This window comes from Columba livia, chromosome 2 (assembly GCF_036013475.1).
Source record: "Columba livia isolate bColLiv1 breed racing homer chromosome 2, bColLiv1.pat.W.v2, whole genome shotgun sequence".
Taxonomy (NCBI): Eukaryota; Metazoa; Chordata; class Aves; order Columbiformes; family Columbidae; genus Columba; species Columba livia.
In genome coordinates, this window is record NC_088603.1 from 100,927,584 (window position 1) to 100,999,672 (window position 72,089).

General features: G+C 41.1%; 1 long non-coding RNA gene across 1 annotated transcript; it reads right to left on the reverse strand.

Moving 5' to 3' along the window:
* Positions 1 to 18,643: 18,643 nt before the first annotated feature.
* Positions 18,644 to 52,161, reverse strand: LOC110360751 (uncharacterized). Its single transcript, XR_002416853.2, has 3 exons — positions 50,823 to 52,161; positions 45,575 to 45,645; positions 18,644 to 19,710 (listed from the first exon to the last, which is right to left on the reverse strand). It is a non-coding gene; the product is annotated as an uncharacterized LOC110360751 (long non-coding RNA).
* Between the last annotated feature and the right edge of the window lie 19,928 nt (positions 52,162 to 72,089).

Genomic DNA, 72,089 nt, shown 5'->3' on the forward strand with positions numbered 1-72,089 from the left:
CTATTCTCTACTATTCTCTTAGCAGAGAAAACAAATCTAACCCCAAGCATCCCCTTGCTAAATTTATGCATAGAGTGCATTACTGCTATTATATTCTGAAATACAGATATTTCACAAAAAGAAATACTTTTTATAAGTGCTTTGCTCCCCACATTTTTTCTTCTTCCTTTATATTGCATATACCAACAGGGGCCAACTTTATTTCAGTATTGACTTGGATTTTGATGAATATGCTTCTATTTCATTTATTCTTTATTTGTGCAAAAGCTAGGCAGTATTTTTTATATTGTTTCCCACTTCCTTTTTGATTAAACTGTTATATTTGATTTTCCAGAAATAAAGCAGTACAGAGATAGAGACAGTGAGAAAAATACATCATCCTTGATTCTCTCCTGACTCACAGCTCTGTTTGCTCTGACCCAAAAGCCCACCTTAACTTACTGGAAGTAAGTACCCAAAGGGAGTCATCAGAGAGGAAGCTCTTCAGGAAGGAACTACCCAAAGTGCTAACCACAGGAGAATAAGGCCTTTTCCACTTAAAATTTACCAGGCTTCTCAAACAAAAACACTAAACCTAACTACAATACTAGAATAATAATAGATGACCCAAGTCAGTCCTTTGAAATTTAATTGCCGTAATCAGTATCAAAGATCAAAGGCCACTCAAACTTTCGTGTCATTAGTTAGCATGTCAGGAAAAAAACCGTCCATACAAATTCAGTGGACAGGGTGTATATCTGTTTTTCCTTTGCATATAGCTTTCCAAAGCTTTCTTCTTTGGGTCTGAGAGTTTCCCCACTCTTTGCATTTCAGCTTAGGCAAAAAGTTTCCTGAGTAATAAATGTTGCTACCTCAAATATTTACAGTGTGTATAGAAAAAAACTTTCATTTTTTTGTTGTGTGCCCACAACAGGACTTGGCAGTAAACTAAGACCAGGATAATAGCTTCCTCCCTAAATCAGCCACCCATGGGGAGCATGGTTTCACCAGGGAACGAAATTTACTGTTGCTTATTTGAGCAATCCCTTTGGACATGACTGAAACATCCTGGGGAGAGGTAATCAGGTAACATCACTATAATTACTACCACCAAGCATAACCCTGGAAAATCAACATGATCCCACAACCTCATCCATGTTCATTTGTTCTTTCCTCCTCCTTTTGGCAGCCTGTCCAGCCTATAGAGAGTGCAGGCAACCCTCACCTTGCAGCTCATGGCGACTGCTTTGTCAGGCCACCAGTTCCCAAGCCACCAACTTTCAGTTAAAAATGCCAATGGCAACAACAAGAGAAATAGTAATTTTAACAGAATGACCAGAGAAAAAGAAAACTTAGACAGTGAAGCTTTTTTTTTTTTCCTAGAGCAGAAAGCTCTAGGCCAGATGAACTGGGTCACAGGCCATCAGGCCATCCTTGTGATGTTTCAGCAAGGGAATAACTGGCATTAGAAATAGATCCTGCGTGTTGCTAACTGTTGCAGCTCCCTCCATTTGCCTGTCTCTGACCAAAAATTAACCTTATCACCATTTTAACGTCCAAAGAGGTGAGACAAGTAGGATTACTTACTTGTATGGTGGCTGCTCTAAACCACAGCCCTCCAGTTTGAAATTAACACCCAGCTTGCTCCCTGTGCAATCGCAGCTGAGGTCTGGCTGTGGGCTCCTTGCAGACATGTAGGAGCTCCCCTTGCTCCCCTCTGAGTTGAGATGCGACCAGGGAGACAGATGCAGTGTGAGCTGGGATGGGTACGAGCCAAGGAGCCCTGCCGAGAAGCAGAGCAGGCAGCTGAAGCCTTGCCCTGAGGAGCACAGTCAATCTCGACAAGCTACACCAAAGCGCAGAAGTCGTGGCTAAACAAGAGGTAGTGCATTCCTGAAAGCCCCAGAGCAGACCTGTGGCCAAGAAGAGAGCCCAGTCTCCCTCAACGATGCCCTTTGCAATGTCAGCCTCCATCCTTTTAAGCTTGTTCTGCTCTTCTCAAGAACAAAAAGTGGAATTTGTGCCTCAGATGAGCCTGTGAAAGGCCTCCAGGCCATCAAGCTATCAGCTGCCATCAATTGTCCTTGTTCTCCTTCAAGTCTCCCTCAGTGCTCCTGTATACCAGGACCACCAGCTTATTCACTTTGCAAACCAACAGCCTAAACTATGCTGCCCAGCTACCCACTGGTGGGATAGCCCTCCACTCAGCTGGAAAAGGCACCAGGACCTCATGATAGAAAGCCATGGCCAATTTATTTATTTGCTCGGTAAAGGAGTGGAGTGGTAGATAAACATCACCAGTGCAGAAGTGGAGTGGAGAAGGCCAAGCATTCCCTTGTGCTCTGGCATGCTTCACATCAGGTTTTCACTTCCTAGCCCGTGATGGATAGTTCATGTATAAATGGTTGCTGACAGACCTATGTGCATTGCCCTGATGTTCCTTCTACAGAATCAGCAAGCAGAGCAAGTGTGGGCATTAATAATGCTGCAGCTGCCGCATGTGAACACTGGCTCGTCCAGGACTCACCTCCTTGTCAGAGGAAGTGATTTCAGTTCATGAATGTGGAAATAAACAAAATATGTATTTCCAAGGCTATTATAGCCACAAAGAAGTTTTCCCTGAGATGGAGACTGACCACTGAGGCAGTCAGTGCTAAGGTATATTTGAACAGGGATTTCTAGGAGTCTGATTTCACCCATAGATTAATAGAAAGACCTAACACTACCATGTTGACAATAAAGCATTTACAACCACATCTTCAAAGCCTACAATTACAGATTAAGCCATGAGGAACTCAGATATCCAGCCATTATGTAAAGTTTTCTAAAAGACAGTGACATACATCTAGCAGCCGTACCAAAATGGGAACATCAAGGGTAAACATTTTTGCAGCAGCTCTCCTTGTTATTGCCAGCCTCTCTCCCTGTGAAGGGATCAGTGTTTATGGGACTAGTGTTTGGAAAAGTAAGCTTGAATAGCAGTGTCAAAGGGTAATTGGCACAAAAGAGACCCCTACATTTGGAACAAGAGGAATTAAGTTTTCTTAAGCACACTGGGACCACAGAGGGCTTGTTGTTGATAGACCCACAAGTAGTAATATTACCAGGTTCACACCAAGGGTCATAGCATGCAGTGAGACAACAGTTCCTTAGAGCAATGAGAGCAGGGTCATGACTCCTGTGTGCAACTGATCGATCCTCAGAGTTCAAATCTGAGAGGCACATGGGGAAAAAAAATGTGTATTTCACAGCATTCATTTACACATGGCTTCAAAAGGTTTTTATTGAGGTAATGATCACCTTGCATTTTTGCTTTTCAGTTACTATGTGAAAGCCAGCAGAAGGATTTGAAGTGATAGGTGACCATGGGATTTTATCAGCAGAACGCACTACTGCACCGGTTACATACAAGGTAAAGTTTTGCAGCTGTTGGTACCTTTTCTTCTCAAGGACTCACATCTGGAGACTAGTCTGCAGTTTCCATTCAGCAGGACAGAATCTTGAAGCCTTCAGAAATGACAGTGAAACTATGTGCAGCCATATCAGGAACTCAATTCTTAGTTTATATTCATCATGACGATGAGTAGAAAAGTGCATCCAAGTGACATTTCCACTGTACTGATCTTTAATCCCAGCTCTCAGAATGGACTTGAAGAATATTCAGAACAACCTTAAGACCAATGAGGTTTAGGGTGTTCTAAATTATGCCTTCTGCCACAGACCCCTGGAGTGCCCTGTGTTGCTCTTCTAATCCCAAACCTCAGTTCCTTGGTAGCCTCCTGGCACTTTGCCACCTGAGGGGACCTTGTTTCAGAAGGCAAACTCAGTTGCCTCTTTACTTCTGAGGACAGAGACTCAGCCTTTAAGAAGCAGCCCATGGTTCCAACACATGACCTTCAATAAGCCTACCGTGCTTGCTCAAAAAATCTGGGAAGCTCAGCAGAAGTAATTCCAGATCTTGTGAGAGTTTTGAGTCTCTTCAAGCTGTGCTGTGTAGTGTCCAAGGGACATCCTCTTGAATTGTTGACTAGGATTATACAGCAAGAAGAATCTTCTCTGTAAATTTTGAATAAGCCCATGGTAGGGCCGTGGGAGTTTAGCCAGTGCTAAGTGAATACAGCAATCAATAAAGCTTATAGCTGCATACTCTCCAACAGGCCTCAGTGCCTAGGTTCAGGGGTCTCCCTGTAGACCTGCACACAGACTGGATTGCTATGATCGATACTGGAAGGTGGAATAATACAACACTATTAATGCAAGGGGCCCTGTTGAACTCAACAAAAGTTCTGCCATTTACTTCAGTCAAGCTAGGATTTCACCTAATGTGTCTTTTCCAACTCTAATATCTGTGATCCTGAGCACATTACTAAATTGCCAATGGGATCTGCCAACCATCAGAGTCTCTGATTTGTCAAGTACTCTATTTGTATTCACTACAACTCTGTCGTGTAAGGGATTCCAGTAATAAGCTATTAAAGACATTTAATGTTACCAATTTAAAACTGAAAAACACAAACTACTGAGGTGGTGAAGTTGCCAGAAGAGACATCAGGGCCTATGTTAGAATATCTGATTCATCAACTCCTATATGTGCAAAGCCTGCAGATTGGATAATTATAGCTCCATCAGTGAATAGTGTGTTTATTAGACCCAGATTTGGTGCAGTAATAGAAGCAGAAGAGAGACTAACATTAGCAGAACTGTTCACAGAGAGATTGCCATGGTACAAAGGGCGGGCAAATGTAGACAAATAAGGATGGCTTGTTAAAACTCAGTTTTTGTAAGGGGTGCACCCACTTCCAATGCAGCTACCTTATAGCTACTGTGCAATATGGTGCAGTAATATTGCACAGCAATTAAGGCATAGAAGAGGACTCTGTTATACTGGTTACTTAGCAAAGCTCAAAATCCTAGCCCAACACTTAATCAGACATAGAAATTGTTTTCCAGCAGTTTCACTGGAAGAAGGCTTGACAGAAAAAGAAGGATCTCAAATGCCAAGTATTCTTGCTAAATCATTGACGGCAGAGAAAATACAGAAAGCTAGATGGTTAGCTTCGTCTGATATCAATTGTCTGTGCACGTTAATGCTTTTCTATGCACATAGAGAAACAAGTTACAGATGTTTAAAAAATTATGACAAACAAGATAATAGTGGCTGCAATGAATTACCTTTCGGTTACAGGTCTGTTGTGGGACAGCTGAAGTATATGGAGTGAAAGTTAAGGAAAGGCTATAGTCCCACTTGGCCCATTCAGAGACAGTGCAGCAAATAATGGTTAAATAAATGTACTGTGAGAAACCTAAAGAGACAATTGTCGAAAAGTCGAGAAAATGCTCAGTCCTGTAAGTCATAATAATGGAGATTTTTCTGAAAATTTGAAACTGCTGAAGTTTATCTTCTTTTACAGTTCATGCAGATTCCTGCAACGATTAACATGCAGCAAGTTCCTCTAGTTGTTCGGCTCAGCCTACATGACTAGTGCAATCCCAGTGAAAGGTTCCTCCTGTTTGGTACTCACTGTCTCTCACTCTCAGTTCAGGTCAAGACTTCAGGTAGCCCTGCACATATATGTGATTGCTCAAGGACAGTTCTGACAACACTTTTTTTTTTTTGGTTAAATATTTTATGAATTCTCAGCAAGCTGAAAGGCAAATGCAAGCATTGCTTTGTGTCAAATTCAGTGTCTAGAGTGATTTGAAATGTTCATCTATTTTGGGAGTTTTTTCTGCATATCTCTCTTTTTCTTTTTTAATGAATTACATTTTTGGAGAAAAGTACCCACTTAAGCAATATTGAGAAGCTTTAATTTGGGCAGGGATCAGATGACTCCAAGGTACCTTCAGTCTATTATTCTGTAATTCAAAATGTCAAAAAAATCTTCCAAAAGTCATTCAAACCAATCCTGTGAATTGATAGAAATACATCATTTTTTTCCTGTTTAACTAATTTGATATTTTTCAGGATGAAAAATTGACTGCAAATTTTCATCCAGCTCTAATTGAAGTCTTTATCTGAAAACATTCATGGAAGTAAACTTTTGATTTTGCCCCTTCAGGAAATAACCTGTTTGCAAGTCAGTTTATCAGAATTACACTTTCCAATACAGAAAATAATAAGGTATTTCAGATACCTCTTTTGCACTATTTTTAAAAGCAATAGAACTGGGAAGAGGAGAAAGGAAAGAAAAGGTGACAATATATTTTAGAGCTTCTTTAGGTCTTTAGAACAATGTTCTTCAGCAGGGATTTGTTTTCAGCACTAAATTAATCTGATTTTTCTTTTTGTGGGTCATACAAGTTCACATAAACTTCAAGAAGTAGTTTATGTCACATTGTTTAACTGTATAAAGCTTGTTTAACTAAATGTAAAAGACATCCAAAAACTATTAACACACAATAATATATCACCGTTAAACATTTGAAAAATATTTATTCTTTTAAGAAGAGAAAGAGACCTAACTATATTCAATATATCTTACCTCTCCATAGAGTTTTCACTGGTTTTAGTTATGCTTTCTTGGAAGTCAGAAAACAATGCTTTACTCAAAATGTTGAAGTTTCATTCAATAAAAATAGATATATTTGAAATATTTTATGAGGCAATGCAGGCAACACAGATTCTTTTGTTTATTTAATTATTTAATGTTTGGACAGTGCTTTGCAAGCATAATATGCTTTTATTTTTAGTATCACTTGTGCATACAGCATTATCAGCAAGATATGAATAAAGTGCCCTCAGCTTTGCAAGCAATTTTCTTGATTAATTTCTTTGTATAAAGCAGCAGAGGGAGCTCATACATTATTTTTGGTGTAGCACACATGCACACACACAAAAAACATAAATTACACGTGCACACACATGTGCATGCACACGCACCTCAGGTGGCATAGACCCATGTATGTATGTAGATATGCAGTCAGCCCTGGGATGAGCTGCACAGCTACAGTGACTGTGCCTGCATTAGTCCTGCAGACCATTAGGAGCAGAGATGTTCAGCGAAAGAGTTGGGAGTGAGCATCTCATGTCCACAGCCTTCGCCACTCAGGGCACTCTCTCTGGACTACCTGCAGCCCGGTCCCGTAGACTGAGCCACCCATGTGTGGTTTGTGCATGTTAAGCAGCCTTTCAGGTTGCTTTTGTCCAGCTGCATTGTACCCAAAAGGAACCCAGCATTCTCTGGGAAGCAAAACGAAGCTCAGCCAGCAAGGGTGAGCGGGAGGCACGTGTTGACAGCGTGCACTTAATCCAAACCAAGTCACCACCCCTAAAACTATATTAGGAACTTCTAGGTACTCTACCTGTGCTGTTTTTCAGGTACATAAGAAATTAGATGGATGACTTCAATTTAGGTAATGTGTTCTGCCCGAGCAGCATGTTAGGTGCCTACACACTTTTCTAAATTTTCTCCTCAATCTCAAATTTTTTCAGACGTTCAATGCTGGAGGTACGCTGAGAAAGAAGTGCTGAAGTCACTTAAAGGACTGGACAAACTTTCTAAGATTTCTGGTTTGTGTCTGGTTGAAGTGGCTCTGGGGAAAGCAGGCCCTCAACTGGGTGCTTGATATCTGTACACCTGAGAGGTAAGGAAGGCTTAACAGGCTTGCACTTAGCCAACCCTAGCACTGCCTGAACAGTACAAATATGATTGTTATTTCTTTTAAGAGTTTGTAGCATATTTCCTCTTCAATGTGCTGGGCCAATCAGTGTCTCAAGAGCATTGTTTAACTTCCCTGGGCACTTCTGTGAATGTCTAGGAAGAAGCAATGGGCAGTGGATGAGGCGGGGACAGTGCTTTGGTGGAGGACAAAGCTGTAAGGAAGCGGTTAATCATAGAATCACAGAATAGTTTGGGTTGGAAGGATTCTTCAAAGGTCATCTAGCACAACCCCCTGCAATGAGCAGGGACATCTGCAACTAGATCAGGTTGCTCAGAGCCCCGTCCAGCCTGGCCTGGAATGTCTCCAGGGATGGAGCATCTACCACCTCTCTGGGCAACCTGGGCCAGTGTTTCACCACCCTCATTGTAAAAAATTTCTTTTTCCTGTCTAGACTGAATCTCCCCTCCTTTAGGTTAAAACCATTACCCCTTGTCCTGTCATAACAGAATGGACTTACCTTTATCCTCCCATACACAGATAAGCACTGTCAGGGCCAAAGACTGGAAACAATGGGAAAATTTGCCTGCTGATACCTTTCACCTCCAGGCTGGGCAGAGATACAGTGAACTTTGTGCTATGGCTTGATGCTTTTTCTTCTGGACCTGGACTGAGCAGGCATGAAAATGACAATAATAGGACTGCAAAAACAGCAGAGGATGGGAGACTGGAGAAGTGTGGGGAGTGGCATGACAGGGCACAAGGTGGGGAGATGAGACACCAAAAGGCATAAATGCTTTGTGATATAAAAAAAAAATAAATGTTAGAGGTGGTGCATAGGGCAAAAGGAATAGATTTCAGGAGAATTACTTGTCATATCCAAAACAGCTGGCCAAACTTGTAGTAAAAAGCCCATAAAGCATTGTTGTGAGGGAGGGAAAGCCACATTGTTTTTATTTGTCTGTAGAGCAATATGTGTCACCATATAAATAGTAACTAATAATAATAACATGTGCTGCAGCACTTCTGTGATATTTTTCAATAATTACTGTTGTTGTAAAAGAGTTTAGTATGAAGTAAAACATCTCTGCGAGGGAAAAAAATTGCTAACTCTTTCCCTCTGATATTTTTGTAACTGAATTAAAAATATGCAGATGCTTCGAGTCAAAAAAATGTTATTCCTAGTTCAAGCCTAAAATCTCAAACTGAACACCTTGAAAAATCTCTTGGCTACATTGTTCTCTCATATGTTATGAGGATTTTTATTTCCTTTTAAGAGCAGTAAATCGTCAAATGAAAGAGGCTTATATTGCACATACCATTGCGAGACATGCTCATGATGTAACATCAGAATGAACTATTTTTTAACCTAATATACAACAATTTAGCAGCATTAGAAGAACATAAAACACATAAAAGTATAGCTTTTACAGCCATTCATCAATGGCCTTTTTTTTTGAAGAGTGCAGATACCTCCTCAGGCTAAGCATACATCTCTCTATTTCACATAAATACACAAAGTGACAGGGCTTCCAGTCAAAATAAACATTTGCTCAGTGTATACTTGATTTCCACCCATTTCATTCAACAGGAAAGATACTGAAGTTAACAAACACACTAAGCTCTCATCTGCTCTAGGGCTGAGGATGTACCGTATCCACCAACTTGTGATTGAATGTGTTCACAGTTTGCTGTTCCCTTGGACTTCCATCGTTTTGCATTGCTACTATTTAAAAGACAAACAAACAAGCCTTTAGGTGGATCCAACCAATATGACTTTCAGTTTTTAGAAAATGAGAATTGCTCAAGGCAGAGAGGACAATGTCTCCGGTTTGGTAACAGTGCACAAAGCAAGAAGTATTGCTGAAGAAAGCATCATTTGGGGGGAAAAATGCAGCATGAAATGGCCTAAAGACCATATCATTGTACAAGAAAAAAATTTACACATAGTATTGAATATCACAAAGCAGCTACAATTCAGGGCTAAAATTGTCCAAAACTTTCAAGAGTCTGAGGCACCTGAATCTCACCAGGTTTGAGGTAATCAGTGGTACCTAGAGTAGTAACTCATTTTTTGCAGTCTTGGCTATGTCTGCATTGCCTCAAACCCTCTATGAAAGGAAACATGGTCCTGCTGCCCCCACCTGTTTCTCCAGCAGCAGAAAGGAGAAAGGGAGCTGAACACGTCTCTCTTACCTCGTGGGGCAGGGCTCATGGAGCATCGTTGTAGCTATCCACATCAGGCTGGACTCCCTTGCCAAAGATGGGCTGAGAGGATCTAATAGATCCCCTCTGGATCCCACACCTGGCTTGCAAAGCCAACAGCCTGTTGTTTCACCAAGCAAAATATGTAATTTGGACACATCATTTGGTGATCTCACACTAGGATTTCACGCCACTCTACTAAAGACAAAGTAGATTGAGGTATTTTAACAGTCATGATGTTAGTCAAACCTGATTAACAGATTATTTTCCACTGACATCACTTCTTTATTCTATTTACAAGCTAAATAGCCCAGCCACTCAATTGATAAATGCTCATTTTCCTCCATCTTAATTAACTAAATATTCTTTTACTTAAACAAGCCCTCATTTTTCCATAGACACAGTAATAGATCCATTAACAGAGTCTATCTGAGACCAGGGATCTTTTATTTATGAGGACAAGTCCAAACGGTTACTGGTTTTTAATGTTTTTATTTTCCTTGATACTGTACATGGTGTAATGGCTTTGGTCCAAACAGTAACCACACAATGGGTGCTGTTCCTTCTTTCTTGACCTATCACACTCCACATGATTTAATCCATTGTTTTGGATGTTGCTGATGATTTATTGTACAAAAAATGTAAATGATCTGGATGGCAGATGTTTTATATTTTCTGACCATTCATTTTCAGTGGGAATGTAATTAAAATTTATGAAGTGTATCTGCTGAATTGCATTGGCAATTGATGATCTCCTCCAGTGCTGTCTGTCTGGAGATGATGAGTGATTGTGGACAGTGAGATGTGTTGACAAGGGCAGAAACAGACGTGATGTTACTGTCATGAGTGAGGCTACCTGCAAAAAGGCTGCCGTTTTTTTTCTTCCTTTTTTCCCACAGGAAGAAGGTGGCAACCAGAGCTGTCTTTCTTCTTGCGAGACAGAGTACAAAGCCTCTGCGTACTCCTGAAAGCTGTCACTCTTCACAAGTGCAATCTCTGTCTCTCTCAGCAATGGGCATCTGGAAGCCACGATATCACTTATAACAACCCATGTCAGGGATATTAATTAAATTGCTGATGGCCACCCAGAGAAGCTAATGAGTGTAAATTTCACAACATCCCAATTCATAAGGCAGCACACTTAACCTTTTCAGCGTTGATATCCTTCCTCCGGAAGGGAAGTAAAGCAGTGAGCTGTTTGCCAAGGGACTGTGGTAAAGAGGAACAGGGAAAGGAGGAGATGCTTGGTCTGCCACGGTTTGAAACAGAAAAGGCTTGGCACCAGATCTGCCGGATTTAGATATCCCACAAGCCCAAAACAGTACAGACAGGGTTGTTTGCAGAATTGAGATCCCAGGTAGCATTTTTCACAGAGTCCTTATCACTATGAACCTGAGTGGATCTCCTCAGCCCCTTCCATCACCACATGCAAGTCCAGCAGCTCTGTTTTTAACCCCAGTGAGGTATACTTGCTGGACTTTGACTCCCCCTTACTCTTCTCATAGCATATGTTGTCCATTTCTGAGTGCTGTGGGGAAGGCAACAGGTAACTACTACCATCCTACCATACATCTCTCTCTACAGTAAATACAGAAACAACCTAAATTAACATGTAGTAAATAATGTAAGTGCTATAGGACCAACAAATGGAACTGGGGAGTTTCTGACACCCGTCCTTATCATCACGGATTTTGATCACTTGAATGTTTAAAGTGCTTTCCTAATTCATAAACCTCATTTAGCATATCCAGCATCAGACACTAATAAAAACGCCTTCACTCTTAATTCGTGTGGCTACCTCATTACCATAGGGTGGATTTTACTCCAAAAGCAAACCCCAAAGCTAGTTTGTCACAAATGCTCGTGTTCCAGTCCCACTGACATTACTGACACCACTTCCAATGAGTTCTATTAGGAAAGGTGGGGTCCAAATGAAGGTGACTTTAGCTATAAGTTGAGGAGCCTTGCTCATCCTGAAGTCAGAAGGCATTTCGCTATTCATTTCAAAAGAAAACATTACAAGCTCAAGAAAGAATCCAAGCTTCAGGCCTGGTGGTGATTGTGACATTTGAAAGTGTATGACTCAAAACAGTCAAGGGGTTGAAACGGCAGGTGCAGAAGATAGTCAAGGTCCTGTTACAAAAATATATTTTTGGTTCATCCAAGGATGTTCCCAGCTCTGCTACTTCTGTGTGTCTCTGGCCTGTGATGGGGGGCTGTGGCAGGACTGGAGAAAGAATAAGGTAGGAATGGGAACACAAGGTCTGGTTAGGCAGATATGGGGAAAAAAAACAAAGTGGAAGACAGATATTCTCAGCAGACCTTATCCTACAAGAGACTTAGCAAATACTGCAAAACTCTGGGAGCCAGGTAAGGTTAAGTTCATCTTTTGACTTCACTGCTGTCTTACGGGGTGCCTCAGTTTACCTACATGTAGTCTTAGGTAATATCGCTCACCTGGCTTTTTATGCCAAAACTTCATTCATTAATACTGATGTCAAAGAGGGCATTCAGCACCTCACAGGAGGCCCAGTGCACCTGCATTAGTTAGCCATAAATCATGGGAAACAACACTTTGAAGTGTCAGAGAGATTTAATGTGGGATACAGAACAGAAGGGGAATGTGATGAACTGAGCCCCAAGCCCCAAATAAGGAATTTAAAATGTACCTTCCCCTTAAAAGTGTCAGCAAATGAAGAAAAAGAAGAGTGGGGGAGCCCCAAAGGCAGCAATTTTGAATGCTTTAGTTTTCTCTATTGACTTTAATTAAGCTCACCCAGGATTGCAGGCCTGTCACTTGGGGAACCTTTCCATAAAGAAAAAAGGAGTTTGCTCCCCAGGTGGGTTTTCCCAAGTTTCTCAGGCTCTTACCACAATATATGCCTGGCATCCATGACAGGGTCGTCAAAAATAATAGCTAAGGAATTCACTGTCTGTCATTCCAAAATAATTATGTACAGGGCTTTACTTTCAGTTGAGATAGGTTATATATTTCATTGAGAAAACCCATGTAGACTAAAATATGTATTTATATGTATGCTTGTGATATATGGAGGTTGCACAGATTAATGGGCAAATAAAGAATATAGGGGAACAGAAGCCTGTATACACGCATATGAACCGTGTTGAGAAAGTAGGAGGAGAGAACTGTCATTCCAAGGTTTGTTAATTACAAAATGCATTGATATTTTATTAACACTTTATCGGTAATTAATCACCTACTTTGATGTAAAGTTCAGGCTTGCAAATGCACCGTGGAAACCGTACCTTTAAATATCAGCCAAGTTTTAAGGGACAGGTAGAACCACAGCAAAGATAGCAGCATATTCCCCTCAGTGGCTGGAAGGGACTTTTGATGCCTCAGCATCATGTCTGTGTCTATGCATGCAATAGCTTTTGGGTGCTTGCAAAGTCAAAATAGTGTAGGGGGAAAAAAAAGAGAGAGAGAGCTTGCAAGCAGAGGGGGAGGAGGTAGTATACTCAGTGGTATTCTTCAGGTGCACAGTTTGAATAAAAATGCAAAACAGGATGCTCCCATTCAGTAAATATTATCATTTTTATTCACTCATTAATTAAGTTGCTTAATTGCTGCTGTCAAAAGACTCTTGAGTTTGTGACTGGAGTTGTTGCACTGTTTTGATAGTAGCTGAAGAAGGAAAAAGGCAGTATCACTTGGCTTGCTCTATGCCTGATAATAAGGAGGCACTGGTGATAGGAGATCATCATGAAGCTGCAGAGTTTACACATGGAAAAAGATAGATATTTCCAGGAAAAAGAGGAAAGGGGAAGGTCAGCTTTATGAAATCCACCAGATGGTATTTCACTGGTGTGACTGATGCACTGTAGCTTGCACATTATCTTTTCATTCATTACTCCATTAAAATCATCTTTTTGCAAAATATTTCCCTTAATTTAACCTAATCTCCCCACAAAGGCCCAGATACGGAAATGGACTCAAGCCGTTCCAGCCAGTACAATTACAAATATTTTTTCTAGATCCGTCTCCACAGGATTGTTGTAACATGGGTTAGGAACTATCTCTTCCAGGACACTGGATTGACAAAAAGCCAACACTTATGGTGTATTACACATATGTTTCTGAGACACTATGTATTCATTGCAAGATGATAATCACTCAAGGGTGATGACCATGTCACTCAGGGCATTCTTAGAATTGATGTCCACTTTAATGCAGGCATCTCACATCACAGTATCGTGCTGATGAAGTGCTGTGGTCATGATACATTGAAGGTGTCTGTGCAAATGTCCAGCATAAAAATGTGACTGATCCTGCTGATTTATTGATTCCAGTTACTAAATAGACTAACTAGAAGACAGCTTTCAAAACAGGTGTTTGAGAATTGGCTATGGTACATCTGGAATCAGATCATTACATGTATGTCTACACCTGTGAGAAGGATTAGAGATGTTCTAGGTTATGCTCACCTCAGTCTGGCTCATGAGTCACAGAGGAAAGGCTACTGCACACAGGCAACAAAGCAGAAAGAACTGAGCAGAGAGAGATTAGGGCTACGATGATGGAGGTGGTATGTAGCCACCAATTTTACCTTATGTCTGAGAAGGAAACATGTAGCTTATCCATCATTTCTGAAGTCAAGCCTGCAGTTCAATATATATGCCCATAACCCCTGTTGTTTGGTCCTGTGTAATGAAGCAAGTGAGCACTTAAGGGGCTTATTTCTGCTCAGGAGTGAGAATTCTGCTTCATGCTGGAGCTCACTTACCCAGGCATGGAGGGGAGTACAAGCAGTCCCAGTGGCCTCTCCTATGCACCATGCAGGGACAGTCACAGCAGGGTCTTACTTAGAGTTTTGGGGTGTCTCATATTACTTGTGGTGCTGGTTTGAGTAAATTTCAGAGATAGGTTATGAAGGCTGCCAAAAGTCTTTGAGCTATTGAATTCTTGGAAAGTCTTTCATTGCATCTCAGTCTGCCCTAGAATACACTTGCTAACGTCTCCCCACTTCTGCTGAGAAGCGACTACCCTTTGTGCTACATTGTGCAATGCATTTTGTAATGTACACAAAGATTCTTCAGGAGGCAAGCAGATCTAGCACACTGTTGTGAACATCTCATCTCCAAAACTGAACCTAGGTTCTCTCAGTTGAAAGGCTACTGACCCACAGCATCATACAGCCTTAGCTTCCAAGTTTGTACAATGCTCACAGGTTCCTTGAAAAAAACAGTGGCATAATGACTTACAGGCACTTGCTCCACTCATCACTTTTAATTCCACCAGAATTACAGGAAAAAGCAAAACTGCTATGAAACATCCCATTCTATACATTGGAAGGTGGGAGCAAAGGAAAGTCTTCAAGTATTTCAAACCTCCCAGTTACTCTTCAGCCAGAAAAGTCATAAAACACACCTGTTCATATTACTAGATTTTATGGGTCAGCATAGCCTCTTTAAAATTTGCAGGCCTAGGAAATGCAAGGGTGCTGACTGATGAGCTGGGACAGCTTTGCCCTGGGACAAGCTGAAAAGGCTGGCAGCTTGAGCTGTCTACCCTGCTCCCATTGTCCAGATGTCTAAGCTGCTTGTCAATCAGCTCCCAAAGCACTGCAGTTTACAGGGCAGACTTTTCACTGCAACCACCACTGATTTTGATTTGCCTTAAAATGTCTTTCTGTAAACGTTAGCTGATTTCTATGGAGGATGACAGAGGATAGAAAGAGGTACCTCCACCACCTGTGCCCATGCAGGCAGTCCCCATCAGTCAGAGTATCAATGTACTCAAACGTGCTCTATATTCCTCACTGTTCTTTTACAGAAACAATCAAAGCACTGAAACGTGTTTCATTGCAATACAGACCTAGAACATGCACAAGCTGCTTTTCCATAGTGTTTTTGTCATCAGCCCCTGGAACTGGCCACTCTCTGGTATTAAGCAGAACTGTGTCCCTGTACATCCTCCTTTCCTGACCCTAGCCAGCTCCACCAACCTGCAATGACAGTGTCAAAGCACCAGAGCACTCATCTTGCTGGTCCGGGACACAGGATGCTGAGGCTGCATGCTCATGCTCCTGTTCCAGTTTGTGAATGCAGTGGTGAACATGCCGAGTTAAAACATAAAGAAACTTAAGTTTTGCCTCTTCTTCTCTGTTATGAGCAAATATATTCTCTTCTCCTTTCCTTTGACCTTCCTGATATCTCTTGTCACTGTCTTTTGCACTTTTTCTCCTGTCTAGTAGCTACTTCATCCAATGCGGAAGAGCAGAAGCTACAAGAGTCACTGTGAAAGGACACTGATTTTCGGAAGAAAATGTTGCTTCTTAGCTTTTCCCATCAGAGCTTTTCAAGTGTACTCTTAAGCTTATTTAGGCTCCTCTTTGTCTCCAGTGACCAGTAGTTAAATTATGCTCTGATAAAAGGAGAAATGAGCCAAAGGAAGGGACCTAAATTTAACTACAAGAGAAAGCAGGTGATGTAAGTTCTTGATATAAGTTCCCAAACAGCCACCTGGACCTGAGTAACTCCTTAAGTAATTCTCTGATATAGCAGTGGTAGGCTTTGCCTAGAGACAGCGTAATAAATTGCCAGAGCCTGTTATTCCCCGAGGACCCAGCAGGCAAGCACATTGAAAGCTTCCTTGGGGGAAAAAAAAAAGAAAAAGCACAAAGGTTCAGCTGCTGTCCTTGGGCTTCTACTTCCTTAATGCTTCCCCCAGCACAACATAGTCAGACTAGATGATTTGGAAATGGGAACTGGCACCCTTCGCACCCTTTGTCTCTGGGATGTCGGCACAAACCCCCACCCTGGCAATGGCTTCCAGGGCCATCGTGCAAAGACAACCACTCGCTCCTCCAAAACAGGGAGGACAGCCCCATCCAACACCAGAGGAGGCCCCAGAATGGCTTCACACTTTTGCTTTGGTTTGTGCTGCCGGGGGCTGGCAGAGAGTGGCAATGGGGTCTGCAGGGGAGAGACCTTCAGAAGGAGTCAGGCCAGGAGAAGGTTAAAAGACAAAACTGTTAAAAAGCGGCTGCACCCTCCAGTGTGCAACAACATTCCTGTCGGGGTTGGGCAGGCAAGACTCCTCGGTGGGGTGTTGTAGGTGAGGGCAGGCAGAGATGATGCTGTGGGGCTGAAGGCAGCCATACCCCTGCCCCGTTGGGGCACTTGTGGTCAGATGTAGGGCTGGAAATGAAGCAGGGGCAGGTTACGAGGCCTCCAAGCCCTGCGGAGGTCCGGTTCACGCCTTGATGCATGTGTGGGAGTTGAAGAGGGGGTCAGGGGGTGAGGGAGAGTTCAGCCCCGGGCTGAGCGATGGCCCTGCCCATGTGGGAGGGGGATGCCCTCGGCCCCTGAGAAGAGTCACTGGAGGTTCATCCCGCCGGGGAGGAATTCCTCCCAGCAGTAGCCGTCCCACTGATGAATCGCCCCATGGATGGGGCTGCTGGCCTGCAGCTGTGCTCCAGCCCCTGCAGATGTGTACCGCCACTCACCGCCACCGCCACAGGCACCGAATGACCCCCACAGAGGGATCGGGGGGACAGTATGGGGGGAGCCCAGGGCTTGCTTGCTGCTTCATTCACCTTAGCTCACCTAGGAGGGAGAGGTGGTGCAGTAGATATGTGAATTCCTTGTGAAATCCCAGCAAAGTCTGCACATTCCTCGCTCCACCTGTTGCTAAAGGGAGCATGGCAAGCAAGCAAGGGTTTTCTGGGAGGTTATTTCCTTGGTGACTTAAAAAGGAACATCAAGTTTTATTCAGACAGACCTGGTCCATAAAGTCCTGAGTATCTTCCACCATCCCTGACTTCATGGGGCTAGGATGATGCTCCAGACATGGGAAGACCAGATTGTTCAGATATGATTGTGGGTGTTCCATAAATGATGACACCGTTCAAGCTGTATTGTGGAGCAGGGAAAAAACATTACCACAACTCAAGAACTGGTTTTGCAGCAGATTTTAGCAGCAACAGTCTTCTGTTTAAAGGGGCTTCAAAACAAATACTTTGAAAATTTTTAAATATATATATTTTATTATATGTTTTTATTAAAAAAGTAGTGAGAAATGGAAGTGATTATTTTATCTTCCAATTGAACCATGATGGATCAAAGCAAGAAAGTATGTATCTCAAAACTGACACATCCCTAAAAATTTCATGATTGTTGCTATTTGATGTGACACGTCACAGAATTTTATGTCAAGCTGAAGAAAATGTGACAACTTGTATGTAGTATTTTCAGAAACAGAGTTTAAGTGCAGTATTGAGAAGTGCATCTGCAGGGTTTTTAAACCCTGCTTGTTCTCAGACTTAAGAAAAGCAACCCCATATGCTTTAAACTTCTGCACCCCATTAATTAAAGTCAGAGCTTTAAAGTAATACTGAAAATAATTGGTTGGATTAGAAAAGGCTGTGGGTGAGCTGAGAAGTTACCATTGCACAAATATTAATAAATCACTTTTCCTGTAATTAGCAGGGAAAAAAAAGAGTGCAATGTGGTGAGCTCGCATTCGTTTTTCATAAGTATGTTGGCTAGAGCCTGTCATCCCTCTTTCTTTCCCTTTCCACACACACATCATTCCAAACTAAGATACAGCTGCTGATGCCATTTGTGTGAGACCAGCAAGGGCAAAACAGGGTTTTTAAAAGGTTGGTAGAAAATGAGGAAATAAGCCAAATGACTGAGACTGTTAATAAGTGATTAACATTCTGCTATTGTTACCAGAAATGGAATAGTTCAGCTTCACAGTCTTTATCCTGATTCCTGAAAGGTGCAATTTCACAGCAATGTTAGGCAGTGCAGGAGAGAACTAAGCACCCCTTGTTCTTTGCTCATCACTTTCCTAGATGTAGCTCATGTGGAGAGAGAGAATCATAAACAGCTCTAAGTCTTCCCCTAGTCTAAGGAGAAATCCAACATTTGCAGGTTTCCAAAATAAAGTCAATAAATAAGAGCAAAGCTTTGCAAAATAAAAATAATGTTCTCCTTTAAGAGCATCACTAAGAATGTTGGCTAATTGTTTTCTTTTGGCAAGCTAGTAAATAGCTATATAGTTTTCTTGCTTGAGCACACACAAATAATCCAAGGTGCAAAATAATCACAGCTTTTGTGATTCAACAGATTTCCCAAAGGTATTTCCCAGAGGCAAATTGTGACATGCTTTTCTCCTGGATGGTTTGTCCACCTTTGCTTGGCATACAATCATTCTGCTTCCTGGATATATCATTCCATGTTCAAGAGCTCACCCTCCTGTTTCCAGCAACATCATCTCCTGTCTCTAGACTGTCTCTTGTCCCTTTCGTATATGCCCAAGGTTCTCCTGCACTTTTCTAAACAATTCCTGCTCATCTGTTTTACTCTTGGGGAAGCTCCCTGAAAGACAAATTTCCCTGCAAGTGGATTTTAACTGTTACATTCTAGGGGAAAAAAAAAAATAGAGAGTGCTTCAAAGCACTCAAGCCTTTAGAAGTTCATATACTCATTCTAGATATCCCCTGATGTTTTTGGCTCCTAAGCCACAATATTCTGCTGCCCTATATCTCTGCCCTTTTGCACACGCAGGTTCCCTTGACTTCAAAGGGAGCTGTGCATGCACAACAGTGACACATAAAGTCTCCCCAATCCTTTAATCTTCCAAGAATTTAGTATTTATTACTATCTCAAAATAAAAGCCTTTTTTTTTTTTTTGCTTAAAAATAATCTAAGAGTATTTACTGTCTTTCCAGGAAAGCACTTAGGCATGTGGTAAACTTTAGGCAAATGAATAGTCTTACTCACATCCCATAAGATAAATTCACTTTTAAGTCAGTAGCCCTGCTTACATGTTTAACACTAGGCATGGGTTAAGCACTTACCAAATCAGGACTGTAGCAGAGAAATTCGTCCATCAAAGACACCAGTCAGATCACAGGGGGTACAGCAACTTCTTCTTCACACTCACCTCCCAAAAACCTGGAGTAATAATTGCCAGCATTTGTAATGATCTTATTCTACTTCTGAATGTGTTGGTTTTGTGTATTATGGTCACCGGGGGATAACCTGAATCTGCTCTGTGCTCTCCCGAGGCAGGAGGGATGTAGAGTTACGTGCACAATGTCCACCTGGGGCTGGTCCTGCAGCAGCACAGCGCCATGGTGTCCTGCCCTGCAGCCGGGACCTGCAGCAAAGCCACAGCTATTTTGCCGGGATTGTTGCATGGCCAAGAGTCAACCCAGTTCACACAGGTCAATGGCAAAATCCACCAACTTCAACTACATTGTTTGGGTAATGAACTTTTCTTTGGTGTGGCCTCATACTTTCACACTTGTTTTCAGAGCACTCAGTACACTCCAGATATTCCATAATTGCCATTATTATTTTTCTTGCTTTCTCTACAGTTTTTATTGGCATCACCAAAAAATGAGAAGAAAACAAATACTGATGTGTATTCATAACTGACTCAAGAAAATCTTGAGGCTGAGATTCTGGGACTGGGCAGTTTTTCTATCCACAGAACATTTTTGCACAGCAGAGAAAGAACAAAGAGAAATGATGCTGTTTATTTTGATGATTCTGGGAAGCTAAAACTCACCCTGCTCATCCCAGGAGCAAACAGCTGGCAAACAGCTGACAACATAGATATCAGTCAACTCCTACGTATCTCACAATATAATGCAATAAATATAGGTAATAATGATGTGACATGACAAGATTTATCTTTGATTGGTTGTGTTAAAAAAAAAAAAAGGTTCAAAGAAGTCTTCCTTTCTCTTTTGCCTCTTTTGTTTTCTTACTTTCATAACATGGTTGCATATTTGTGATTTTTCTGTAAATTATGGTTTCTATTTGAAACATTTTTCTTTAATTTCCATATTCCCAAAAAGTCATTTTACTATTTATGTGGTCAAATCCCTTCTAATGTGATTTGATGGCACATAAATAGTAATATGACTTTTTATGTTGTCTATTGCTTATGTAGAGTTTTCAGAAACCCTATATTATAGCCTTGTATCAAACCCTGATAATTTTCAGGGGTCATCACTATAATATATGGCTGGCAGACTGCTATTGTGATGCTGTTGTCAGCCAAAAACCTTGCCTTCAAATGTGTGCCTAAACCATAGTATAACATAAATCAAAATATGTGTCTGCCTAGCCATATATCCATTCTGTGACTTTAAATATTTTTATAATCATGGGTGCAGGACGGGACATCAGGGACTTTTTATAACCAATGTTGGAGACAACTAAACATCAAAACTATATAAAAACTGCAAGTTATAATCCTATAGAAGAAATAAGCATCCCTATACATTTTTAATAAGGGCATAAGTTTACTTTGGGTATTAAACCTCAAACCACTGTGTATAACTGTTTATCTCAGCCATTAATCTATTGACCCCTGAAAAAAGTACTTGGTAACCCTTTCACCCCTACACACACACATCCCCACTCACACAAATACAAGAGTTTTTGCATTAGTTCTGCATTAGTTCACAGTCACCTCTTTGGGATGGTTAAGCGAGCTGATGGCAGGAGACAGAGGATGCCAAGTGAGCGTATTTGGATGAAGGTGTTGATTTAAAAGGCCTCCATCCATAGTGGTGCACAAATCTGGTATTTTGACTCAGAATCACACCCTGGTTTGAAGGCCAACTCTAAATCTACTCGTAGCCCTTACTCCGATGTGCTCCAGTATGAGATTTTAAGACACTCAGACTTTGCCTCTCCCTTTTGCACTTCCAAATGTCCCATCACATTGGTTTATGAATACCAGGCAGCTCAGATCACCTCCCAGACCAGAGGGCTCTGTTCATTTTATTTCAGTTTTTCCTGGACATCACAATGTTGTCAATTCACACTTGTTCTACAGCAGGAACAAAGGGGTAAATGGGAATCCTGCATGTGCAATGCAGTTCTGCGTGCGATCTTGTCTAACCCAGGTGTACAAACATATGAGGGCTATTCTCTGCTCTGTGAGCTTTGTAGGAGTCGTAAGGCACTTTAAAAAACAAAACAAAACCAAACAAAAACAAAAAGAAAACAACAACAACAACAAAAACCGCCACCAGCAACAACAACAACAAGAAGCAACAACAACAAAAAGGCAAAAAACAAGACACCATCCACTTCCAAAAGAGATCCCTCCTTCAAGATAATTGTAGAAGATATGGAAAAATCTAGAGGACAGTGACCTCCATCCCATCAGTAGTTAAGTTTTTATGAAGCTGTTTGTGTCTATGGCCAAGCTCTGCAAAGCCTCCTCACACCACTAATTCCACATCAAATCTGATCAAGCTAACTGTGGGAGTTAGGACTACAAACACAGGATCAGGACTATGGCATGTGAAATCCTCAGAGATGAAAGTGCGACATAGTTTGAAAATAGTATTTCTATTAATAATGAATACCCTCCATTTATACTAGATTTTGTAATGTTTCTGGGTATGTGGTGTTCTTCTGTTGTTGTCCCAGATGCTCTCCTTTCTGACTGATTTGGTTACCTTTCACAAATGAGCACCCCCTACTCACTCTAGGGAAAGTACTTAAGGGAAAAGGGCAGTTAAAATTGCAAAAGCAGGGAATTGACTGTAATAAAGTGCAGGGAAATTCCATGTAAATGTGGCCCTTAATTTCTTAGGCCTCTGCAACTTATCAGTACCTTTCAACAGGGCTGATGTCAGGTACTGTACAGCATTCCTTATTTTCAGAAAGCTGTTTCCTAAGGTCCAGATGATGTTATAAGTGGTATAACATGACTCAAAGTAGTTTTGCCAGATGTGATATCCCCTGTTGCAGCCTCAAATAGACTGAGAATGAGGAATGCATGCTCCATTAATTTCCATTGGAGTGAAGAATGCGTTACTCCTTTGCCATTCCCATACTAAGAAATCTTCACATAGTCACAGCTTTATTTTCTTTATTCAGGAAGCCATATATTCCAGCATTCTCCTGTATTTGTTTTTTTGAGGATGTTCACTGACTTTTTCCTTTGTCACTTCTGCAACACATACGCACAGTCCTGTCTACACACACTGACACAAATTATGTCCTCAGGGGAATATCTGCAATGACCTGTTACTTTGGGTATTTCATAGCTGGTTTTCTCCTTTCAGTGATTAAACCCACAAATTTAGTTAATGTAGAGAGCAGGTTCCATGCATAAATCTACCCCCCAATAATTGCTTTTAAAATGCTGGAACTACTTTCAGATGCTGTCATCCATTTCTTAGGCGGTGGCCTCCTTTTTTGGTGCATTCAGTAAATCAAAATTTACATGACTGTTTCCCACCAGACATTTGTGTAAGGTAGATTAGTTCTCTGTGTGGTCTTTTTGAACAGCATTTTTGGCAGAGTTGGGAAAAGATGCATATATAAATAAAAATAAATTAGTAGAAACGCTCCTAAAGGATGTTAACTGATGAACAGTCTCAGATACGTTAACAGAGGGAGAAGCTCGTGACACGTCTCTCTCACATTGTTATACTGGTCCTTACAAATCGTTCATCTCGTACCACCATTCTGAAGTGTTACTTTATTATTAAAAGTGTCAGTAACTTGGTCTTTTCTGAATTAACTCCTCCTCACCTTTAAATGACAAGAAAAAGGAATATGCATCTTTTTAGCCAGTCAGCAGAACTGTGTTAATTGACACTTTGCTAATCCCCACGCTCTGCTCTTCACACACAGGAAATAGTGGTCTTTCATGGTAAAATTTAAACAGCACTGATCCTATTCTAACAGATCCTACGTTACTACAATTTCACTGTGATTATAAATATCTGTTACGAAACATTTGTGAGCATACTGGAGATGTACGTCTATATAAAAGCTGTTGCCGTCATTTCTAAAAGTTTCTTCACTTTCCAGTTCAGAAATTCAGTAACTGTTCTGAACTCCCTAATACTTGCTGCAAGTGGGAAAAGTTGCTACCATATTTGTGGCAGACTTTACCAAGGATGTTATTAATTTTCAATAATTAGTGGTTACATCTCTTCGTTTAAGTGATTTTGAAACATACCTAGGGTTTCTCACAAGAAGAATATAAAGTGCACATAGAGATATTAACTTTCAGCTCATCTCAGGTACTCTCTTCCATCATAAAAAGGTATTAGGAGAATGCTGGAAATGTAGCCCAGATCTTCAGTTGATGTAAGCTGATACACTTCTACTGATTTCATAAACTATGCTCAGTTATTTCAGAGGAGGATCTGTCACAATTCATCACTGCTTTGAAAATTGTATGGGGTGATAATCACAGAGAATATTGCTACATGTCTGACATATTGCACCAATATTGCTCAAACGTGCTTTTTTTTCTTGTGTAGCGAGTTGCTTTGCAATGCATGAACAATACTAAAATTAGGATGATGCCAGTAATTTCCTGATTGCTAAGCTAATCTCATAGTCTGAAAGCCCAAGAGTAGGAGAAACAGGTAAAAATCTCTCAGATTCAGGAAAAGAAACAAACGTGCCCTTAAAATAAAATGAAACCTTTTAAAAGCACAGATATGAAGCTGAGGTCAACTTCATGGAGGTTGCTTAGTGGCTTACAAAACCACTGGAGCGATACCAGTGCAACCAAGGCTAGAAGTGTCACCTGCTGAAAGCACTGTGGGAAACAAGGCAGCAGAAGAAGGCCATCCTCACCACTGTGAGCCACCCCTGCCCTGAGACCTGAGACCCAAGCCTGCTCCTCAAACACGTTTCCCATCTGCACAACCCAGCAGCTCCCTGGGGCTTCCCAGCATTTTAGGTGTGGTTTAAAAGCAGTGAGTAATCTGGCTGTCCAGCTCAAATCTATGACAGGTTGTAATGAGATTTTCCTTGCAGGATTTCTCAACCAGACCAAGGTAAAAAAGAGTGTGGAAGTCCTTTGGAAATCCTCAGTGCCCTCTCTACTGCAGTTGTAGTTCTCCCCTTTGCTGCCCTTGCTTGCCTTCTCCTTTGGGTCCTGCTCCAGTCACAGAATCACAGAATGTTAGGGATTGGAAGGGACCTCGAAAGATCATCCAGTCCAATCCCCCTGCTGGAGCAGGAACACCTAGATGAGGCTACACAGGAATGTGTCCAGGCGGGTTTTGAATGTCTCTAGAGAAGGAGACTCCACAACCTCCCTGAGCAGCCTGTTCCAGTTCCAATCTCGTATCAGACAGCGACATTATGACATATTTATTAATGAAAACACAGACTTCCATTGTCCACATCTTCCTCTACCTTCAGTGGCATCAGGTCAACACTTTTTCTCCCGTTTCTTATTCTACCCACGATTGTGGCTAATGCCCTCCCTCCTGGACCATGCCATGATCATTTTGCTCATTATCCCTATTCTGCTTGTTCTCCTTCACTTTGTCAAACACTTCTGCTGTCAGTTCCTCACCCAACGCCACCTTTGCCAATGCCACAGCACTCACTGACACCTCATTTGAAAGTTCATCATATAACAGAAAATTTACCTGTACAACAGAAAGAAAGGAGGTACTCACAGCTCAGCTGTGGTCACCCACGTTAGCCCTGGGTGGCTGGCCATGAGCGACAGCAGCAGTGAAGCTACAGTGCAAAGCTCCCGTTAGTTTTTCTGTGAAAACCACACTAGACCCTTTGCTGACACATGATATTAGATGTATACGTCTTAGCTAGAAGGCAATAACATGCATGTACTAAGTCACAGAGAGATTGCAACCTCAGGTTTCTGACCAGGTGTTTCCAAAGGGGAAGGATAGCAGTTCAGGGGCAGGGGAAGATGTGCCCTTCTCTGTCACAGGTTTGACTGCAAACACATGAAAGTTGCATACGTCCTCAGATTCTCCTTCATAAAATGCTGTGGGACTGGGCATGTGGCAGGGCACCTCAGCACAACTCAACTGCAGTGGCGTGCGCACACAACTAAGCTAGCCCTGAACAGCTGAGTTAACATGGCACGGTTGTGAAAACTACTACTCTGTTTGAAAACTGGATTTTTAAATTTTTTTATTTTTCAAATGAGTGGCTCCAATCATGTCAGCCCTAAGTGATGCTACTCAGCTTGGGCAGATGTTGGTAATTTTGTTCTTGCACCTGCTTGTGAGATGCCACTGAGTCTATGCCGCACTGTGCAGAACTGCAGGCTGTGAGGCACTCACAGGCTATGGTGATGGAGACCGATAAAGAGCAGAGACTGTTGCTCCCTTTTCACCATCTCAACTCGTAAGCCCTTCTTTTACTACACACTATTCGACTTTTTCAGTTTTATGAACTGCGCTGAGCTGAATGAAGAGTTCAAAGCAGATGGACTAATTTACCTCTTTCTGCTCACAGGCTATCTATGGATGGACTGTGGTTTCTTCTGCGTTACCAATTATCTGAGTTTATCTGACAGACTGTATTCATAAAACAGTTAATCAGGCCTATTCAAAAATATAAGCCAAATTACTTAGCTAATACTGGCCACATGAGAAACAGGTTCTTTTCCTGTTTCAGCTGGTCACGTGTACTCAGACAGATCTCCACAGCAAATGTTTATATCTACACCATTAACATTCTACTTCAGCCTATCAGAGTTTTGGTGCTCTAGTGTATTCATAGCTCTAATACAAAAAAAAAAAAATCTTTTAAAAAAATTATTTCAAAACATATATCTCTGTAATAAATAGCACAGACAGACTGCCATCAATCTGGGCACTCAAAAATTATTGCAAAGCATGAGAGTTTCTACCTTCCCTTCAAATGATTTCTAATGTGGTAGTATAATGCTTCCTTCTCCATTTATTATCCTATTTATAATCTTCTACTAACCTTTATGTTACCATTTGTTCCTAGTGCTTACTCAAATAGGGAACCTGAACTTAAATTCTTCCCTGGGGTCTGGCAAAGATTTAGGTGGCACTGACTGCTGCTCTGCCCTTCCTCGCATGGCAGACCAAAAAGTACGTGGATTTATACTTGCCCACAAAGATTCCTTCCCATTCAAAGATATTCAAAGTGCCACAGGCACATAAAAGGTATTCCTTTGGCTGTACGGGCCCATAAACACTTCACTGAGAGCAGAACCTTGTTTTCTCAATGGACCTATGTGGATAAAATTGAATACTATGGAGGGAAGTAAAATCAGGTTATAAAAATGTACCCACCCATCACTTCATGTAGTGTACATGTCACAGCCTGATCCCTTCATGCGCTGCTCTGCATCCAGAGTAGCTCCATTAAAGACATCACACTTGGGGCTTTGTCACTAGGAGCCAGAATGCGATGGCATGCAACCACATCATATCATTCTAGGCAGAGGTAACCTTAACATGGACTTTCGATCTCAGATACATAAGGCCTACTTACCTTATACATGCTGCCTCAGACATGCAAACCCTAGTGTAATTGGGCAGTTGCTTTCCTCAGCTGGGGTGATCCCCAAGTACCAACACACATATCATATGTTTTCTGGTCTCACAGCCCCCCCATTTAATTTTTGGTCAATGCTTTTGGATCACAGCCTGTGAGCTGTTTCAGTGGTGAGCTAGAACAGACTGCACAGAACTGCTCCCACAGATGACATGATATGAGATACAAGACGCGATGACACCAGTATCTACAATCATTATATGTGGCCTTTACGGCTGGCACAATGAAAACATTGGAAAATCTTGCTCAGAAGGAAAGCTTATTTCTTCCTAGGTTTTGAGGTTTTGGTGCATTTTCTGAGAACTTGTTTAACTCGAGGCAGAGAGTTTCTATTTAAGTTTCCACCGTGACCAAACCTCAGACCACGCTGCTACAACCCTGGCTGCGCTGTGTCACAGCCAGACATGTGTTAAGCCCAGGACTTGTGGGGGGGTGGGAGGAGGGAAGAAGCTTCCTCCTCCACTCCCGGCACAGGGCTGCAGGCCTTGCATACCCCAGACCACACTGCACATCATCCTCAGGTTTCTTCTGCTCACTTCTTGCTACCCAGCTCCCATCCCAAGACAGCTTGCTGCCAAGGAGAGCTGCTAGTGGGGGTCTAACACCCAAGTACCCCTGTGAAGAGCAACAAGGAATCCAGGCTCAACTGCAACCCTGGCAGGCATCCCCTGGTCAGCAACATGCATTTTATAACCAGAATAGATAGAGCAGACCTGAAGCACTGCCTTCGCCCAGCCAAAGCAATGAAAGGCAGCTTTGCTGCTCCTAAGAGGTAGCAAACTCTGCGACCCAGCACATCTCCAGCACTGAAAGTCAGTGCTGGAAGCAAAGACAAGTTCCATCAGCCTCCCAGACGCACAGTGAGTGGAGCAAGGAGGGGGAGAGGTTTCGCTCAGGGGGAAGGGAAGAAAGGGAATAAAGAGTGCGTGCACCCACATGTGAAGCTCTGACAAACAGTCGTGTGATTTATCATCATACTCCCACTTGTAACTCTAACCTAACAGTGTGTCATCTTTACTTTTTATGTTATTTATTTACAAGTGCATTTTCAGTATCAACCCTTTCATTCATTAATCCTAATGTGGCCTTTTCCAATGTCTACTTACCATTTTAAATACTTACTATAATTTACAGGGCTTTCTTGAACACATCCAAGGTATATTATATGGGGCTAGCTTAATGGAAAGTCTTGTACACCAAAGCAGGAAAAAAGCACATTTAATTTATGATGACTTTGAATTTTGCTCATAATTTACTTCTGGAGAACTATTCATACAAAGGCACACCAATAAGAATTTTCAGTGGCAATGTAGGAGGAAAAAAACCAATAAATGCTGATCTTATTATTCATTTTTATTTTGAAAGCTTTCCCATGTTGCATTCTGGGATTATGTAAACTGCTTATAATTTAGCAATGTAATTTTGGCATCTCAATATGAAAGAAATGCAGTGTAATGACATGCAGGCTGTAGCAAGACCTTGTTTCAGGTGTGGTCCTAGAAGCAATATCTAAAGATTTTTGATATGAAGAGTTGTGAGATTTGAGTTGTATGTATCTTCCACCAACACCAATGTCAACAGGAGCTGAAGAAACTCAGCACAAACACTCATGCCTAAAATTTACAGCAGTCCCAAACAAAGAAAAGGCTCTTTCAGCTCACTCCTTCCTTCTGCTGATTCATTGGCAAAGTGGGGGGATCAGCAGTTTCTGCCCCACAATATCAATTCCAGTTCAGCACCGTGAAACAATGAAAACAAATGGGGCTGATGATGTAATGGACAAAATAAGAAACATTACATGGGTTTGATTTCTTTTTTTGTTAAGATTTTTTGAAACCATCCCATTTCGGGCAGATGTCCCACTTTAATCACAGAAAAGTGGGACCCTGAGAAGCCTTTCCTACCCAAGCATCGCAATGAAATGCATTGAAGAGGAAAAAAAAATAAAAGGTGACAGAAACATAGGCATGAAGCTGAGCAGCAGCAGGGGTGATGCTGCCGAAGTGCCAGAGAGGTTCCACCATGCGGAGCAGCCTTTCTTCCATATACCTCTCCCCACAGTTCAGGCCTCAGCCCCACATCTGCCACCTCCAGCTCCGACTGACAAAGAGCTGGTACACTTCAGCCCACAGAAAATGTGGACGGAGATAAAACACTCAGCTGTAAGTGTCCGCCGCTCTGCAGGGGAAGGGTGCTGGCTGCAGGCAGAGGATACGGCCAGGTTGCTGTCAGTGGAAAAAGAGGCCCACATCTGCCTGCTGTGTAGTAGGCAAAGGCTCTCTGCCTGTACCTCATTTAATCCCCAACATCTTCTGCTCCATCCCCAAGGTCTCTCTGACACCGTTTCCATCTACCCTTTCACCAGCCTCCAATGGGATATTCATGAGGTGAGAGGACGTCCTGGGGAGAGATCAGGAGAAGGCAGGTACACTCTGCTGTGAGCGTTTCTTGGGCTTCTGCCACTGTGCTTCTGATTCTGAAGCCTGACAGGCAGAGAAATCTGGCCAGCATGACCCCATCATCTAATATTTTCCATGGAGGGGTGGAGCCATGGCTGGTGGAACATTTTCATAAGTCATCAAAAGAAAGCAAAGTCCCTTCCATCCCTTCACCCTTGGCTGCACAAAGACCGTCTGTTTCTCATGTGTGCAGACCTTAATGACGTTTTGCCTTTGAGAAAGACTATATCTGGTTGTTGTTTGCAGGGGACTTGGGAAACTGCTTTTGGATAGGCATATTGGAGGGACCAGTCAGGACAGAGCTTCTCCAGGGATGTGTGCTCCTGCAGACCTTCCTCAGTGCCATTGTAAAGCCACTGTGCTAGCAAAGGGACACTAGAAAAGCTACTCACCATGGATTATTTTTATGACAGTACCTTGGATCCAAATAATAAACATTTGGAAATACGAATATCTTTAGTAGAAAATAAATAGTAAAATACATAAGCTTTTCCAATTTCCAATTCAGAAGACTGCTCTCCTCAGCAGAGAAAAGTTCTGGTCTGAGCAGTAAGTGTGATAACAGCACTGAACAAGTTTAATTCAATTTTATACTTTGCCATTAGTCTTAGCATTTTCCCTTTCACTAAATATTATGACACATGGCCACTGCAGTTTGTAAGGGATTTTAAAGACTGAATGTGAAAGATCCTGCAAAGCAAAAAAAAGGTTACTATTTATTGTTAGTTTAAATAAGAGTGTGAATGCTCAGATTGTCTCACCTCAATCTTCTTTTTTTAATGACCACCCGTTTGCAGTCATAGTTTTGTGCCTGCAATTAATTGTGGCTATAGAAACTATGGTTTGCACTTAATTGTGACTTTGGCTGATAGAATTTTGACATCTAGCTCCTTGGTTATTCTTGCAGATATGAAGGGTCTTTTAAATACTTGCTTATTTGTCATTGAGTTAGGCCAACCAATTTCAGGAACTCAAATAGGATGCGTTAGAGCATTTAGAAGACAAACATTGCTCCAATATTGACACTGCACCAAGAGAAGTCTCCGGAGACTCATTTGTGGCTTTGCCACAAGCAGTGAGCAATGTATAGCGTACGTTGCGTTGTTTCAAAAGTAGACCAGGAATTACTGGGACCTACGCTACAATCAAGGCTGTGAATTCCTCATGTAGAGGTGTACTCAGGCCAGATTGTATCTAACTACAGTGAGCGCACAGCAGGGCACCAAACAAGACCTTGTGCCTCACCTTTCAGGAAGGCTTGTATTGCTCACACCCAAGCCTAGGCTACCGCAGCATCAATGTTTCTGCAGTGTCAATCAGCTAAACTAAGATGAATTCTGGGAGTCTCTATCCCTAAGGCTTTCACAACACCCATTGCAAATGTAGACTCAACATCCCCATCTGGTCTTTGCTTCTTTCTGCAAGGGAAAAAGAAAGCGGATCAACAACACAAAGTCTGCAGTACCTGTCTTTGGGGTGTCTGCTCCCTGGCAGCATGCTGGGCAACTGGGAACAGGGTGGAGTCCAGCTTCTCATCCAATCTTAATAATTGCTCACCCAGACATTAATGGAAGCAAGTGACATCCCTTCAAGAGCTGCTTTTGCAGTACGAGAACAGGGAGGTCACACAAACAGAACTGAAAGAAACTGCGGAAGGTGAACAAGATTAGATCTCCATGTCTATCTTTCTGTGCATCTGTACTAAAGAGGTCCTGGTACCTGCTCTGTCATTTTAAAACCTGTCTCAGAGCACTCGTGATGGCTTAGAAAGAATTCAGCAGAGCCAGATGACAACTAGTGCATTAGAGATTGAGTTATGTCCAACCAAAGATGAATCCCAAATCTAAGAAGTACTTCAGCTGACCAAAAACGAAAACAAAGAAGAAAAACACCTAAAAATGAGAATAATGTTCTTGGTAAGCTATTCAGGGATGAGAAATATGGGAAAAGTAAAAAAGAAATGTGGAGAGAACACCAGGGTAGAGCAAAAGCAGCTTCAAGGAGAAAACAGTGGTGGGAAGATGTTCCCTGGCATTTCCAGAAGGCTCTATTTAACACTGAGTAACCTGAAAGGAGAGCGAGCGAGATCCTCTACTCAGCACTGATGAAGAAGAATAAATCCCTGATGTTCAGATTCAAAGACTGTTGCATACCCCGAACAACAGGGCCCAGGGAGTGGGGGGGCAAATGCTGGGATGAGGGATGTGGGCTGTTGTGTGGGGAAGGAGGCATTCCATTCGAAGGATAATCAAGCCAGAGCCCTGCACCACAAGAGGGGGTGGGAGCAAGTGGGCTGCCACCAGAGGAGCCACTGCTGCACCAAGGGCACTGCTGCTGATTACAAGTCATCAAACACATTTCTCTGATAACTGAAACAAAATCTGGCAACACTGCACTGGAAATACAAAGGAAGAAACATTAGACTCCCCCTGCAGCACTGGAGAGACTGAAGGGAGCTGACTAACAAAACCTACGGGGAAAGAAATTCTATTTTTTTGAGGTAAAGTGTGCATGAGGGATTCATATATCTGAGTATTTGTTTCCCTTAACTTTGGTATAAGACTCTCTATGTTGATCTAGTGAACAACAACAAAAAATAAAGTTAAAATAAGGTTGAGTACAGTCATTCAGATGTCAATCTAAAATCTTATTAGACATGTTTGTCCTCAAATTCAAGTATAACATTTTTTTTGATTGATAGAAAATGACAGGTAGTAAAGTTATGCAATTATGCATGGAGGTGACATTTTTTCTCCAATAACACTTTAGGAATGTAAGAATTTTGTCATCCTCACTACCTGCCTTGTTGAGAAGATGTGATTTACACTCTTATCTTGGGGGAAGGGAAAAAGAATGGTTGCTACCTCAGTGAATGATCTGTGCATAATTTAACTTGGAATATACATCCTTTTTATAGTAGTATATCCAGTCATCTTTTCTGAGGAGAATTTCTTTGGGACTGAATGTATTTTTGAACAGCAGCAGCAGGAAGTACATGCAAGTAGGAGAGTGAGGTACTGTAGCAAGAAGACCAGCCATAATACCCACGTACTGGACGCTGCCCAGGGTCCAAACACAGCCTAAGATTTTCATTGATCCTATCCCATCTCAGACTGTAAGGACTGAAAATGTCTGCACATACACTGTTTTCTTCCATCTTGAGCTACCCAGCACCTGACACTTGCAAATTTGAGGTATTACAAGGACCACCATGCACACATTATTCAACACAATATTCACACTTGCAAATGAACAATAATTAATATTAGCAAAGCAAGCCTCAGTGTTTAAAGCAAAATGTGAATCCTCTCCCTGAGTGCAACTACCGTCTGTGTCCATTAGCAAAGGGGTGAGGTCTAGGAAACGTTTTTAGGAACTATGAGACACAGAGAGGACAGCAACAACAACAACAACAAAGACTATTAGGCTGTACCTAACACGGGACTTAGCAAGCAGTCACCTGCACTCTCAGTCAGCAGCGGTGCCAATCGCTGCTATGTATCCAATGCAATATACCTGCCCATGCCCCAATCCAGCTTCCCGCAATGACATAGGACTTGCAGGTGGCAGGATTAAGCTTGCCTGGTGTGTAGGGAGCATCTGGGCTGAGCTCGGCTGGGTGTTTCTGTAGATGCACCATGAAGAGACCCCCTCTACAGCTCTTCACTCCTCGATGGAGCAGTCATTAAGGCACACTAATATTAAGGCAACATTTCAATACATAACTGATAAATATATAGGAATTAGGCTACTATTAAACCAAAGGAGATGTCCAAGACCCTGTACTAGGAAATATTCCCATATTTGATTGTAAAGTGTATCTTTAATTCTAACAAGGACATCTGGCTGCACAACTACCAGTATAGGTGATAAAACTAGATATTAACTCCAAGCACTTGGTTCTCACTAGAAATCTAAGATTATACTTTTGTTAACATTCCAGTTTTCTAAGATTAATCTCAGTTTAAACAAACAGGACAGCTATTGGCCTTTTAACCTAAGTGGGTTGTTAGATTATGTATATTACAGAAATGCTTTAGCACAGCAGAACCAGGTACAGTAGAACACATGGTGACAGAAATGGCTGAAGCTTTGACACCAAATCAATAGGAATGTTCTTGTTTCTCCCTATAGGAACTGAATATTTTCCCTAAAAATGAGATTTCTTCAAACTATGTATACTTTCAGTTCTAAATTTGTAAGTTTGTTTAACCTTCTGGTGCATCTTAGGAGAAAAAAAATAATCATTTTCTCAGATGCTAGTTTGAGAAAGGTGGCTTATTACAGCGTTTTCATTAAGTACGGCTCCAGCTCCTTACATTTGTCATTTCATACCTTGCTGTCTTTTGAGTTTGTCCTTACCATCATGGCCAAGCACTGACAGCAGAGGTACACAATAGCAGCAGACTGCCGTTTCTTTTTATAAAGAAATAAAAGATGGTAGTGATCAGCTAATGTAGCTCCTCACCCATTCAGTAACCCCTGGGAGTTCCTTTACTGACTGATCTACTCGTTAGTCAAGGTTAAGGTAACACTGCCAGATGAGTGCTTTGAGGAATGGAAACCACATGGGGCCAGCTCACTGGGAATGGTGGCCTCCCACCTCTGTGCTGAGGGAGGAGGAATTAAAGGTGCAGAGACTCGGTGGATCACTCTGCAGGAACCCTCCCCCCAGCTGGAGAAGTCCTTCACTCAGTTCCATATGACAGCTCCAGAAGTGAGAACGTTCTCTGTTTCTTCTGAAGCCCATTCTGTAATCAAAAAGGGGGAAATCAACAATCAAAATCCCTCACAGCTAAGGAATGTTTCTTGATATCCTGTTTAAATTCTCTTTTGATCTTCATTCCATCAAAACCTCTGGGACCACCCTAAATCATACTGTTCCCTACTTGGTGTTTATGTCTTTCTGTTACTTATACACCGTTGAAGTCTACTCCTAATCAAAATATAATTCACTTAATCTTCTTTATAAATGAATCCCCTGAGACTCTTAATCATTTGGATTACTCTTCTCTGGACTCTCTCCAATTTCTTGACAGCATTCTGAGATTGACATGTCCTAAACTGTACACAGTACTTTTGATGCAGCCTCGACAGTGCTATAGACAAGGAAACCATTGCTGGAGCTTGTCAGAGAGACTCTTGAGGAGACCAAGTGGTGTTGGGTTCATCTCTTTTTTCCATAAGAAAACATAATGATTTGACATCTTCAGAGTGAAGCATTTTCATTTTTACTTTTGAAATAATTTCTCATTTTGCTTTTTTTGAATAATACTTTGTGTCATTTGGACACAAGTTCTGCATCCAGGCTGGAATGCAGTAGCCCCAATCTGAACAGTTGCACTAAGTTTTGCTGTTTTTTTTTCACTCACCTACGTACCATCACCCAGCTTGTCATTTACAAGGTTTATAATTACTTTATTACTTACTGTTATCACTTATCAACTTTACTTTACTGCGGACCGTGTAGAAACCCAATCTCTTACCGTCCACCTCATCCTCCTCCACCCTTCTCCACGTCATCATCAAAAATGTTAAATAAAACTAGATCTAGCTCACATCCCTGTGTAGCACTTCTGGAGGCAGCCCACAATGACTCAACACCTCAATTTATCATTTTCCTTATTTTATGGACTTTCAGTTCACTCTTGGTTTACTTGACAATACTGACATTCACATCAACGTTAATTCATACTTTAAGTAAGATCTCAGGAGACCCTGAAACTACATGCTTCAGGAGGGTCCAGATGCACTACCGTACCTTTACTTCTTTTGCCCAATTTTGTAACTTGATCTGAAAAAACAATGCGGTTTGTCTGTCATGATTTATTCTGTAGAAACCCTTGCTGTTAATTGTGCTTATGGTTCAATTTATATCTTAATATGCATGCCATTACTATATCAGGGATAGAAATTGGACCACTTAATGCTTAGTGCCTAGATTTTTTTGTTTTGTTTTGTTTCTTTCCAGTTTGATTTTTGTTTTGTTGGCGCTTTTTTTTCACTTTCTACCTTTTAGAAGTTCAGTATTTTATTTGCTTTTTCCCCCCAGCCCTCTAGTACTTTCCCATCACACTCTGCAACTTTCTTTAAGTAATTGCCAGTGTTTCTGTAAGTTCATTAACTAATTCCCTTAACACTCTGAAATGCATGCACACCTGCTGATCTGTATATATATTCAGATCTTTTAAGTATTCTCTTACCTACTTTTCATCAACAGCTTTGACAAAGTCGTCATTGCTTCTTAATTATCCATTTCTCCTTCCCTTATTTTTCTTGTTTAACAGATTTTTATAAAGCATTTCAGTAGTTTACCCGTTTTAGAACAGTCATTGATTTAAACTTCCTCCTCATTTATTAATGAGTCTACTTTCTGGTATATTTTGTTGTCTTAATATATTTCATATACTTTCTTCTTCTCTTGAACCCCTTTCATTATTGCTGACACATTCCTCTTCTTGCTGTCCTAGTAAGCCTTAATAGGAGTTTTCTTCTGAGTACTGTTTTTGGATATGAAATTGGGGAAAGGTGGTCTTTATTTGTTTACCTACTTACTTACCTAATTCTTTCCCTGTTGTGAATAAAGAGCTGTGGGGTTTGTTGTTTGTTTTTTTGTTGATGATGTTTGGTGGGTTGATTTGGTTTTGTTTGGTTTTTTGTTTATTTGTTTTGTTTCAATTCTCCCTCCATTTGTTACCACACCTACAAACTGTCTGTCTCTTCTATTAGACAGCACCTACCTGTGGCTCCTGGTGCCACTGGGATTGCCATCTGATTAAAATCCAGATTCTTTCCTCCCACCTTGGCCCATTTGTTTATTTGCTCACCTGTCACACACTTTCAGCTGTCTAAATCAGGGACCAATCTGTCTAATCTTTCAGTACAATAAGGTAAGTCTTCATGCCCTGTTTGGGACCTTTAAACATAGAAAGACTGGAAAGAGTATAGCTGTGATCCTGATGCTGCCTTCTTCCATTTTAATTTTGTTTTCGCTGGTGGCGTCAATAAGACCTGGATATCTCACCTTCTCCATGCCTATGGACAGCTACTCTTAACAACTCATAACCGAAGTGATCTTTTGGAGTCAAAATTTTGCCTACTAACAGACACCTCTCTCCCCATGACATTAAAGCAAGAATTAATCTGGGCTCTCTCAGACCAAGGTTTTCAATGAGGCAGACATTTAGTCGGGGAGCTGGGGAACTAGGGAGCAAAACATAAGGGATTTTTCATAGGAGATGGTGTTCGGAGAAGGTTGGGTTATCTCTTCCTTCTCTAAAAGGAGATGCTCAGCTCTAACAATGGCTTGGGCAATGCAGGGGGACAGTGAAAACAGCCAGGTGCAGAGACAACCTGTTGTTACCTGTACATTGACTGCACATCACAAGGAGTTATTGATGCAAAAAGTTTTGCCTGAGATAATTCATAAATGACAAGTTCTAAAGAGCAAAAAAGATGAGGCACCAAGGAAGAAGGCAGAAAATTTTGTACCGCAAAATGATAAGAGACCCAGGAACCAGAGCAGGGAAAGGAGTGAGAATGATGTGCAGTAGGCAGTGAGAAGACAGAAGAATTGTACTCAGTAAGAGAGAGCTGAGATTCACACCAAGAAGCAGGACTGTCTGACTGCAAAGGATAATCAGGAAGCTTCTCTCCAGAGATGTAGAAACTGGAAGAGTAAACCACATGCCAGGGAATGCAGGGTGGGTTGGAGGCTGGAGAGAAAAGAGAAGAATATATTGCCTATCTTCAGCACCAAGAGCATTGTCAGATCAAGGATATTTTCATTAAGAAAGTCACTCGAAGTGAGTTATCTGACAGATATCTTCATTAGGAGAATGTGAGCACTCAGAGATTAACGAAGCTACTTAAGGAAGTCACCTGAATAGCAGAACGCACAGACTGCAAAGCAAAAGGAAGAGATTTCAAGGAAAGGCTCCAGACTTAACTGAACGAGCAACCACCTCAAACTATGTTATTTAGAATGAAGCCTGGACTCTAAGAAGAAAAATAAAGGTCTGAACAGTAAAGAAAGCTGTTTCATCAGGCAGAAAATACATGGACAAAGTGAGAATCGCCCCAAAAGGAAAGTTTTCTGCAAAATTAAGCTGAGTTAAACCTTATAAAGGAGATTAAAACAAATAGTGGCCATTTCCTCAGCTGTCTAAATAAAAAGAGAACACCGAATGAAGAAATGGAGTTGCTACAGAGAGAGAATGTAGCAGAAATTAAAGATAACCTACAAATGGCCCAAAACCTAATTAATACCTTTGCCTCTATTTTCAGTGAATATAGTATGAGGACAAAGGCTAATTAGTGGAAAAGCGAGGATTAAAAACCACCACATCCATTGTACACAAATAATTCAGATAGAGAAGTGTGCACAAGTAAGAGAGATAAATACCCTGGATTTTGAAGTCACTATTCCACTTGGAACAAGCACTCTGGTAACAAGCATTCTTTATTTAGATATCGGGTCACGAGTAATACCAGACCTGCACCCCACTTCTGTTCTGAGTCTTGGTTTCCTTTCCCACATCCTTCCCAACCATCCGTTCATCTTCCCTTTCAATTTCCCCAGACTTTTTAACACAGACAGCACAACACTTTTTCCCTACTTCTGTTCCACAAATGCACAGATTCACCTGAGAATTCTGGTGAACAGTTTTCCAACTGCATTCAGCACAGGGTGGTGTGAAACATTTCAAATAAATGACTTAAGTTTGGCAAAATTATAAGCATATGAAAAATAGAATATTACAGAGAGGTTTTTAGGATTACAATAATGTATTATAATAAAGCAAGAGATTAGATTGGTTATGAAAATATCTTGTCTCTGATAGCACAGAATTTCAGTGAGGGGTGCTCTGTTTTAGTACCTTATCTTTCTCTCAACAAACCATTCCAAGTCACAAAAATGCATGAAGGGAAACAATTCCAGCACCTTCCAGCACCTCACCTCTAGCTAAATGCCTCCTTGTAAGACCAGCCCCACTAATAATGTGACAGATGAGGTTCTGACAGACTTAATAATAAAGAAGCTCTACAATTTATATTGAGCTGACTGATTTGAGAAACACCATGTCCCCTTCTTTCTCAGAGAATTTAATTTTCATCTTGGTTATTGTTAACTATTCCCCATTAGTTACAAGCCAAAAGCAGAGTTTATTTTACATCATCTATATTCCTTCTTCCTTAGTGGTACTTAATGAGTTGAAGGAGCTGGAAACTTGTTCTCAGCCAAGCCAATATCCTATGAGTTATAAATGACATTTCATCCTCATATGCAGATTCTTCTCTGCCTAAGTGAATTATTTACAAGGTACAGCTTGTGGGCTCCAACAATCAGCTGCCAGAGATTTACACCTACACTGAGTCCCAGCTCTCCTGCTGGGAGAATGTGAAGTTTTCCACCGCCCCTTAAGATCTGAAGACTTAAGAGAGAATAGCTTTTCCTGAAGCTGGCACTGCCTTTCTTGGGATGGTAGCTGACTAGACTTTGCTGAGGGAAAGAGAATAATGGTGAGCTGAAACACCAAGAGTGACTGCTTCAGTAGCTTAAAATAGTCTCCTTTTTTTCCCTGTGCATGCAGCTGCAAATCAGAAGTATCATGATCATTTAAATACTGTACTTCTAGTCCTGTATGCATAATGCCAAAGGTAGTCATAGCATTGTTTTTTCTATTTAATAAGGAAAAACTGTATAGAAACTGAATATTACCATGCTGAACAAAGTAACAGGGAGGTGGATAAGAAAGATAAGGAAATTATAAGTTCCCTACCAAAGCCTACCTTCAGAGTCATGAGAGATGGACTAGGAAAAAACTTTAAAACCACATCAGATTTAAGATCAATTATTTGAGGTAAATTGGGAGGTATTTTGAAAGGTATTTGCTCTTACTGATTATTTTCCTGTAAGACAGCATTGCAGAGAGGAAGACATCGTAAAGTGGGGTTGTACTTACAAGATCAATGACAATGTCCCACTGCATTGCCAGCAGCCAAGTTGCTCCAGTGAATATGGGTGTGGAGTGCGTATGGCTCCTTCCTGGCGCCACCAGCGGGCTTTCGTTCTCCTTTGTAGTCTTCATAGCTTCTCACTGGCTTTCAATACTTCTGTAATGTTCAGGAAACTAATGATGTTTACACTTGAGTGAAAAAAAAAAAAAAAAGAGCTACATTGCAACTTAATCTCTTAAGAAAAGCAGTAAAAGCCATCGACATGGTACAGGTTGGTAGCAAAGCAGTGTGAAATAGTCATTTGCGGGGGAACAGCCCCTCAATGGCAGGAAAATGGCCCAGAGGAAATAATATTTTTTTTCCTACTTAGGTATCTGTGATCCCAAAATACCTGATGCGATCCTCTCTTTCCTTCCATTTGAATGTCACTTACAGGAAATTATCTGCTGCTTCTTTCATTTGCCCCTCATCCAGTTTATTTGTCGTAATCTTAGACTGGGTGTGAAATTCTTTAAGTATGCATTCACCTAACCAGCCTCCTGGGGAAAAAAGCCTGTCAGGCTCCTGACATGATAGATAGATAGATAGATAGATAGATAGATAGATAGATAGATAGATAGATAGATAAAATACTGGTGCTTCACTGCCCTCAGGTCAGGTGTGGCAGAGTTTCATATGGAGGCTAAACATTCAGTAATAGTTTTCAGTAAAATATTTTCACCTTTCATGGCTTTGGGGCCTGATCCAGCTTGTCAGTTCAAGACATACATACACGCTTAATTACGCGGCACGTAATTCTCATTGACTCTACCTGTCAATATGTCTGTTGCTGAATTTGGGACCTACATCCACACCTGAGGCTCATTGTCAGCCTGCTAATATCCAACTGTATCTACTGCTGCCTTCATGAGACCTCAACAGCATCATCAACAACCTTTGCCACTGAGAGGAATGTGGGGGGCACAGCCCAGCTAATCACTTGTTCTCCAAAGTACAGTGTGTGGCAGGAAAACCCTTGAGAGAGAAATAGCCCTAGAAAGAAGCTAAAACATTCCTGCAGGAAGGAAAAGTTTTATTCTCCATCATTTCCCTTGCTGATGAAAGGTTTGTGGTTTTGTTGAAAATCTTCCTCAGGATACTAGTAAATACCTTTTTTCTTTTAAACCAAAGAACAGTAAAATGGCAATTAATTTGGACTAGCTAAAATATATAATTACCTAGTCATAAAATGGACCATAAAAGTACTATATTGTTGAATCCATTTCATTAGTAGCAGGTACATAAAAACTGCTTTAGTGTATAAAGATGTAAGTATTGTGCTTCACTGTTTTCAAATGACAGTGGCTTACTTTTTCTTCTTTTTGCAAACCAAACCTCTCAGGAACACTATTCAAGCAGTCGTTTGGACTTTTCTTTGTGCCATCCACATTATTCTAGCTTTGGCCTGAAACAGCTCAAAAGCATCAGCATAACTTGAGAACCCAAATCCAAAAGCTGTAGATTACATAAACCCAGACTGAAAGTTAATGTGGGTAGTTTTACCTTGACAGGCAGGTGGCTTTTCTCTTGCCTTTTTTGTTTGTTTGTTTTTAATCCCTAAATTTGGGGGTGTTGCAGACAAATTGGAAAGTTAAGGAGTAGAGGCAATCCTGTAGAGCTGCCTTCCCAACTTTCATCTCATTATTTGTTTGCTGGTTTCAATCCGAAAAGCTCACAAGTGTTTCAAGATATGCACATCTCAACTATGAAGTATGTCCTATCAAAACAAAACAAAACAAAACAAAACAAAACAAAACAAAACAAAACAAAACAAACCCTACACACACACAGAAAAAAACAAAACCAAACAAAAACCTTAGGAGATGAGGAAACTTGTTTTCCTGGAGTTTTTAATCAGTGCTAAATCCAGTGTACCTACCTTGCAATGTCACCCATTCCTGTGAAACGTAGCATTTTTCAGTGATCAAGAATCCAAACTGGCATAAAGAACTTCTTCATTAGGACATCAAAACTCTAGGAATATTTTCAATTGCTGGTATAACTGTTTCTTGGAAGTGCTTTCACTTACTTCATGACCACCTAAGGCTCTCTAAGGTACACAGCAACACAGTTTGAGACATCTCTGTGATGTTCTGTACATCATACAGTTGCTAACAACCTGTCAAAGTCATCCTGACACCAAACTGAGAAGCTGATGGTTTTGGTAATGTATTAGCAGAGATGAAAAAAGATGGTCCTCATTATTGTAATAAAACCAACAGAGACACACTGAGAATCAATTACTGATTCTGTGACCTGTTGAACTAACCCTCAGTCAAGTGGGGAACTGCACAGAGCATCTTACATTATCAAATGATTTAGGATGGAGCGCTGTCTGAAGACTTGCAACAAGTCAAAGGAAATACGTTTCCTTAAATTGTAGCCTGTTTAATTACCTTGTTCCTGAGCACAAAGATCAAATTGAGCAACTTAAGGTGCTGAAGCACTCTGCCAGCTGGACATGAAAAGGAAATAATTAACACACACAAGAGCTGAGTTTAAGGACGAGACTCTTACTGACAACAGCAAGGAGATCCAAAGTTAAGGCAGACACTGTGTCCTTGACTGGATCCATGTGCCTACAATTTGCAGCACATATTGGATTGGGGAAGAGCACCATGTGTTGCAGCCATTTCAAGCAAGCAGATGGCTTTTTAAAGTGCTCAGTGTAGGGAAAGCAAAGCCCTTTCAAAGGCTGGCATTTCACTCTCTCATTATTTGTCACAGACTGTTCCACCTCTTGCCTTCACAATGCCCAAGTATCACCAAGAAAATTCCCTCTCACGGAAGGCACTGTGCAAACATAACGTGAAAAAAATTACGTTCCCTCGTGCAATAAAGTGACTAGTGAGGAAATAAATTAGTAATTATATTTCATGTTTTGAAAGCACTGCCCAACATTAACTTATTTTTCTTTGCAAAATCCCAACGAGGAGAGAGAAAGCTGAAAGTCACCAAAAACCCTGTTTGGTGTCTACCTACACTTCTCAGGGCCTTGATTCCCACAGCAGCATCTTTTTCCTACTCTGAGCATCTCTCAAAGCTAACATCTTTCTTTCATAACCAAATTCAGCAATGATAAGGTGCAAAGTAATAGTTTACCAAGGAGAACTGAACCTAGGAGCCCAACTTTCATCCATTACTTCCTGCATTTTTTAATAGGATCTCTCGTGCCTTCCTGAATAGTCACCCAAGACGAACAGGAAAAGACACCTCATTTTAACACATCATCTTGAAGGATGGACTCTTTGGAGTACTGCACACTACAGATTTGTTATGATCAGAGGGGCCAGATGTCACCAGCTGAGCCGTTCATTTGATGCTGCGCCATTGCTCGGTGCTGCTGCCACAGATACTGCCCTGCCCTTATGGTGGCTGCTGTGATTCATTGAAAGTAATATCATCCCAACTGCTACTCCAGGGAATCTTGCAGGCATGATTTTCTAACACAGCATGACCCATTAAAAATAACTGCCAGGAATCCTGCGCTTTATAAAAGGGCATCTTCATTAGCTCTCGCGGTTGGTCGCCAGAAAGTCCCAGGCGCTACAGTAGTCACGGGGTAATTTGTAGTTATCAAAAACATTGCATTTAATGTCTTTATTCCTGTGGAGCTGGAGCCCACTGGTTACTAAACACAAGCTCCTCCTCTTAAATCACAGAAATTAAAGAGAAAAGAGACCCATCAGATTATTTTGTCAGTCCGCTCTTTGAATGCAAAATTGGCAAATGTGTAGCCTTCAACGCCAAGACATTTGGTGCCAGGGACACTCACCACTGTGCTACAGACCACTTCACTTATCAGTGCCTACTAGTGCTTGGCCCTTCTCCTAAAACAATGAATTCCTGGGTACACTGTGCAGTACTTTGTCCGTCGCATAGAACCTCATCCAAAGAACAGACTCTAAATGACTGCAGAGGGCTGTGGATTGGGTCTTTCACCTGCTCGATTTATTCTTCCAAATATACTGGAATAAGAACTGGTATTTTACTTTGATACTTAGACCGAAGTATTCTAAACTTCTATTTTTACCAGGTCAAATGGAAAACTCCTTTTTTTCACAGGACTAAACAAACCTTCCACATCATTTAAAATTAAAATATCAACTTTAGTTCCGCATGCACATGTTCTACATGGGAATCAACTGTCAACAAACCTTATATACCTTATTGCCTAATAAAAGAGGTACATAACTCCCTGAAGCTCCCCAGCACTGGAGCTCCATCTATGGTGAGTTGGCATCCACTATTGTTCCCCAAAGGAGAGAAGAAACACATGATGGACATTGCACATGAGCTTATCACCTTAATCATCAGATGCTAAGGTGATACACCCCAAAGTAGAGAAGGAAGGCTGCGGTAACTAGCGTTAATAGAGACCTGGGCCCAGGAACAGGTTTTTTTCAGCCCATTCTAGTAAAAGTGTTTCCTCTTGTACTCTAGGTTGAGTATTGAGTTAAACACAGTGGCCCAAATGATGTTATGAAGCATAGATTCCCTACAGCATTGAACACGAGCTATAATACTTTGAGCCATAGCAGCAATTCATAACAATGAGCAATAAAAAATAAATTCCAACACATGTCTTGCTCTACAAGGGTGTGGACTGAGTTTCAGTGCAAGCTCCTTGCAGGACTGGAAGAAAGGCCTCCAGGCTACATTGCAGTTGCTGAATGCTGTCCAAGAATGAATCCTAGTTCTGTGGTGAGTATATCAAACAAGGAACAATTCTTTCCATTATATATTACCTCCCCAGTCATTATGAAATCATTTGGTATTCACTGTGATAGCACCAATCATTAATGCACTCATTTGGCATTCGTATGACTTGTGTTATGCACTTCCCCAGGAATCCCACTGTAATTAACCATTAGTTAATGTAAATAGTAATGGACATTTAAACTAAAGTGTTACCAGACGGGGTCACTGGTAGCAGAGAATCAATGTGTTCGTGAAACCAGCTACAGTCACTTCAAAAAGCTCCTCTAATAGTAATGAAAGCCTAATAGTAAATATGTCACTTAATCAGCATCAAGGGCTGTTAAAAGCATTTTACAGCATTTCATCTGAAAAACATATTCAGCATTCCTCCTCCTCTTTCTGCATCTCTGGAGGAGTGGACACATGGGCACGTGAAGATTATTACAGTATTATTCTCTCCACAGCATTATATACTGCATCAAGTATATCAACAAAATACCAGGTGTGTTGGCACGTTGTGCATGTCCTACTATTGATGGGTCACTGATCGCTTTAAAACAAGGAAAAGCACAACAAAGAAAAGCGAACCTATGAAGACTTAAACTAGTTTTACTATTTGCATCACTTCAGTCCTTGAATAAACTGTAGTAATGAACTGCAATAGAATGGGATCTGGCATAATTTCTTCTCTGCCAAGCTTGTATTCCTGGAGATGTTTTAGAGCTGGAATTCACTGACCTTTGTACAAGTGACACAGATCTAGCTTTCTGGTAAGAAGCCACAAATTATCATTGAGTGGAGCTGTGAGGACAATTTCTTGCAGAAAGCAAAAGTAGCAAAACTTGATGTCTTGCCAGTTTTATAAAAGGCCAAAAAATTTCACTTTTCAGCCAGGCCACTTATGTGAATTATTATCATAAGAAAAAATTGCCTTTCGCCAACTATAATAAAAATGAGAACTTTTCACTGTCATATGACATGCTAGCCAGGGTTCCTGTAAATAATAATAATAGCAAATCTGAGTCTACCTCAAGAATCCAGTGGTAATATAATGACAAGTCTGGAAGCTCAACAGCCACTTTCCAGTTAATATAATTTCACCTTCCTCAGTAATTAAAGAATACTAATCATTAATACCTATGACTGATTTCACATTATCAAGAATTATTATCATACAACATCCTCACAAACATGTGAAGTCAAAATTTGTTGGAAGAACATGTTGCAGAATTAAAATTACTATTTGTTTTGTTGTGGCAGTGGCTGTTTCAACTTATAGCTACAGAGCAAAAGGATGCTTTTACCTGCTTTTGGAAAGTCAGAAAGAGAAGAAGCTGAGGCAATACTGGGGCTCGGAGACGCATAGGGCTAGTTCCTGCCAAATTAAAAATAAAGCAGAATTCAGCCAATTTGTAATTAAACAGTAGCAAGCTTATTAGGCAGATTCTATTATTTTCAAAACTCATAATTTTTGGTGTCCCTCCAAGACTTAGTTTCATGGCTTCATTTTAGCTCTGTAATGAAAAACGTGACAGTTCATCACAAGGTGCTTCTTCCTTGGGTGACCCCTTGGTAAACTACATTAAAAACAAACAAACACCTGTGAGAGCAGGGTGACTGAACTTGTGCTTCCCTGTTCTCTCTGAAATGAGTGAAGTGCTCTACTTCCAGCTATTTCCATCAGATCCTCTCAGCTAAATCCTTGCAGGACCATGGTTTTGCTCTTCCACATTTCCACTGCAAACTGTCCCAAAATGTGAGGCATTTTGTGCAAAAACCCAGTTGTGAAATGGAAAACACAAGGAAAAATTTTGTGTTACCCTTCATCTGAAACTAAAGATTGTCTTTGTTTGTCTATTTTAGCTTATCTCTGAAAGACATGCTGTAGAAATCTTTAATTACTCAGAAAGGTCAGGCTTCACAATTGTATATTTAATATGGATTTAAAGGAGCATTTTCCAACCAGATGTGCTGGCATGCAAACACCTGCTGCTTTCTTTCTCCTGAGCATGGTTAATTTTAGTTACTTATTTTTTTTCTCCTCTTTGTTCCTTTTATCATGGTTTCATTTAGGTCTTCCTGATCTCCGACAGTGTCTTTGCTCTTTCAACTCCACCAAACCAGTGGAATACCAAAAGGAACTCTTGTGGACTAGCAGGATTTTCATCAGAGCGGGTAATTTCTCTTCCTTAGAGGCTGCTGTTCTAGGGCTTGAGTCAAATGGTTGTGTCCCACTTCATCCTGACCTCATCACTTTGCTGATCTCAGCCATACTGCTCTAAATGGAAAGTGATGCCACTGCTATCAGTGCAGGGATTACCATTAATTGCAACAGGTCCTTGGTTCCACTTGTGTCAAACTGGCTGCACTTGATCTCATTCCTCAAGGCAGTCAAACTGGGCTGAAGAAGGCAATTTTTCTCTTTACCAAGAAAGGACTAGTGCAATGTGGTAAGTTTTTCATCATTTCTTCCTCAATTTATGCTACAAAACTGATCATAAATAGTCTCCGGGTGCAATAAAATTGGGAGCCAGGCTTCTAGAGCAAGAGGGGAGAAGTAGGAATCTGGCAGCGAGTTTGGAGCCATCCCAAATATTGGGTGGTGGGTGGCAGGAAAGTGAAAGCCATCTGGTGGCTCAGATTTCTTGTATAAGGAGGTCCTCTGGTTTTAAGAATGTGGGCCTCAGCTCCTCCGAGAAACAAATGCTTGCAAAGTGAAAAAGGAAATGTAATGGTTTGCCTGTGAATTTTGATACGTGATGCAGTAAAAACAGGGTTTCTAATAATGACATTTCTACATTTCTTCATTATGAGTCATGAGTAAACATGACATTTCTGCAATGTGATCTAGATATGTGATCAAAGATTAAAATGGAGCCATTTTAATATTTTAACTATTCCAGCACTGTCAGGCTTCAGAGTATCTTATGCCAACACCCAGTGCAGAGCAAATAATTTGTAACAAAGAATTTTATCAATTTTAGCTGCTTTTTTCTCCATGTGAATTGTGTGTGAACGGGTCATTATTTTCTCAGATTTGCTCATTACTTGAAATGATCCATAATGAATAATTTATACTAATATTTCTTGTTCTGCAGCTTCTTCACCACCAGTTGTAGCTGCCTGGGCTAGTTTTGTCTGAACAAACACATCACATGGCCTCGTTTCTGCTTCCAGGTTGGCTGAGAAGTGCTTTGCTAGGTAGGGTACTCCCATTTACAAGATTTACATGCACTCTCTGCAGATATATCTGTTCTCCACTTAAAAATGCTGTTTCCACAAGCACTCTTATGAGTCAATTCATTCATTACAATATTCATGGGGAGTGAACAGGAATGCAAACACAGAAAAGAGAATTCAAAGTTTTATCTCACCAATTATTTTGCTGATTTTTTTTTTTCTTTAGTTCTCAGCCCATTCTTAAATCCTCTTTGGGACCTTTAAAACTGGAGGAGTGACAGCAGGTTTATCTAGGTGCAACCATCTTGTGCATTAATATAAATCAGAAGGGAAGAGCTTTCTTCAATAGTCAGCGACATACAAATTACTGATATTTCAGTCCAGGGCCAGGTGCTTCAAAAGTGCTAGAAGTAGGTTCCCCTATTAGTCCAGTAGTTTCAGGCATTTAACAGTGTATGTCTCATGAAGCATTTGACTTGACAATTAGGAAGCAATCCCGGATAGTTGGGTATCCATCCTATTATCCACCAGAATACCCATGCTATTATCTAGCAAACACAGAAATACAATATGGGCAAGATGTGAGGACAGCTCTTTCTTCATATAGTAAACCTAAAGAATTCTGCCCTAACATAGATCAACTAAATCCTTCTTTGCTAAATTTGTTTGTCTTCTCCCTGCACCTTCCTGCAGATCTCGCTTTTCATGCCACCTGTGGCAATCAGTTCAAATTTCAAATACTCTACCAGTGAGACAATTTGGCTTATGTGTTTCTTAAACCAATCCATTCACTCATGACACTTTGTTCTGAAAACAGTTGTAATCGAGCACTTTTATGAAGGACAGCAAACATCAGAGGCAGGTGTCTCCTCCACAGACTGTCTAAGCCTTGCTACAGAAAAACCCTGTTTGATTTATAAATTGAGCAGACTGAATAATCATTTTTTTCAGCTTCTAAGACAGCCATACAGTCCTTAAACTTCCGAGGTCTCATAGGAGTGCTGTCCTCCACCGCGAGGCAAATAAACCCAATATTTATGCTGGAAATGCTCCCTTTGAGGTTCACATTTGGAAGCAACCCAAAAAGACAAGAGACATTGGTTTGGAGCGATTTGCCCATCAATTAACATTATTGACTAATTCCTAAATTCCTGGTCTGCCAGAACAACCACTTGCAGTGTGGGTGTGGCCATAAACCTGAGGGTGAGGGTTGAGGCACGGGGCAGAGGGGAGCGCACAGCTTGCTGCTTCATTTCGACTTCGTACACCACATGGTGCACAGGGGCTCGAGTAGGAGCCGAAACTGCTTTAAAGGGCGCCTGCCTGTTCTCTGTGAGTCAACGAGGGTGAGTCACACATACCGAGACAGGATCAGAAAGCCTTCCATTTTGCAAATGGTAAGTGATGACGACAGTTAAGCAAGGGAGTCCACTGTGACTCTTCTATTCCAAGATGTGTCATTATAAGCCTGATGGAGCGCCCGCAAAGAAAATACTGTGCTCCAACTGCTTCATTAGTTGTCCTTTTCTGGATAAAAGGAACATCCATACACATTTTAAGTTTCACTTTCACATTCTTTTATGCTTTCATTCTCAGAGGGGTGACTATGGAAAATGTCTGTAATATAGCTACATCCATCTATCAGCCTACCTTTCCCTACTTCATGCCAGTAATAGCCAATACCACTGGATACACAGAGCCCTACAATAGTACCTCCAGGAACAAAAAAAATGTGAGTTAGAAAGATTTCTTTTTAAGTGACTAAATAATATATTTTCATTCTCCATCCTCTATAGGTGCCATTTTCTACTGATGAGTACCTCTAAGTTTTACCCTTATACACACAGTGTAAGTATGTAAGATGCTAAACCCAACAGGCCGTTCCAACAGATGGAAGTTTCCCTTCAGCACCTACAAAACCATGCATATGTAAATACAAATCTAATTATATATTATGTGTGAGCACCTAGGTATATCTACAAGTATCTGTAATCACATGTTTTTACTAAAAGAACGCACCAAAAAATGCTAAAGTTCACCAGAGCTCTAGCAAAAGGTAAGAAATAAGAATTGGGATCAGGAACAAACCTTTATTTGACCTCTTTCTGCCTATGTGCCATGACACAATCCTTAATTACATTATCATGTCTTTTCTTCCGTATCTTCCTCATCGACGAAGAAGAAAAACAGAGTTCATGAAACTGGACTACTTTTTGGGATTATGTTTTTTCCTCATCATTCTGTGTGTGGCTTCATGCACTGTCCAGCTCTGTACTGGTGTCATGATTTAACCTCATCCAGCAACGAAGCACCACTGGCTCACTACCCCAGTGAGATGGGAGAACCAGAAGAGTAAAAGTGAGGAAACAGTTGGATTGAGATAAAAACAATTTAATAGGTAAAGCAAAGGCCACACACACAAGCAAAGCAAAACAAGGATTTCACTCAATACGTCCCATCGGCAGACAGGTGTTCAGGCATCTCCAGGACAGCCAGAATCCATCACGTGTAACTGTTACTTGGGAAGACAAACACTATCACTCCAAACATCTCCCCGCTTCCTTCTTCCTCCAGCTTTATATACTGAGCACAACATCATAAGGTATACAATATCCTTTTGGTCAGTTGGGGTCAGCTGTCCCAGCTGTATCTCCTCCCAGCTTCTTGTGCACTCCAAGCCCACTCGCTGGTGGGGTGGTGCGAGAAGCAGAAAAGGCCCTGTAATTGCTCAGCAGTAACAAATCCAAAACATAGCCCCATACTAGCTACTGTGAAGAAAATTAACTCTGTCCCAGTCAAAACCAGTACATCTGGACACAAAATTACTGTTTTCTTCTCTACTTCTACTTGTAGGGCTGTCTTAACAGTTCTTTAGACTTTTTGCCATCATTAAGAATTTACCTCAGCAATACTAATGGGAAGAAATGTGAAATCACTGTATCTGATTTAGATGCATAAAAACTGAGACAGAAATTAATATAAGCATTCTCAAATGTATCACTTAATTTGAGATTCTCAAATAAAAAACTTACAGTCCGAGTTTTAGAGTATTTTGCACATTCATTGTACTTTTTCTGTACAGAGCAGGGGTCATTTCGACCTCATGGATGGCTGTGGGAAGTCTGCAGCTCTAAGACCAGAGCCCTGATCCCAGAAAATCAGACTCCACGTGGAAGATTTTTTCCAAAGCAACTTGCCTGTCATCAGATAAAAACTGTGGAAACGAAACCCGAGTAGAATTGTGTTACTCTGCATGATGCTGTCCTTTGATAGAACTCTACAGACAACCCTTTTCTACCCCCACTTCCCTTGTCCCAGGCACAAGACATCTTTTCATTCCCACAATGCATAATAAGCAAGGAGGACGTCTACCTCCGGTCACCACATTGTTCAGATTACATCGCCACAGCACAGGATGTCCTTCGCAGTGATCCAGACATGGGTCCTAAAATGCAAAGCAATGACATCATAGAGACAGTGCTATGCAGATTAGGAACCACAGTGGTGGTTAAGGTTGGGGACACAGTGCCTGGCATTTTCTGACATTCTTCAAGTTCTCAGCCACAATGTAATGCATATGTCATTGTTCTTGGGCTTATTTGCATGTTTTGCCCAATTCCAATGTCTTTGGTTTACCTTTCTTAGTTTCTTTTAATTTTCTCTCCCTCCTTTGTACCCATGATTGAGCAAAGCCAGTTCTCAGCATGGAAGTCACCACAAACAGATTAGGCTTGATGAGGTCCAAACAAGTGACAGAAGAGTTTTTCCATAGCCCTTGTTTAGCAACCTTAACCTCAGACACCGGCATCTTTGCAGTCTATAGTTCTCCATTTCGGCTGGATTGGACTGAAAAATGGAGCATTACCAAAATAAGTAGAGTTTGAAAATCCAGCCCATCACCATGTATGATTTCTTTTGTCAGGATTCTGTTGAGCCTTTCCATTTTCATCTGCCTGCCCCTATGCAGGGCCCCTCCACCAAGGCATCTGCATTGGAAAGCGTATACTACACGCATAAGGTTTTTCTCATGCACTCCCTAGGGTAAACACTATCACTGAGAATCTCAAAACAATCCCACTTAGCTTCATGGCAATGGGGTATCTGAATCCCTTAAGCAGCTTTGACAATTTTGACTTGCAAGCATTATTGTTTGAAAACTATGACAGTCTGCCTTGGTGGTGATATGCATAATAATGATGAAATGCAGCATATATACGTTGGCCTTCTAACTTGGGCTTGACTGGAGACTTAGCAAACCTATCTCCCAGCAAAACTGATTGCCTGTGAGTGTAACAGCACAAAGGTCACAGGAGAAGACCTTCCTGCTGTCGCAGTACGACCAAGCGAGGATTATAGTATTTTCATTTAGTGTGTTTTAAATTAAAAAAAAAAAATAAAAATTGCTTGACGAGTTTAAGATCTGCAGGAAAATATTTTCCACTGCACTACAATGAAAGGAATTGGTATGAAGCATAAATGGCAAAGCAGTGAAAAGAACTGACACAAAGCATACTGGCGTGTACAGCAACACCCACACAATCAAAAGCGTTCAAGGAAATTTAAAAAAAAAAAATCCAATGACTAAAGATCTGGCTACGCAAGAGAGATGTATAGCAAAAGTAATTTCTATTCAAAGCTTTTCCAGGGATTTGAATGAGATGGAATTTCAGGAAAAGGTTGGATCAGTTGGCAAAAAGAAAGAAAAAAATTAGGGGTAGAATGATAACTCAAAAATACAATTAAATACCCCAATCAACAATTTTAGTTCGTCTATATTATGATGCTCACATTTAGAGGTGCACTTTAGCCCAAAACTTTGAATTTGGATATCTTGAGATTTTGGGGTGCTTCAAAAATAATGAGATATCACAGCCAAGTTTGTATTTGGCCTCAGCTCCAGGAAAAAAAAAATCAAAAAAATCCAAATCCAATCCTTTCCAAACTTTGACTGTTCAGTTTAACGTCACAGTTTAGATCCAGATCCATAATTTCAACTCAGTCTTTACTTATGTCACTTCGTATCATGTCACAAAGCAAGTGCATACAACTGGATGCAATGTAATAATGAGACAAAACATAACAAAGCACAGTGTAAGGCACCCCACAAAATAACAGTGACAGCTGCCTTTACAACTTAAATGCCTTTTTTTTTTTTTTTCCTTTGATTTGCCTGCTAATTTCTTTGTGCACTGAAGATTTTTGGAGATTCAGGGCATAAAATGCAGGAATGCCCAGCCAGCCCTGTGCACTTCCATGACAGCATTTGTCTCTTAGTTACAGCAAGGGTAATGTTATCAGCGCCAAGCAACCTGGATGAAAATTATCAATTGGTTACCAAGAAACCTAATGATTTCATCAATAATATTTTACCAGTTACAAAGGTCATTTGGAGAAGTAATGCCACACGAAATGTGCTTGTGAAGTGGGTGATGTGTGGGTGGCTGTTAAGGGTCAACACTTCATTTCTCATTTCTTTAATTGATACTTCAGAATGAGTATTAATTGAGCTGCAATGAGAAGAGTGTGTGGTTTGACAATGCAAGTGACAGGATGGAAGTGCCATTTGCAGAGTGTATATAACCACAGCTAACACCCTCAAAGCGTTAATTCCATTTTATGTCTTTCACATTTAATAGCAAATTTGCCATTTAATCTTTAAGACAGAAGTTACTTATTCTCAATCTACCTCTCACTTGCACTGATATAATCTCATGCCACTCAGACTGGCCTGTGGCATGAAGCACATCACACTTTCAAATCAGGTCCATTTTTTCATTAGCTCATATCCTTCCTGAGATGCCCTCCTTTACAGATGGCTGATCAGCAATCAACACTAGTTTGTTTCAATCAGAAAAGCAGCCGTAACTTCTCATTTAAAGACTGTTCCTGGAGAAGCACATTAGTCGAAGGCATAAAGCTGGCACTGGGGCTACAGCGACTCTCACAACTGATTTCTTTTTAGGATTTTTTTAAAGAGATAGACCTCTTTTTATCTGGAGACATGTTTTTTATTTTAAAAAGAAGCATAATGAAATCCATGCCTTCACACGCTGCGGGGAGCCATTCACGTAGCGTGGTCAGGTGCCAATAGACTGTAAATCTGAAGAATGAATACAAAAGGTAGCAAAAGCCCAGGAGGAAGCCAGGGAATAGTTCCCATATGTACGGACTGACACTTTCTCCCTCTCTGTTCCTCCTCCAGGCAAGCAGTGTGTTGCCCTTTGAGCCTAGTTGACTGAGGTTAAGCATTTACACTTTTTCAGAGGACAGTCAGTCCACTCAGGGAGATACTGACTTTCATAGCAAGAGACTTTAAAACGATTTCCTCTCTGCTCGGGCAGCTCAAAAACACACGCACACAGAAGCAAAGGTCAGATGTCATCCAAGTGGCGGGAGAATGCCAGCTAAACGTGTGGGATATATTTTTATATTGGCCTCAGCTCAGCCTCCAATTCTGCAGGAATCTACTCGGCACCCACAATTCGCTCCAGTGCATTAACCTTGGGTGCAAATGATAGGATTTAGCCTTCCAGGCACTGACTTGTGGGTGCAGTCAGATAGCTAGATAACTTAATGATATCATTTGCACTCACAGTCAACTGCAGGTAAAAAAGAAAGCTGGAGTGGCTGAGAAAAGAGAGAGAGAGAGGTCTTTTTTTCCCCTCTTCTCCCCCTCCTCAAAATCAGATTTCTTGCACTCAGTGAGGAATTGTTTTTTAGCTTGCAGTCCAGAAAATACAGAGCTGCTCATCGCTTCTTTCCCCGTGGTGGCCATTTGCAGTTGAGTGCATCAGTCTCCTGCTCAGCCTTTTTCCTTCTGTTTGCACGAGCTGGCAATCCACAGGCTACTCACTTCTCTTTCCTTACCCACTGCTTTCTAGTCCTTCATTTCACACACATGCCTGCTTTTATATTTGAGTTCATACCAGTGGTAGCTTTTGCCTATTCCCATCTGCCCGCACCCTTCTGCTTTTTAATTGTTCGTTAATTCTGCCTTGCTGCTTTATTTTTTTTCTGAGTGCTGATAATTTTCTGATACCAAATTTCTTCATCCAGAACACCTCTTACCCTCTAACATCCACATTCCTTCAGTCATCACCTACATCCTTAACTTTATTTTCCTCTGCCCTCTCCCAATTTCTCTTGTGCAACCAGGCCTGCCTTCAAAGACAATGAGGAGAAAGCTGGCTCCCTGCACACTTGCCTCTGCTGATGTTTCATACAAGCAAATATGCAAGTGTGATATCATACGCATGTCATCAGCTCATCCATGATTGCAGAGAGATGGCAATGGATGGTGTTTGCTTCACAGGCTCACGGAAGCAGGGACTCAAAAAGGACCTCATCACTAATCGAGGTCTGTAGATGCCAGAAATACACACAATTAAATTAATAAAATGATGCTGACAAAAACAGCACTGGCAATAGGCACCCTGGCTACACAGAGCTTCTCTAATCAGCGGGTGTGGACCCACTTTGTATGCCTTCTTCATTTACCATAAGTTCCTGCTACTTTATGCCTAAACCAAATGTGAGCTATGTGCAAAGATATTCTGAAACTTAATTACTCCTCCGGTTTAGTATAAAGCCAGTGCTCAAATGGCTGAATTATACCATTTGGAAAGGACAATTGGTTATTACACTTATCAGATTGTTTGTGACAGGAATGGGTTAATTTTCCTAACCTTTTCTGTTCTTGTTCCACTCACAGGGTTGTCAAAAGGATGGATAAACGTGTTGCTATTTTCTGGTTTTGTTTCAGTGTCTATCACGAGAGTGGACCAATTTCATACCATTTGCTGCTTTCATTACTGTCTCAGGGTTGTCACAAGAATTGATAAATTTCAGACTGTTTTTCTTGTCCTCATTACAATCTTAAGGTTGTCATGAGAATGAATTGATTTTGTGCCATTTTCTGTTCTCATTACAGTCTTTGTCATGAGAATGGCTTCATTTGGGGCCATTTTTGTTCCTGTTACTTACAATCTTTTGTCACAAGAACAGGGATTATTTGATGAAAATGAGAAGACAGCATCTCAGACACTGAGATTCAGCGATAACTTGTTCTTGTGACAGAGATCATAACGAGGACAGAAAGCAATACAGAATGTATCCATTCTCAGGGTGATTTTAAAGGTTGTGATTTTGTGACCCTGATTGTGCCAACTGACTTCACCAGGAGGAGATTTTACCACTTTCATTGTAGCAACCACTACTTCATTCACGCTGCTGGTAGTTTTCTCCCTACTCAGCAAAGGAAAATATATTTATACAGAGGCTATGAGAAGAATTACAGATGAACGACACTGAAAAATTTCAGGATGGGTTTTGGTATCCACAGGGCTCAAACCTCAGGAACACACATTTCACACTCCAGCTGGCACTTTAGGTGCTTTTCACAGGATTCAGCTAGGAAGTCACCACAATTAAGATTATCATTTAGTAGAGGCATGCATTTTAGAGGGTTAAATTCACAGAAGTTATGTGTTTTTGAGCATCTGGCTGATTTTAGGTTTGCCTAAGGTGTCTGTGTAACCAGCTTGGTCTGGGAGCTCTGGGACTCTGAGTTCAAATTAAGGTAAACTAGTGACTGCAACCGAGTGCCTGCAACTCAGCTAAGAATGAATTACTGCAAATGAAAGGGCAGAAGTTAGAGATCAAGACATGTACAACATCCAGGGCCCAGAAAACCTAGAAGCAATTATTGTGTTCTTGAAGGTATTCAAAAGGAAGCAGCAAGAAATGCTAAATAGAGTGGAGAGCTGTACAGCACGTAGGGAGGGTATGGGAATGAAATGGGCATCACAATGAAATCAAAGTTATGAACAGGGAAAGTGAGAAAGTAGTTGCAGAGGAGGGATGAGCAAAACTAGAGGAGAAGCTACAGCAGAAGAGAGGAGAGAACGCTAAGGTGCAGACAAATGCTCAGAAATACTCACGTTTGGTTTGTGCAAGGCAAGGAACTAAAAGGAGGGAAAAGAGAAGAGAAAACTAAAGAGAAAGACTTTTCTGCTTAATGAGATGGACAGGGAAGCCCTGAAGAGGGCACGTGTGATGCCGGCCACATTTTCAGTAGCGGCAAGTGGCAGCCTACTGCCTTGAAAAGACCTTGCCTTGGGGCTCACCAGCTTTTCTTTTGCAGCAACTAAGATTTTATTCCTGAACTTAGACTCCCAGTTCCATGAGAAACTGAATGCAGGATGGATGGATGGATGTGATTTCCTTCAGCAAGCCTCCTGGGATGAGATCCAAAGGAGAGGAAATGGTAACTTGGGAGCCAGTGCCATAAGAAGGATTTGGACTGTGAAGCATCCCAAAAGGAGACTATGCTAACTGGAATACACCACTGGGACAGCTTGGATAATCGTCCTGCAGAGCTGTCTGGGAAACCATCAGAAAATCCATCTGAAAATAAGTGTACCAGAGCAGTGAAAGAGATCACCGGTAAAAGGAGAGTGGGATGGACACTCCCCACTGGCTAAGTAAAATAAAGCAGGAATGCTGCAATAAATAGACCTGACAGATGACCCCTGGTATTTCCTGGGCCAATTTCTATGAATGGTTTATTGATCTTTTGCATTCTGATTCAACTGTCAGAGACTATGGACCTTTGCTTTGCCTGTCCCATACCTCCCCGTCTACCCCCACATTTACCATATGTACCTAATCTCACTGCTCTACCATCTGCCATTGTTTGAAGTATATGGGAATATAAGTTTAACCATAAAAATGGTGGCCCTGGCTGTGTATACTACACAAATGTTCAACTTTCACAAAATGAAGTGACCTCCAAGTGGCTTACTGCTTTTCATTAATTTCTCTGTATAATTGAACATTTTTCGGCATCTCATTTAACAAACTGTTAAGCTCCTTATTGCACAGAAGGGCCATGTGATGTGCAGGGATTCTGAAATGCTTCCCCCCATTCACAGTTCTCCTACTAATATCCTGGGCATTATTAGTAGTTCACAAAGCCAGCACATTTTCTTTTTTGATAAGTGTCCCTGTTCTGCCCTCCTTTGTCCACCTCCAAATGCTGCCTAGTACTTACAAAGAATAAAACCTCACTGTCTAACTAGCCTGGTGCTTTGGATTGCTACCCCTACTCACTCAGTTGCCTGTAAGGGGATGTACTTATATCAATGAAAGATAAATCCCAGCTAGAAATACAGGTCCCTGACAACCTAATCACTGAAACCCTGTCAAGTAACCCCTAATTTTAAAGCGAGTGGTTAATTCCCAGCAAATTGATTTATGCACTGTTTGAGGTTTGGCGAGTTGTGTTGTTCATCTGTTATTACCAGGAACTCAGCTCAGCCTATTCATTTAGACCACTGACAAAACACAGTGCATCTCCCAAGAAAATTTCCTTTGTCAGCACATCTAGAATTTGCTAATTAAATCAACGATGGCATTATTCACTTTCTGAAAAAAAACAACTTCCCTCTCCTGCCACCCCCAGTACAAATGTGTGTGCATAAACATGCACACATACAAGCATAGTTTTTAACCGTCATTTGTAAAAGTGTTCAGCCCAAAACTTTGCATGATCTTTATTAACTATTTTAGTCAGAACTAGATCATCTGCTCACCTCAGTAGACATGTCTATATGCCTATAAAGTCAGTATCCTTTGAAGTTCATGTGAATCTGTCTGTGCATGCACATGTGCATGTGTCAAGAGTGGGGGAAATACGATGCTCGTAAGCAATCATGAGTCTTGCTTCCTCAGAGCTCAGCCTTAACTGTGAATTTTGTTAAAATAATAGGCTCGGCCAGCACGTTCTTTTTTTTTTGTCTGTGCTACTGCAGCAGAAGGGAATTCAAAACACCAGAGAAGACAGGTTGTCCCCAAAGCCCTGTAATTATGGGTCTATAATATCACTGCAACTCTTTGTACTATTTAAGGTGCAGAGAATAAAAGAACATAGAAATTAACCTTTTTTTGAGAATCCAGTAATTTTTCAAAGAATGCTTCTTCCCTTGAAAGGTTAAAAACTGCTAAATAAGTGACAAAAAAAAAACAGTCTATGCTCAGACTCCTTCATCTGTAGGTGTTGGGTGAATGTGGAACCTATAACTGCATGTAGATACACCCTGGCAAAGGCCCTTGGTGGTGCTTGGGATACTCTTTGCCTTGAGGAGCCACCTTAATTTGGTAGTGCATTCCCCTATGTGCTCAGTGTGTCTTTTACCCCCATGATAAATCCCACATTTCCTCAGCTGCTCTCTAACCAGCATAAGCTGACTTATCAGAGCCTGGATATCTGCAGTGCAACCAGGAAGAAAGTTATCAGTGATGCTCCATCTCCAGCTCAAAAAGGTGTTATTGGGTCATGATTATACAGCCTGTGATGTCACTTCACCTCTATGGTGGATGCATTATTCCTCATCACTAGACCTGGATATGTCTGTCATTCCAAAGGAAAAACAAAACAAAACAAAAAAAAAGGTGTCAAGGAAATGGGAAGTTGTTTAAAAATAAAACAACTCTATCACTATGATCCATATATAAACCAAAGTGTGACAGCTTACCACTGTTACCCTCAACCACTAACCTCAGCCTAGCAGCTGTGTTTTTATCCTTCTGAAGAGTCAGTTTTCAGGAGAAACTGACCTTCCCTAGGCCTCAGAAAAATAGAATCAAAAAGAAACACCCAGACACAATGCCATAACCTTCCTTCTCAAAGGCAGGCTGTGCTGCATGCAGTCTTGCTGTATACCTACCGTCTTCTGGCTGGCAAAGACTTTCCAATGTCAGTATTTATGACTGCCCCATATATGTCACTATTGAGGCATAAGCGGTGCATGGTACCATCCCTTCCAAGTATAGTCTTGAGGTAACACCTCCTTAATCAAATTCAAAGTATCCTTGATTTTTTTCATTCTATTTAATTCTGTTTATTGAAGCCATTTAATACCCTTGTTTAGTCAAATACAGCCCTGATGTATGCTCTTGGCCTGCTGTGGAAAGGTTACAGCATTTCATGCTTTCATTCTTCATCTCTGAAGCTGCCGTGCAGTTTTTCCACCAACTCATTGCTTGCTAATGAACTTTTCCTTTTTTTTTTTTAAGCAGCCTGTCATTTTGTTTAATGTTGCAAAATAAGGCAGTCTTTAAGTGGGATCTGATTTTGCTAAGAGATGTCTAAACTTAAGTGAGATAATGGATGTAACAAAATACCACCAAATATGACAGCTTTGTTCTGCCAATGTAATTTGCTGATTCTGGAAACCAAATGCAGAACAGTCTGTGCCAGTCTTAGAAAGAGGCTTGTTTGACAGATATAGACCTGCTTAAATATCAGCATACACTACATTAAATAGCAGACTTTTGCATTCATTTGTGGGTTTTAGTCACTTGTCATAACAAGGGAGTTTTTATTTTATTTAAAATGCCTCATTGTTCCTATCACTCTGGTGCCCAAGTGCAGTTGACTAGTTGGTTTGTTTTCTTTTCCCCCCCTACTTAAAGGTGGAAGGTGATGTTACTTGCAAGAAATGCCAAACTCCTGTAATTATAATAGTGTGAAAAGTCATAATTGCCTCTTCACTAATTTCAGAAGAAAAAAGGTTCCCATCTCTCTACTGTGTTGCAACCTTGAGTCGTGTCCTTTCCACGGGTTTGATAAGAAAACTCTAGAAGCACAAACTGTTCAGATACTGCTGTTTTTTTCTTGTTGACCACATGCTGTTAAGAGGTGTCCTCAGGACCGTGAGACACAGCTATCAGTATTTCCTGCTAGTCAGACTCTCAGTGATCTGTAATAGTATCTGCCTGTAGTTCAGATTCAGAGTTTTAAAGTATATGAACAACAGTTAATGAATTTACCATGTGTCTGCATTAATTTTGATTTTTTAATAACCCCCCAACACGTACATATATATAGACATACAAGGCTATCTTCTGTTTACTTGCTATTGGCATTTCCACATTTATCAGACTTATTTCACCTTACCTTAGACCTTCTGTCTTCCACAATCCCATCCTCCTCTCTACAGCTCTACCATATTACTTTTTTACACTCTTCATTTTTCATATTTAAAGTTTTAAGATGTTTGGACCTTGGTTTTTAACAGTAACGTATTTCTTCACTTAAACATTGGTATATCTTGGTAAGGTCCTGGTGCTGATTCTGACACTTCCAAGTAAAATTAACTGTAATTGTCACATATTACATGTAGCCAATATTTCTGCAGTAAATTCTGCCCAGGAATGTGACGTTGGTAACCCCTTCTACTGCAAAAGGAGGTGTGTTCAAAATGATCACCCATGTTACGACTCTCCTGCACTCAGACCAGCCTTATGTGAGTTTGCCTTCAGATGCTTAGGATCAGAACATTGGCTGATGATATTTTTTAGATCAACAAAAATTAATGGTGCTATGACATTTCATCTCATCGGAGGATATGAATCTAAATGTGCAGTCCTGACCCCGCTGAAATGAAAAGGAATTTTGCCACAGACCTGAATTTCACTTTAACTCTATTCTTACTTATACGGATTAAACTCAGCTAAACAATAGTTTTTGAAATTTATTTGAATCATTCTACTTACAAGTCTGTGATTTTAATAGCAAATAAAGCATTTTTTAGGTTAAAAGAGTGATTCGTGGGGGGAAACTATTTAATAATTAAAAGGAAATACAAAAGTAAATCTGCCCCTCAATTCAGAGTTGCATCCCTCAATCCAGAAAATCTCTTTCATATTCTGGTGTGCAGCAGCAGATTTTTCTGGTTGTGTTACCAGGCTTATTTGCAAGTATATGATATTTTAAATGCAAATGAATCAAGCAACTAAGTCAAGACCTCTTCAGAAAACCAAGTTAGTACCAGCCTTCTTTTTCCCTATCCCACCAAGGCTCATGTAGTGCTAACTCAGAGGTTTATTCATGCCACTTCTTTAAGTAATATAACAGAGGGAATGAAGACACCCTTCCTTGGATTTCCAAGGCTATTTAACTGTTCTCTGTCTCATTATGGAGTCAAAAAGCCCCAAAAGGCTGCATGCATAATCGTAATTCTGGCCGTATTCTCTGGGGACCCTGTTATTTCTTCTCAAATAGGTAGGACATACGAAGTTTACTAATTTTCTTCACAAACTTGACAATGTCAAACACACCGCAACCAGCAGAGCCCTGGCTGTGGGGAAACAGAGAGAACATTGTACAGTCTGGGCAGCTACGGTGTGGACGAACAAGAGACCCTGGTCCAAGTCTCGTTTCTTTCCCAAAGGAGTGAAGGTGAAACACGTTTGAGGTCTCTCTTGTTAATCTACAAGTATGTACTACCGGGATGGCAGGATGGTGGGTGCAGGATGGAGGGAAAGGGCATGCTTTGAAAGAGTGGACCCTAAAATCAGTGAGGTTTGCACACCCCAGGTGTTAAACAGAAGAAGGGACCAGGATCTACAAGCTAAGCACTCCAAGTACTGTGTCCTCTGACAAGAACAGCTATTCAGATCAGATATTGGTAGCGTGCCTATATTTATAGCTACTGCTAAGTGACCCAAGATGGATCATTCTCTTTGATAAAGAGAAATCTTGTCATTTTACACATTTTAGCAAAATTGCAAATTGCTGGTAATCTAGCAAAGAGATTTCTTACTTCAGTTTAAACTAGTAAACCACTCATTCTACTTACAAATTTCCTCTGTTTTAAAGACTTCAGATACAGCATCTTTATTACTATTTAAGTCAGAGGTGTTAGCAAAGCACATTTGTATGAAATCTCACTTCTTTCTGAAAAGGCTTCCTGGAAGCTTTGACCTTCATCCTTTTAGGAGTGACCAAGGTGGAGAAGAACAATCTGGCTTGACACAGCTCAGGACATGTCTGAATTTATTTTTGTCTTTGTAGGAACCTGTATGGAAATTCAGTGCTGGGATATTTTCCTCAGGCTGGTTTTTCTAACTATTAAAACAGAAAAATCTAAGCATTAGGTAACATCTGCTGATTAGTGTTTCAAAAGCAAGTCCCACAGACAGATATAAAGGTGACTAGTGACGTCTTTACCTTTATTTTCCAATGGGTCTCAGATGCCTTGCAACATCACTGGTGTCTGACATGGATGTATATTTGCTACTCACATTCCTAGGTGAAAGAAAATGTACTTTATTACTAAAATTATTCCAAAAAATACATCTATTTCTGAAGGCCAAAACTGAGAGAAGCTATTTAAAGTGAATTTAATGTGACTTCTGTTGTAGAGAATGGGAAACCAAAAGAAATTTAAAAAAAATCATTCTGTATGCCAGGAGTCAGAGAACCACCATCTGGGCAAGCCAGAGAAGTGTGCAAGAGACAGAGCTGCCAGATAAAATACACTGCAATCCAAACAGGATCCAAAATATTGATGGTCCCAAACATCAGCAGAAAGAGGAGAACCAAGAGAATTTAATGACATCTGCAGACAGTCCAAACCTGAATTAAAAATTAAGGCTGACTACTCAGGTCAAACAAGCATACAAGATCACCAGGAATCCAAGTAAAATAGTGGAGGCTGAATTCTAGTACTCTTGCTCACATCAAGTAGTTCATATTATACAAATTATCCCATTGACTCTAGCAAGGCTACATGAGTCATAAAGTCATATTCAGAATAAATTGAAGCTCTAGAATGGGGTAATCTCCTTTCAAAGTCTGCGAAAACAAAGGAGAAAGGAGAGAGGAGAGAGGAGAAAGAAAGGAGAAAGGAGAAAGGAGAAAGGAGAAAGGAGAAAGGAGAAAGGAGAAAGGAGAAAGGAGAAAGGAGAAAGGAGAAAGGAGAAAGGAGAAGAGATGGATGACACAAACAGGGTATGGGGTAAGGGTGGACACTGAGCTGAGAGCCACATAATAGAGCTCAAGACCAGCCAAAAAAAAAATGCCATCCCCACCCCTTCTTGGGGCAAAGGATATCTCCTGGGTTTCCCCTCACCTGTAGAGTTGAATAGAGGGTTTCCTCACTCATGGCTGCCCAACAGCCTTAGACAGGCACCTCAACCCAGCACAGCTGCAGAAGACCCTGAAAGTGCTGCAGCCCTAGCAGCCACGGGTTTTGCCAAGAACAGCAACCATCAGAAAGCCTTCTGGGGCTGCATACAAAGTCTCCTAGGCCTCATATTGGGAGCTACCTGTACACTAAGGTATAGAGTGAGACATAAAGATGAGATTGCCATAACTCTTGTCCTACTCACACCATCAGAGCAACGAGGCTGTTTCCTCTACACGGAACCCCATTGGGTTTTAGGCTAACCTTTTCACACTCATAGCCACTGTGAAGCTCTGTGGGTCCTGCACCAGATGTATCAATGCTGTGGAAAGGTTGTTTGTTCATCCTCAAAGACAGATAAACAAGTAGTGAATGTTACTTTATCATTGTTGGATGGAGTTTGATTTGCTAAGATTGAAGAGTGGTACCAGTAAGGATTCCTCTTGAAACTTACAGAAAATATAATCCCTCCTCTCTTAATTAAAGCACCCATGTGTCATTCATTTTTGTTCAACACATAGCTGTATAAACTGTTAGTCAAATTACGCTTAATCTTCATTTAAGCTTTCTTCTCTCCAAACACTCAAAGATCATGTTTGTGACTACAGACCACTTTTCAAACACGAGGTGCTTGGTTGCTCCTGCCTTTCCAGTTCAGCATTTCCATGGTGGCTCCCAGGGGATGACAGGTGAGCTCTCCCCACCTGATCAGGGGTCTTCAACTCCAACCTCAGGAGGTGGCTGTGCCAGCTGTGCACCCTCACTGAAGGCAGAGGGGCGGGGGATGTAACCTCAACTGTATTTCACCCATACTTGAAGAACAGAATCAGGGCAATTTGGGAATACTTTGCAGTTGAGTACTCCTTGGGTTGGGCACAGGTATTCACAGAGATTAACAGAATGAGCTTGGAACCACATGTTTACTTTGATGCCCATTCTTATGCTTCAGTATGTTACAGTACTGTCTTTTTTTTTTTCCTGGAAAAGTTTTGCTTATGTTGGAAAAGGGTGGTTGGTAACACTGGGCTTCTGAAGGGTTGTCAGAGACCTCTCTTCTAGTCACCTTAACCTAATTTTTGCATTACACTTGCCACTTTGACCCTGACAGAGAGCAGGAATGGATGATCAAGGTTACTTTGCCATAGTGCAAACACTGTAGTTTGTCACAAACATAAAATAAGGTGACCCCTGAGATAGTGGGGCTGCAATTCAAAGACTCTCCTGTTTCCCCTGGTTAATGAGGAATAAAACATATTAGCCTGTAATGGAAAGAATTTTGGTAACCTTCCTTCAGGAGATACCCAGAGTGAATGTCCTTTAGTAGTTCAGTAAAAAAAGCTTATAAACACGTTTTTTTCTAAGCCTGTGTACACAATAGGGGAAATCATATAATAGAAGCAGATTATTCAGAAAAATGTTTTGCTGAAAACTTGATAAAAAGGTTTTGGTCCTGTGGCAGAAAGCTTAGTTACAAAAGAGGAGGAAAAGAGGCTGCTCACTACTTACAGCCTCTTATCTTGCAGATCTTATCAAGACTTCAGTTCAGCCCTCCCAGCACTGAAAGCGGGAAGGAAGAACTTCACAGGCACAATTACACCCCACAACTTTCCACCCTTGAACCTGAAAGCACGTCTCACTCAGGGGAGTCCCAAGCAGTTTCATTCAACACTGGTAAATATTATTGCCATTATTAGTAATACGGACAATTTTCAGGCTAGAAGGGAGTTCCAGATGGCAAGGAGTGCAGTAACCAGACCTGCATTGTGTAGCTCATGCAGACATCCACGCAAAGGAGGTCAGAGATGTCCCCTCACCTCTGCTTCATTGCAGAGGTGCCCCAAGGAGCCCTGCACTCAGCGATCCTGACTCCAAACTATACCTGACCTGGTCCTGTTGGCATGGACTATGAGCTATTTCTATAGCCAGCTGCAATCTTCATTGAATAAACAAGGCAGATACCCTTTTTAATGAATGAAACACATTTCCTTTTATTATAGCGGCTCAGGCAAAAAAATGGGGGTGGAGAGAGTTCTAATAATTCAGGTATGATTAAAAAGAGGATATTTACTGGCTTGTAGGCCTTGGGGAGAAAAAACCAACACGGCAGCACAGTTTCTATATACATCCCTAGGGAAAAGTTCAAGAAATAAGAAAATGCATATAACCATTGTTCGCGTGCATTATGCAAGCTTTAAAAAAAATAGATAGGGCTGAGTTTCAGAGTATCAGGAAAAGTATTTGGGCTGCATTTAAGTGAGAAGGATTAGCTTGCATGATGTTGATTTATAAATGGCAACAACCAATCCCTTATATTCTCTCCTGCAGTCATCTCTCCTGCACAGTAATTCCCAATGTTCCCTTTTGAAAGCCCTTGATACTCAGTTAGCCCCGAGGTATAATGTTTGATAATATAACTACTGCTTCTGTCACTGCGTTTTGTACAAACGCATTATATGTGGCCCAGAATGGTAAAGATTTATGTATGGGTATGGAAAATAAAAATCAGCATTGATTAAAAGCCCCAGATAGACCATCCAATCCCGCCCAGAGAACATCAGTTATTTTGCATTTTGACGTGGCGATTGATAACTCATAAATGCAAGCAGGAATGACAAATGCGGATGGAAACTGGCTTTGACAAAAACGATAACAGTATCAGTCTCGAGGGGCGATGGAGGTATAAGCAGGAGCTGTTTAAAATATTTAATCATTTTATGAAGGCTGCAAGATGTTGTTTGACCCTGAAGGAGTGTGAATGTCACATGGATCAGAAATTGCCAAGTCTTTGAAGTGAAATAAAAAAAATGGTGTTATTATAGATCCTTCTTGACATCCTATCATTTTTGTATAGGATTAAAAATATGTATACAAAGCTCTAGATAAAGGACTCCAGCAAAAGATGTCTTGGTTGAAGGGGAAAAAAAAGTAAAGACATACTGTTGTGAATTTTTACTTCAAAATCCCAAAGCGTCTCTTTTATATTCTTCTGGAATGGCATGAATAGAACCAGCAGCCCTCTAGTAAAAAGACTCCTTTGGTTTTTAACTACAGGGTAAATTACGCTTTACTTTTGTTACCTTGGGTCTGACTTTTGGTCTTCAAAGAAAAATTTTTTTTTCCCTTGTAGTTAAGTGAGCGATGGGTATTGTGTGTGAATGTATATAAGTATATCCATATGACCCCTAGCTGTAAGACTACATTAAACATATTTATTTTATTATATACATGCACAAAGGTATGCAGTGTGTAAGGTGTGGGATTTTTTTTGTGGGAGAGGGAGGAACTGGCAACTCAGCAGTGAATTGATACACTTAATTCTTATCTATATTTGTGTTTTCAAATTTTCCAGGTCTTCCAGAAGACCTGGAATCTAACCAGTCAAGAAAAAGTACCAAAGCCACAAGTAAATTCTGAGTGAATATTCCCATATGAATGAGGATTAGTTTATGTTTCACTGTGGTATATCAGCAGATGAAATATTACACTGTATATTTTCTCTTTATCTGGTGTATTTCTTCCCTCCCTCGCTCTTCTGTACCCTTCTCTCCCCCTTAAGTCACTGTTTTTCTGCTTTATTTTATTATTTGAAATTTGTTTAGTCAGGGGCATGTGGGTGTTTAGGAGGACATTTTTTTCAAGGGAGGGATTTCTGAAAACTGTGGTTCTTTTTAGGGTCTGGTTTTGTCTTGTCCTTGAAATATGCTTTTTATTTTCTCCCCAGTTTGGCCTGTTCCATATATTTCTTCAGGGCAATTAATCATTTAGACTCGACATATAATTTGTTTATTCAGTAGTTATATATATGCAATCTTTCTTTTCTTCCCTCCTATTAAAGATCTTGCTTTCCTATCACAGAGATTTTCATCAAACCTCTGTTTTATGCCTTTTGCCTAATATTCACTGCTAGAAGCATGCAAAGATCTCTCTTGCTTTGTGTTAAGTTACCCTCGCCCTGCCCAAACCGCTAGGAAATTACACATATTCAACTTCACAACAGACCACTCATGGTACAGTGCGGTCACAGTTCTTTGTGTATCCTGCACGAGCTGATCCTTTTATTTGCTTAGGATAGCACAGATGCTTTGTTCCTCGCTGTGGAAGGGATTCTGCCTATTCTCATTTACATGTCCCATTGATTTCAGCTAAGTACATACAGTACACGGTGTTGCAGTGAAGACCGGTGGAAATATCTCTGTTATTGCAGCACGCTGCACACTCTGCAGCAAATCTGCACCGCAATAAACCTCGTCCTGCAGCATCTAGAGATCCTCAAACAGCAGCAGGAGGGAAGTGCCTGATGGTGTCCTGAGTGATACGTTACATTTGACTGTCACTTCTGCTGGAGCTGTTCAATCCTGGTTATTTATTAAAGAAATTTCAGGGTCTTTTTTTTTTTTCTCCCATTCTTATGAATTCCAGACCTTTTCCTCCTCTATTCACAAATGGGCTCCCCTCTGAAGTCTGAATGACAAACCAAACTTCAGGGTCTTAACACAGATCCTTAACAACACACAGGTTTTTGAACACTTCCACAGGATGTATGCCAGAAAGGACGTATGCTTTTGTTGCCATTTTACTTGCACACCTTCCCCCAGTATGTCCCAGTCATTTCCATGACTGTTGATTTTAATTTGCCATGTCTCCTGGAAACAACAGGAGAGCGCTCCTTTCAGAAAGGACTGACTTTATCCCACAACATTTGCCTCTGTTTTAAACCTATATAATTTGTCCCTGCCTTTTCGGTCTTGTTTTCCCCTTCCACTGCGAGAGGGGCTGTCTCTCTAATGACACAGGTAGATGTGGTCCTTGCCAAGGGCAGCAGAGTATTAGAAGCAGAAAGATGTTTACTGACATTTCACCGCGTGAGTGGCTTGGGAATGGCACGGGGTAGCATCCTCTCCGGCAGCAAAATCCCCGTGCCAGGTCCTTGCTGCAGAGAAGGTGTTTCCCATTTGGGCCGATAGGCAGCAGGGCTGTGATTGACGCCTCAGTGTCACCTCCAGCTCTACGCCCATTAGCAGGTGCAGGTGCAGGCAGTGGTGGGTCAGGTCACCTCTTGGAGGACAGAGCAAAGCCCAGCTTGCCCAGACAGCCTGCGAGTAAACTCGGGCTCACCTGGATTACTCGTAACTCCTACTCCAGTTCAGACGTGTACTCTTTAAATACAAGCACAAATGAAAGCCGTGCATAGGTGAGCTATTTTCTATGGCCATAGTCTCTAAGTTAGACATCTAGCTGCTTTTGATTCGACCTGTAAGTCATTCAACCATCAAAATAAATGCTGGTCAGAAAGTAGCAGCCAATTTTATAAACCAGATCCATTAAATGGACCTTATATGTATTTAGCCACCTCTGGATCCACCACAAATGTGAAATTTTTGTGTCTACAATATGGAAGCTGATTCTACTCTTGACCTTTCTACAGTCGTCCCACCTTCCCCGCCTGCCTTCTCCCAGAGCCTGTCGTTCTCTGTTTTCACATCAGAGTGGGATGGCGCTTTGGGTTGCCAGTTTCATTTGCCTCAAAATGCAGATTTAGGTAAATGAATGTGGAATGAATGTGTGCTCCTCACCAATTTTTCTTTTTTTTTCTTTTTTTTTTTTTTAAGGGTCGTTTGTTAACATTTTACTTTGATGTTTATGAATCTTAACAACTAAGGAATGACACTTTCGCTTGAAAGTACCTTTTATTTCGGAGTGGACCAAATCTTGGAGAATGATTACAAGTTAAAGATATTGACAATGTAATGTTTTGTTTAACTTGGGACATCTTGTTTCATGATGAAAAATTTTCATAACAGCAGAAAAATTGAAAACCAAATGAATTTAGGGTAGACCAAACCGACCTGCTTTGGTAACTTTTCTACAACCTCTCAGCAACTGGTAATGGCCATTTTCCTTGTAGTTCTGCTCCCCAAACCTCTTACTCCTTTCACCCCTGGGGATTTCTTTCATGCCACTCTTTAAATTTACCTGGTTGCCCTTTTTCCTATTCCTCCATCAACTTATCCCATAGTACGCTCAGTTTGGAAACCTCTTCAGTATACATTCAATACATAGGGAAACACTCTACACCATTTTGGAAGACTGAAGGAATGTCCTGGTAGCTTGGTGCAATGGTTGTGTCGTACATATCATTACTAAAAAATAAGCTGCTTGTGCCTGATAATCTGCTGCCTTCTGTGCTCTGTGTAGATCTGCTGAGACTGCATCATATAAACCAAACAGACAGAGTATGGTCAGTGCATTTAATTCACCCTTGTTTCTTTGACTATCATTTGTTTATCAGGCAAAGACTGGTCTAGACCTTAATCAAAATGAAGAAAATGAAATTCTCACTAATTAGGGAGATCTCAGCACTTGCTAGATCTTTTCAAAGATGAAGAGGTTAATCATTTGCAGTCAGACGGTAAGAAATGAACCTCTTGTCTCTTCCTTCATCCTCTATGCAGTTCCTCCATTTCAACATCCTTGTTACTAAATCTGAGACAATGTGTAATTATACAGAAGGAAATCTCTCTGGGGTATAGCTGAAGTTGCTTAAATTGTGCTGATTTACAAAGATGAAGGATTTTTATTTTTTTTCCCCAACTAGAAAAAAAAAATACCTTTTTTTCATAATGGCAAACAACCTCCTGCAAAGTCAACTCCTTTTCTGAAAGTCATTGCTAGTTTTATAATTTCTGAGTCATTAGATAACAGATAGAACTCCACACTTAGTGGTTTCAAATGTTTATGGTCTGCAATTCATTCTTAATGAGCTCTCTCCATGTCTTTATTCTTCTTCACACCCTCCTGCTGGGAAATGTCTTACTCTGCCTTGGCTTTTGTTAATGATTCCACAATCATTTCAGAGCCATTTCTTCTGCCTTATGTAATTCTGACACTGCATAAGAGCCCAGCTCTGCAGCCTCACAGTTGGAAATGTAACCTTTAATGTATTAATTTCTCTTGCTCAAAACAATTTAACCTCTGTCTTGGTTTTGTGATTGCTAAGTGTTCCAATTAAATGCCTCTTTCATTTTTTGTCCTGGAGGGCTTGATCTTACCAGTATTATGTTTAACATACCCTACCTAGCAAATGATGAGCACTCCAGGGTCCCCTCAAGTGTTCTTTATCAATCCATTATCTATCTCATGAGTGTCTGTCACATTTTCAAAACAACAACAACAGAAGAGATTAATTAAACTAGTTTTAAACACTAAATAACAAAACCCACTACAAGTGGAAACAAATAATTACAAAGCAGGAGAAGGAGTAATCCAGGAGGAATAAATGCACTTCCCCCTAGCCCTCCTGATCAATAGTAACCTGTGAATGCTATTTAAATGCTGAATCCTCCACATCGAGATGCAGCCAGGATCAGGAGTTGTAAGAACGTGAAAATTAATCACAGTAACAAAAAGCCTCTGTGCGCTTGTCTTTTTTTATTTCACCACCTGGCACTTAACAAAAAACATGCCCAGCAAGTTCTGAGGATTGCTGGAGAGATTTTGCACCAGCATCCAGTGAGAAAACATCTTTTTGAACAGAAAGAGTAGGAGCGTGGGGAAGGTGGAAGGATTGGGAAAACATCCTCAGGCAGGTCACTGCCCCTAGCGCTATCATCAGTACACGGGATCAAGACAAGTCAGCTGCCAGCTGCTTCAGTGGTAAAAATCCATGTTTTCTCAGTTTCCTTCCTAATGCCTTCTTGCCCAAAATCAGACTTATTTTGACCATCAGCCTTATCACATCAGCTGTTAAAGAGGTTTGTATAAAGTAACTGAAAGAATGATAGAGTAAGGCTTCAGTCGAGCCTGTGCCTGTTTCTTCCCAACTAATATCAAAGTGCTGCCTATGTGTACCTGGGCTCACAGTGCTGTGCAAGTGCCTCGAGAGCAGAGGCAGCAGAAGCAGGAGGCTGGTTTGTGCCCCAGGTGCTGGGGGCCATGTTCAGTCTGCCTGCTGATGGGGGATAACTGCTGCCATCACAGCTGCTGTGTCCAAATTCGGGACTACCAGCGAGCACTTCAGGCAACCTGCCACTCCCCCAGTCCCTCCATAAGCAGGCAGAGGAACTCAGGGTAAATAAAGCTTAAGCCAGGCACCTGGGGCAGAGGGGGTACGGCTCATGGTCACTGGTGCTGTTTGCTGATTCTTGTGGCCACGATTCCAAGAGCTTCTCAGACAAGTGAAATTGTTACTAGAGTGCTATGTGTTACAGTCATTATCTGAAAGCAGGAAAGGATACAAGTCATGAGGAACAATGTCAATGCTAACACCATGAGCTCAGTCACAATTTTTTCTCCATCGATTCATCCATCCATCCATCCATCCATCCATCCTCAGGAGTAGTTCAATGGCAGCCCAGAGAGAACCACACCTCAAGCATGACCTTTTCTCTTTGCTCTTTCATAAGCACTTTCTCAAGTCCAGACACAAGAGAAATAGCTTTGTCATGTTTCTTGGCATTAAAGCCAAAAGCATCCCTCTCTCTCTACATCCCCTGTCCCGTATAAGCACCCATTCTGGGCTGAGAGTGGTTATTGTTTTCTAATTTCCATCTCCCACTTGCAAACTTCAAAAGCTGCACTTGGGGCCACATTCTTTAACACTGCACTTTTCACAGTCAGGTGTTGGTCTGAGAGCTTGATAGACCATTGCAAGGACCATGGGAGCGGCAGG